Source organism: Peromyscus eremicus, chromosome 15 (assembly GCF_949786415.1).
Source record: "Peromyscus eremicus chromosome 15, PerEre_H2_v1, whole genome shotgun sequence".
Taxonomy (NCBI): domain Eukaryota; kingdom Metazoa; phylum Chordata; class Mammalia; order Rodentia; family Cricetidae; genus Peromyscus; species Peromyscus eremicus.
Window position 1 is genome coordinate 50,615,387 of NC_081431.1, and position 72,089 is coordinate 50,687,475.

Genomic DNA, 72,089 nt, shown 5'->3' on the forward strand with positions numbered 1-72,089 from the left:
CTACATAGAATCTCTTGATAGTAGAGAACTGCTATGTTGGTAACGCACACAAAGGGATGTTTATCAATACATAAGTGGCTACACATGAATAGACTTTCATGCTTAAAAAACTGAAAATAACTGGGTGGTAGTGGCACACACACTTTTTATCCCAGTACTTGGGAGGCAGAGGCAGGTGGATCTCTATGACATCAAGGTCAGCCTGGCCTACAGAGCAAGATCCAGGACAGGCACCAAAACTACACAGAGAAACCCTGTCTCGAAAAAACAAACACCAAAAAAAAAAAAAAAGCAAAAACCAAAACCAAAAACAAACTGATAATATGATAATACATGTGACATTCTTTCTCTTACCAAGTTATCTTTTTTTTTTAAAAAGAAATTTGTTATCTTATTTAGAGTACTGAATATAGGTCATAGTAGTAGTAAGAGAAACTTACTTAAGTGTATTCTTACGGTCTTTGTAATATCTGACTATTATTCATTGATTTATTCATTTCCATGTGTTTATGGGTGAGTGTAGTATATGTACATGTATCCATATTCATGTCTAGAGGCAGGAAAAGGATGAGGGTGCCTGGCATTCTTTCCTTGATCCCTTGAAACAGATTATTTCACCGAATCTGGAACTAGGCTGGTAACCGACAAGCCCTAGCCATTCTCCCATATTTGCCTTTCAAAGTACCATAGCATTAAGGGTACAGACATGTGTGTAAACATCTCTGGCTTTTTGCACGGATTCTGGAGATTGGAAACGATGTTCTTGTGTTTGTATAGCAGGTGTTCTTCCCCTTTGAGCCATCTCCCCACCCGAATACCTGAATTTTAAAAAGTGCATTGCTAAAAATATTTTGATATCACTGTGTTCCCATTGAGTATATGAAAATGAAGCTCAGCACAGTTAAATATGTCCCCTTATGCCATCCAGGTTTCTAAATAAGGAATTTCACATTCTGGTGTATTGCTTCTACATGTTATTAATGTCTCTTGCCTACTGGGCCTGTGTACCTGCCTGGGTTATTCCTGTTTGTATTTTGAGCTGTTTATAATTTTCTCAGATACATTGGAAAAGAGAGTTGTAAGAGGGCAAACAGGTTTCCTACAAACTTCTAACAGTTAAGGGGAAGGCACACTCAAATTATATTTAAACTTAATACAATTTTTAAGATTTTATTAATTTTTTATTTTTATTGAAAATAGAGTCTTCTCTCATGTAATATATCCTGACCACAGTTTTCACTCCCTCTTTTCCTAGCCTCGTCCTACCTCTGCTCACTCCCAGCTCTGCTCCCACTCCATTTCCTATTCAGAAAGGAACAGGCCTCCAAGAAACAACAGCCATAAGAGACAAAACAAGATACAATAAATAAACAACCCTCATATCAAGGCTGGACAAGGCTCAGGGCAAGCACAGAGCTGAATGACACAAAACTTTATTATATGTTTTTAACTTAGTTATAAGAACCTTATTGGACTGATGGCTAAAGTCATAAGATTGGTAAATAACAAGTTTTAAACAGTCTTCATGAAGATATATTACTATCTACAATTGGGTATTTTATCTGAGAAAAAATACACAATGTCAAATATTTTAAAGTATAAAAAAGAAAAACATTCTTTAGCTACATTTTACTCAATAAGGATTACATTTTTGTCAATAATTTGGAAATTGCTTTTGTAATAAATTTTGAAGGGCCTCTGCAGATAGTCTAGTAGCTGTGTGGATCATAGAATATCAATATAAATAATTTTAGAGTTAGTAATTTGGTTTTAAAATGTTTTAACTTAAGTCTTGTAAGATATTCTTAAAAAAGCATAATCTCTAGTCTCATCTATATTAACATTACATATGTAGAGTATATGTATGGTATGTATATATAGTTCTGCAATGGCATTATATATGCTGAGAAACGCTAAGTAACTTACTTTTTTTTTAATTTGCCATGGAATATTTCTAAAATAAAGCTGTATTGAAAATAGTCAACAGAGAAAACAAATTCCTGACATTTTTGGTATGTAAAATAAGATGGAATGGAGAAGAGCAGAGACACACACTGCTTGTTAAATACCACAGTCAGAGAGAACTTACATTACTACCATGCATAAAACTTAAGGAGATATCCACTATGAGGTTTTGGTACTTCAAGTTTAACATCTGTAATACTACGAGAATAAATATATATCAAATTTCACATTCTAGACATCATATGTGCCCCTCCCTGGTGACATGTGCAGAGAGTAGGAAATACGTTTTTCCCAACTAAGCAGCTTTTCTCAGTGACAGTGCTTCAGTATGAAAGGGAGAGCATAACTCTGGAGAAATCGCTGTCGTTGTTTCTTCCAGCAGCTTGGGAAATCTTTGAAAAACTTTGTATCAGTCAAGGTTTCGAGGTTCTTCAGAGGGAAAATAAATTTGTTAATAGGAGATTACTATTTTTAGTTCATGAGTTAAAGAGGAAAATACCTTTCAGTATATGCTGTCCATAACCCAGAGAACCAAGAAACTTAGTGGTGTATAATTCAGCCCGTGGCTAAAGGGCTGAGTACAGGGGTGAGAACCTGGGAAGCTGGTGAAATCTGTGAGCCAGAGATTCAACCACTGAGCTCCGAGGTGGCATGGCAGGAGAAAAGAATGTGGCAACTCATGAAGAGAACAAGCACCCCTTTCTTTTCCTCTTCCTTCTCTATGGTCCTTTATTCATATTCCTCATTCAAATGCTGGCCTTTTCTAAAATACTCTCACAGATGCTCTAGAAATAATGCATTATACCTGTCCTAGTCAACTTGACAAAGACGCTCAACCATTATGTCATTGGGTTATATATATTCTTATTCTTGGGGCCTGAGACAATGATCATTGTAAGATAAAAAGTGCTTTATAAGGATTGAGATGGAGACAAAGAGACACACAGAGTAAGGAGTGGGAAGAAAAATTGCTTTATAAAGTTAGAGGAGGAGAAGATGAATATTGGAGAATGAGATGAGATTATGGATGAATTGGAAGTTGGAAAAAAATTTTCCCTTTCCTAATATCAACAAATAGCATTTCAAGTATAGGTAAAATAGTATTTTTTTTTAAACTTGATTCAAAAAAAAATTCTGGCAGGAAAGAAACCAAGTATTTTGGCATTATTTTACAACTAGAAAAATTGAGATCAAATGTGAGCTAGTCATTTTTTTCAGAATCTATAATTATTAATTTAAATACTTTGATCTTTCTGCATAATTATATTTTATAAGCAACCACAGTACTTTCTTTTATAAATTATTATGAAGAAAAAGTAATCAAATTCATGTTTACATATTTTCCTTTTACACTTTAACACACTTTGGTATTCAATATTTAGATAATAATGTCCTATATCATAAATAAGTTTCTTTATCATAAAATGCTTCAATAATATGCATTCCCTTTATATTATTTTATGTAGGACTTCTCCTGCAATTAAATTACTTTAGTCATTTACAAATATTATCATTTTAAAAGACAGTATATCCTGGCTATCCTGGAACTCAGCATGTAGACCAGCCTGGCCTCAAATGTAAAGAGCTCTGACTGCCTCTGCCTCTCAAGTGCTGTAATTAAAGGCATGTTTCCCATACCTGACAGAAATATTAATTTTAGAAGACTCTAATTTGATCCTGGAGAAATGGCTCAGTGGTTATGAGTAGTGGTTACTCTTCCAGAAGACTTGGGGTTGATTCCTATCTTGTACAATGTACCTCACAGCCAGCTGTATCTCTAGTTCCAGGAGACCTGTGGCAAGCTATTCTGGTCTCCAAGGTCACTGAATGTGTGCAAAGAACATACATAAAGGCAGGCAAACCACCTATATAAATAAAATAAATCCTTTAAAAAAGACTCTAATTTCACTAATTTAGATACAACATTTACACAGCAGTTTTTTAGTTCTCCTATCTTAATAATCGGCTTCTTTCAGTGCTCTGTGTATTCACAAATACACTAATTTAGATGACACTTGATAGGACCCTTGGTGTCCTGTTCAAACGTGCTTCATCTATTTTACACAGAATGACTAAGTGAACCCAGCCTACTTTATTTTACATCCCTGTGCCTCTTCTTTCACTCCTCTTTTTACAACAAAGACTTTTGTTTGGTTCTCTTATGGTTGTATTTTAATGATCTGATAATAGCATTACTGGAAAAACATCTTTCCAGCAAACCTATTTATTATGGTAAGTGTATGACATTGTTCTTGTGTAGCATGAATCTTAAAAGGTCTTATTAATAAAAACAAACCCGGAGCCAGGTAATAGGGTGAACACTGAATGATCAGAGAAACAGAACAAGCCACATCCAACCTCACCTTGCCAATTCCTCAGCTGACCTTGTTTGCTCATCCTCTGAATCCTCATCCGAATGGATCTCAGTTGAACTGCTGCTAAAAGTTAAAAGCTTAAAAAGGGTCTAGTTCCTGGTCCTCACCCCTTATATACCTTTCTGTTTCCTGCCATCACTTCCTGGGATTAAAGGCGTGTGTCACCATGCCTGGCTGTTCCCAGTGTGGCTTTCAACTCAGAGATCAAGGCGGATCTCTGCCTCCAGAATGCTAGGATTAAAGGTGTGTGTGCCACCATTTTCTGGCCTCTATGTCTGTCTAGTGTTCTGTTCTCTGACCCCAGATAAGTTTATAAGGGTGCACAATATATTGGGGGACACAATATCACCACATTCTTGTAATGAGTCTTTCTCTGTCCTGCCAGCCATCTCCCAAATAATGACATGGAGTCTTCTTATTAATTATGATAGGCCAGCCTTAGCTTAGGCTTGTTCCTGAATAGTTCTTAGAACTTAAATTAACCCATTTCTATTAATCTATGTGCTGCCACATGGCTCCTGGCTTTAACCTGTCTTCCTGCATGTACCGCTTCCTCTGTGTTTGGCTGGCAACTCCCTCTTTCTTCTTCCTAGAACTCACTCTCTTTGGAAGTTCTGCCTATACCTCCTGTCTAGCTATTGGCCATTTAACTTTTTATTAAACCAATCACAGTGACAAATCTATCTACAGTGTAATCAAATATCTCACAACAAGTTCTCATGAGAAGTACTCAATTTATGTAATATGGCCGTATAAAGTTGGACTTGATTAAATGTTTATATTTAACCTTAAATTCAGGTGCTGAAATGTAGTTCCCTAAAGACATGATGTTAGGTTGTAGAACATTTGGAAGATGGCTGCATGATGAGGGGTGAGTTCTCATGAGTGATATTAGTGCTCTTATTAATGTAGGTAGTAGAGAGATTAAATGCTCCTTGTTATAGTAAGGTTGCTATTGCTGTTATAAAATGTCATGTCCAAAAGCATCTTGTGGATAAAATATTTATTTCAGCTTACAGGCACACATCACATTTCATCATCCCAGGAGGCCATGGCAGGAATTCAAGGAAGAAAACTGGAGGCAGGAAATGAAGCAAGGCCATGGAGGAACATTTCTTATTGGTTCTTCATGACTTGATCAGCCCACTTTCTTATAGACACCAAACTACCTGTCCAGTAATGATACTCCTTTGTGAACTGGCCCCTCCCACATCAATCCTTAATTAAGACAATACCCAACAGATGTGACCACAGGCCAATCTTATGGAGGAATTTTGTTAATTAAGATTCACTCTTCCAAATATGTGCAGGTTTCTGTCAAGTTGACAAAAATCAACCATCAAAGTCCTTCCACCATATGGGGATACAGAGAAATGAGGACTATTTATGAATAGGAGTGGATTCTGGACACAGACCAGATCTGCTAACAGCACCTTCATGGCCTTTCAACATTTCTGCAATATGAGGAATATGTTTCTAGTGTTTATACACCATTTGTTTTATAGCAATCTATATAAGCAGCCTGCATGGACTTAGACTGGATTGTTTCATATTGAAACTTTTAGAATCAACTTGAAATTGTTCTTCTACTATAACTTCTGTACACCATAGGGGATTTAATTGCTGTTATCTTCTTCAGTAATTTATTCACCAGTGGGACAAGTTCTCCTAAGAGTATTGATTGAAAGCCTGCCTATTTTCTTAGCTGGAATCTTGTAAGTATAATGTGCTTGCTAGGTGTTTTAGGGAAAGGCCAACAGGAATGCCATTTTCAAAAGCAGTTGGTAAAGGAAGTGATTTTATGTAAACTTCATTGTGGACTACCTGCTTTCCTATGTGAGTAATAATTTATGATTGAAGAGCTGAGTGAAATTCAGAAAAAAATATTGAATATATGTATTTTCTTTAAAACATCTGCCTATACACAGAATATTTCCGTAGGTAGGGAGGATCTTGGAGGAGTTGGGGGAGGGGAAACTGTAACTAAAATGTTCATTTGTTGTTGTTGCTGTTGATTTTGAGACAGGGTTTCTCTGTGTAGCTTTGTGCCTTTCCTGGATCTTACTCCGTAGACCAGGCTGGCCTCGAACTCACAAAGATCCGCCTGCCTCTGCCTCCCTAGTGCTGGGATTAAAGGCATACACCACCACCGCCCGGCTAAAATGTTCATTTTCAATAACAAACAAATAGATAAAACTTCTGCTAGACTAAGGAAAAAATTGAAAGTTTTCTTCACTTGTATTTTACATAGGTGTGCATAAATGTCTGTGCTATATTACTACATGTTAGAGTCTTATAAATCTACACAGGTAGCAGGAAATATCATATAAGGCAATATACAAAGGACAAACAGATAAATAAAAGAAGTAAAAATTTCAGATAACATAAATATAATTATATGATTAGGAAATAAAAGTATCAGGAAGCCACATATCCTAGTTAGTATGGGAAATGGCACAAATTGGACCAATGAGTTATTAAACAAAAAAAAAGAGGACACAGAGTTGAGGGAGGATAATGGGAGAAATTCAGTGGAGGAGTAAGGGTGAATATGATAAAAATACAATATAAGAAATTATCAAAGAGAATAAACAAAAAAAGTATATCCTCGGGGCTGGCGATTTAGCTCAGTGGTAGAGCGCTTGCCTAGCAAGTACAAGGCCCTGGGTTTAGTCCTCAGCTCCGGAAAAAAAAAAAAAAAGAGAGAGAAAAAAAAAAAGACAAAAAAAAAGCATATCCTCCAGAAAGAAGTTACCAAAATTGTGATGTGGATCCCATCTGTGTAGGAGGAATGTTTAAGAAAGCAGAGTTCCCTGAAGGGTGGAAACAAATAACAGCAAGTTGGATCATACCTGGCAGGATGAGAGCACAGAATAAATCAGGGGAAGGGAGTAGAAACTTAATAGCTCTAGATTCAATAATTGGTATAAGCGCAGGGTCTAACCTCTAGCAACATGAAACAAGCTATGTAGCTAGAGCAGGCAATTGACACAGGATTAGAGGTGTGCTTTTGGCATACTTTGATCTTGTATGGTATTATTTGAATTCAAATGTCAGTTCCAAGATTCCTTCCTTTCACAGTTCTTTAAGCATGCCATCCTGTCAACACAGAAGCCAGCTGCATACCATAACAGCTATTTTTTGGGAGCATCTGTCTGTTGCTCACTGAAAAACTCATGTATCCTTCTTGACTTTGCACTGTGCCTTCTGTTTGTCACACATTACTTACCATGTCTGCTCGTGTACTGATTTAGAGCTTTTTACCTAGTTGTGTCTCTTTTTAACATGGGATGGATATAGAAAAAGCATTATGACACTTGGCTTATAGGTTTCTAAATAATTGATTCCATAGGAGGAGAACGTATTTCCCAGACACACAAATAATAGTCTGTCTCATTATTTTTCTCTCACCATACATAACAAAATGAAAATGAAATTATAGATCCACATTCAGTCTTTATTTTTGACTTTAAAAATAAAGCAATCACTTTATATTTTTCTTTCTTTGAAGTATTTCTTCATACAATATATTCTGATTGTGGTTCCCTTCCCTCAACTGCTCTGAGTTTCCCCTCCACCTTCCTCTGATCAGAATCCACACTCTTACTGTCTCTCACTAGAAGAAAAAGGCATGTAAAGATGAATAATAAAATGAAATAAAAACAAGCAAACTAGAATAGGATAAAACAAACAGAAGAAAAGGAGCCACAGAAAAAGCAAAAGATACACATATAGACACAGAGACATGTTTGTTATTATACACACACATAGGAGACCCCTAATACCATAAAACTAGAAGCTAGAATATATATTCAAAATAACTTGTAAGGTTAAAACATGGCTACTTTTCTGAAAGTTTTCATCAGTTGTAGAAGTATCATTTAGCTCCAGAATTCCTCTTTTTAGTTTTTGTCCATATAATCTGTCTATTGGTGAGAGTTGGGTATTGAAGTCACCCTCTACCATCGTATGGGGGTCAAATTGTGGTTTCCGCTGCAGTAGAGTTGATTTTATGTTCTTGGTTGCCCTTATGTTCGGTGCACTGATATTTAGAACTGCAATAGTCTCTTGGTGGATCTTTCCTTTGGTGAGTATGTACTACCCTCCCTGTCTTTCTGATTAGGTTTGCTTTGAAGACTCTTTTGTCAGGTATTAAGATGGCTACACCAGTATGCTTCTTGGGCCCATTAGCTTGGAATGTCTTTTTCCATTCTTTTACCCTGAGATTGTGTCTATCCCTGTTAACGTATGTTTTTTTTTTTTTTTTTTTTTTTTTTTTTTTTTTTTTTTTTGATGCAGCAGAAGGATGGATCCTAATTTAAATCCAATCTGTTAGTCTGTGTCCTTTGTATGAAGGAATTGAAACCATTGATATTGAGAGTTGTCAGTGAGCAATGACTGTTGATTCCTATTATTCTGTTGTTGCAGTTTAGATTCACTCCCGTCTTTTGGTCTTTTGATTTGCTTGTCTCAGATTACTCCTTGTATTTTCTTGGGGGATGTTAACTTCTTCAGGTTGACGGTTTCCTTTAGGGCCTTCTAGAGAGATCTATTTGTAAACAAATACTACTTAAATTTGTCTTTATCATAGAATTTCTTTCTTTCTTCATCTATTGTAATTGAAAGTTTTCCTGGAAATAGTAGTCTGGGCTGGTATCTGTGTTCTCATACAATTTGTAGAACATCAGCTTAGGCAATTCTGGTTTTTAGTCTTCATTGAACAGTCAAGTGTTATTTGATTAGATCCTCCATTAGATGTTACTTTGTCTTTTCCTCTTGCAGCATTTAATATTCTTCCTTTGTTCTGTACATTCAGACATTTTATTATTATATGTCATGGGGAATTTCTATTCTGGTCCAGCCTATATGGTGTTCTACATGATTCTAGTAGCTTCATAGGTGCATCCTATCATTTAGGCTATATGTGTATAACCTAAATATAACCCTATGTTTCGGGTAGGGAAGTTTTCTTCTTTGATTGTTGAAAATATTTTTTGTGCCTTTGACCGTGGTTTCTTTTCCTTCCTCTATTCCTATTACTCTTAGTTTTGATCTCTTCATAGTGTTCCAGAGTTTCTGGATGTTTTTTACATAGATAGATTTTTTTTAATTAACATTTTTTTGACTGAGGTATCCATTTCTCCTGTCTTGTCTTCAGTGCCTGAGAATCTCTTCCATCTCTTGTATTCTGTTGGTAAGGCTTGTCTCTGTGGTGCCTATTCGAGCTCCTAAATTTCTAATTTCCAGATTTACCTCAGTTTTAGTTTCTTTATTCATTCCATTTCCACTCACACATCTTAAACAGGTTTCTTCATATCACTCTACTGTTTGTTTGTATATTCATATATTTCATTAATGGATTCACTCAGATCCTCTTTAAGATCCTTGAGCATACTCATAGCTGTCTTGTAGTCCTTGTTTTATGTCTCTGTTATATTGAATTTCTCAGGGCCTATTTTGGTAGGGCTGCTGGGCTTTAGTGGATATGTATTATCCTGGATGTTATTGATTGTGATTTTACCCTGGTATCTAGACATCTGGGTTTGGGATGATTGTAATTCCAGCTGTTGATATATGGTCTTTTGTTGTTGTGTAGGAGTTTTATTCCATGGTTTCTGTTGTCTTCCCTGGCTCATAGGAATGTTTGGTGGCTGTGTATAAACTGGTAGCAAATGATTCTGAGATCCAGCCATGTGTGGCCACTGGTGGTTGCAGGTAGAACATGCTTCTAGGTATTAGGATCTTATACTAAGGAGAGGGGGGTGGCCTAGAAAGGGGGTGCCCTAAGAAGATCCATAGGAGTGAAGAAAACTGGACATGCTACAAGGATTTGCATAGAGTCCTGGGAATGGAGACAGAGAAAAAATAGAGGCCACAGATGCTGGTCTGCTATAAAGATGGGGGTAAGACAGGGAGATTGGAATTGGAGGAGAAGAGGGTCAGTGAAAATTGCCTACCTAGTTCTCTAGCCACTGTGATTCCAAGAGAGATGGTGCTTGAGACAAAGTAACGGTGTGATTGAAGATGGCTGATGCCCTGGCTGGCATAACGGATTCCCAGAGTGTGCTTGTAGATTGTTTTATATTTTAATAGCAACCTAGTGGTATCTTCTATTTTTGCTTAGTTTTCTACGCTCTCCAAATTATATGACTGACAAGACTACCTTTCTCACCATAGCCCATGCTCCCAAGTCGTTTCCCATGTCACCATAACTCTTCAAATAGCTTTCTCAGCCTTCTTTCCACAGATGCCAGCTGCCCCTCCAAGAACTTACTGTTTGCTTGTTTTCCTGATGACTTGTAAAAAAAAGCTTGCCTGACACTCCAGTCACTCCATTCTAGTGATGTTGTGATAAATTCTCAAAGTGTCCTTTCCTCTGACCCATTCTCATCTAAAGTTTACTCACTGATCCAGCCTTAGAAACAGCTCACATTTATCTTCACGGAATTGAGCACCCCAGTCTGAAGTGAGCACTCTCTCTCTCTCTCTCTCTCTCCTGAACTCCTGCAAAATTTATTATCTGAATAATTCATCTGACAATGAATCATGTTCTGTTCTGTGACATCTCTTTTGTAATTGTCTGGTGCTGTTATTTAAGTATTTTTATTTCTCCATTTGCATGCTTATACATATATATATATATGTGTGTGTGTGTGTCTGTGTGTGTGTGTGTGTGTGTGTGTGTGTGTGTGTGTTACTTAAGGATTGTGAATGTGTTATTTACTCCCTTCAAGAGCTATTTTTGCTTGGGTCCATTATATCTTTGTGTGTTCCAATTTTAATGAATCATCAAGGACATTAAGGGTAGTAAAGTTCCTTTGTGTTATTAGATCATAGAGAGGAAAGGCAGATAGTGAGAAAATTATATGAGTAATATTTGGAATAAAAGTTTACTTGAAAAGTACAGAAATGATTCCAACATAAATTTAGATGTATTAATGATTTGCAAAACATATTCTTTTATTTTAGGATTCACATTTGCTTTATCAGTTAATAAAATTCAGTTCTATAATATGGGTAATAAAAAGAACCTGAATTATTTTTTTTCAAATTATGCAATGAATGATTAGTCATGAAGTAGACATAGGGTTTCTCAAACCTAGCATTACCTCCTTGTAGGTAAGATTAGATAAATGGGGTGGGTGGCAAGACAGTTAAGAGATTTCATACTTGGTGATAAGCTGTATCAAAGAGCTTATAAATGAATCAGTACTGGTATGGATGAAGGGTTATATGAATTTGTTGTAGATCTTCATAGTATTTGCAGTGTTAAATATTTATTCATTAAATAAGACATCCTGAAAATCTGTGATTACCCAGAGCAAGGAGACATTGAAAATCTTTGTTAAATCAGTGACACTTGATGCTGCATTTTATAGAAACAGAATAAAGACAAAGATAGAAAATCCTGACTCCTTCTTCACCGGTGTGAAGTTGCCTGGGATGAGTCTACAGATAGGAGTAATGATTGTGGTGGTTTGAAAGAAAATGGCCCCCACAGGGAGAGGCATTATTAGGAGATGTGGCCTTGTTGGAGGAAGTGTGTCACTGTGGGTTGGGCTTTGAGGTCTCCTATACTCAAGCTTCACTTGGTATAGTAAAACTGTTCACTTCCTATTATCTGTGAATCAATATGTAGAACTCTCATCTCTTTCTCCAGCACCATGTCTGCCTGCATGCCACCATATTTCCCCCATAATGATAATGGACTAAACCTATGAAACTGTAAGCCACCTCAATTACATGTTTTCCTTTTAAGAGTTGCCATGGTTATGGTGTCTCTTCTCAGCAATAGAAAGAGTAACTAAGATATAGGGGGACATAAATATCAAGAATTTTAGTTCTTTATAAATTGGACTTTTACTTGAGTTTTAATTATTAAACACCTTTTTGGGTTTAGTTTTGTTGAAATTTAAATTTACTTATGTGACATTTTGTGTATGATCTAACAAGTAAAGCTTGCCTGAAGATTAAAGCCAGTCACTAGTTAGCCATAGAGGCCAGGCAATGGTGCCACACACCTTTAATCCCAGTATGTGGGAGGCACACTCACATCTTTAATCCTAGCACTGGGGGTTGAGATAGGAAGTGATATGGCTGGGTAGAGAAAGGAATATAAGGTGGAGGAGAAAGGAGCTCAGTCCCTTTCAGGCTGAGGATTTTATAGAGGTAAGGACTCTAGTGGCTGGCTGCTCTGCCTCTCTGATCTTTCAGCTTTCACCCTGATTTGTATTGTGAAGACCAATTGGGATCTGTGCTACAATTCACTAAAGCATTGAAGGGACTTACAACTGAGCCAAGAGGAGATGAGTAGTACTGTCAGTTATTAATCTTTAATAAGGTAATGCTGTACTAGCTGCCCTCAGATACTTAAAAATTACCACAGTTAAGGAGGATTACACGTGTGTGTGTGTGTGTGTGTGTGTGTGTGTGTGTGCGTGTGTGTGTATAATAATCCTGAAGGACACTGCAAGAATCAATATATTTAAGTTAAGTAGAGATGGAGTTTGACTAATATAAGGAAGAATGACATTCATAGGCAAATGCAATGAGTTAGCCAATGTTAGATCTTGTGTGAACTAAGGAATATCATCTGCAAAACCCATTAAAACCAAACCAAACCAAAATCTTTTACATCAAATAACTCTTTAGATCATTTCCATACTTGAGACTTGAAGGTTGGTGTGTGTGTTTGTGTGTGTGTGTGTGTGTGTGTGTGTGTGTGTGTGTGTAGGGTATATGTGTATGTATAAGTGTTTGCACATGTGTGCTAGTCCTGTGGGTACTTGAGGTCAGAGTTTGATATCAGGGTATGTGCCCAAATCTCTTCTTTAACTTAATTTCAAAGTCTCTTTTTTCTGAATTTGAAAATCAGTTTTTGTGCTAGAATGACTGCTCAGAATACCCTGGTGAACTGCATGTCTCAGACCTCACCCATCCCCAGCTTTTAAACATGGATTCCAGGGACCCAACTCAGGTCTAATGCTTGTACAGCAGTAACTTTACACACTGAATCATCTTCACAGCCCACATTTGAGGATAGTTTTAGGACCATTTGGTTTTCAAATACAGCTTGGATAGTATCAATTGTCAACCACAAATTTTTATAAAAGCTCAGAAAGCCAGTCAGTTTCCTCATGAGGATGTCCTTCTTCTTGGTCATGGCAACTAGCTACAGATTATTTTTAAAATGTATGTAACTGAGATGTTTCTTTAAAATTTATTTTATACGTTTTCTGAGACACATGTGATCTCAGTATATGAAAGTATAAAACGTGGCTGAAAAAGCAAGAATATCACTTGGATTTTATCTTAGAAATATTCCTATCAGATTTAAAGGCTCATTTCCTTTGGTAGTCCATTGGCATCTTTTTTTTCTCACGTTTCTAAAATCTGGACTCTTGAACGTTGTCCTCCTAATGGCTACTCCTGATGCTCAGGGACTCATCTTACACTATTATTTTTCTAGTAATGGATCCACTTTGATTTTAGTTCTTCTTGACTCTCTGTCCCTCTGTGGTCCTTTAAAGATTACTATATATAAATAACTTCAAATAATGGCTTAATATACTCACTAAATATTTCCCATGTGTTTACTTGGTATCTAGGTTATTGGAGTGATTCGAGTTGTTCTGAGTAGCACCCCACTTTTTCAGCTGGAGATTCATCCATTTTGGGGATCCTAACTCATCTGAAAAAAAGTTAGGTTTTTCAGCTGGACAACTGGGCTGACTTAGTTCTGTTCCAGGTAACCTTCCTTTCTTTAGAGAGCTAGTACATGCTCATTTGTTATAATAAAGATAGGAGACAATGAACTTTTACTTGGAGCTCAGCTCATTTTGGAATAAGAATGGTCATTCCTTTTATTTTGTGAGCTACCTTGGATCAAAAGTCTAGCTAGTTGCTCCATTTCCCCTCATATAAAGGGACTAAAATAATGACCTGAAAACAGAAGAGAAAAAATTTTAAACATTAGGAATGTAGCTTGGGATGGAATTGGGCATGGAAAGGTTGGGAAGAATAGGGAGTGATTAAAATACACTGTATTCATGTATGGAAAGTTTACAGTGTAACCCAGCAATCTACAGTTAATATAGGTTAATAAAATAATTTTTTTAAATTGTAGCCTGTATGCAAGATTTTATATATTGGTATGTAGAGTATCACAATCACTTTGCAGAGAGGAGTTATGCAAGGAGGAGAAGTTTCAGCTGATTTGCAAATCATTTACAATATATATCTCAAGAATATGCTAAGAATTCTGTTCTTAAATAATTCACAGAGGTTGGTAAATGATTAAATGGGATCAAGCTTAAATTTTGAACCTTGACTAGACTTTCAGAATTCTTGCATAAACTTTTCTCATAGCTCTCAGCACTGAGAATGTTCTGCTTCTGGAAAAGTGGAGGACTTAGTCGAGATAATGGTTATAGATCCAGAGAAAATTCTAATACAAGTCAGTCATCTTAGAAGCCAGATCCCTTTTTATTTTTTTAATTTTTATTGAAAATAGATTCTTTTCTCATATGTTCCACCCTGACCACAGTTTCCCCTCCCTCCACTCCTCCAAACTCTTCCCCACCTCCCCCCTCTTTCCAAGATCCATTCCCTTTCTGTTTCCTCTTCAGAAAAGATCAGGTCTCCAAGAGAACAGCCAAACAGGACAAAACAAGATATAATAAGACATGGCAAAAGCCCTCATATTAAGACTGGACAAGGCAACCCAATAGGAGGAAAAGAGTGCCAAGAATGATTCAGAGACACATCTACTCCCACTGTTAAGAGTCTAAAAAAACCATCAAGCTAACAGCCATAACATATATGCAGAGGACCTGATACAGACCTATGCAAGCTCTGTACTTGCTGCTTCAGTCTCTGTGAGCCCACGTTCCTATGTGCTCTATTACTCACACCTTGGAATTGGCTCATGTCTTTTTAAACTTTAAATTTTTCCCACATCTTTTTTTACAATATTGAACCATGTGTTAGGAAATCCTCTAGGATAGTCTCAAAAAAGCTCGATATTAGGTGTACTATAGGAGTACTATATGTAACTCCATTTCAGTAAGTCTTTTCTAGCTAGTAGAATTCAGCAATAAATGTGAATACCGTTTTCACAAGTAGGTCCAATGTCCACCTTACATGTAGACTTTCTGAATTGCTTTGAACACTTCTACAGAACAAGCAGACATGCTGGGGATAGGCCAAAGTGTTACAGACCTGAGGACAGCTTTTGCTGAAAAATAAAGAAAAGAGCATATATTCCTGGTTCACTAACTTGCCTAATAGGAAATTTCGAGGAATAGAGTCTTCCATAGTTAAGCTTTAAGGTAACTGCCATCCAGATGTGTCATCTTGATTAAGAGAAGATGATTCCTCATCTATAATATAAGAAAGATCACAAGCGTGTATGATGTCTATGTCTGTGATGGAATTGTGGACACTCATGTATCTCTTATCACTATGGCTGTTTTATGAGAAATGTTTCATCAGGTATGGATATATTCATCAGTTAGACAATTCATTAGTTACACAAATCTAGGTAGTGGAGAGCAACCCCCTGACAGCATATCAGAATGTGGCCATTGAATTTGGCTCAGATAACGTGCCTGAGTTTGTAGTCAGATGAGCACCACATACGGTTTCACAGTAAACGTTTTATGTTTTAATAAATAGACATGTATTCTATAATGATGATGAAAATTATAGGAAAGATGATTTTACTGGTCTAGGCTGCTTTTATTATCAAATATTAGTCAATCTATAAATTTGAATACATTGTGTTGTTATGCAACTAGCACGCATCATGTTTATTTATGCCAGCATTGCCAAAAGCATAATGAATGAATTATGATGTTTTAAAAGTTATGGTATTAATAGACATAAGAATTTGCCAGTTCCATATAATCTTAAAGGTCCTCTGCTTTATTTGTGGCACATTGTTGATCAAAATATTGTTAGTGTATGACTATACATACTTTGAAGACATTGGAAAATTGAGATAATAAAGGAACTATGTTTAGCATGTTTTTATTTCTACTATCTTTTACCTGTGTTTTTTATTTCTTTATATTTTAATATTTTTCTCTATACCCCATAGCTCTCAATAAGTTTGAATGACTGAGTTGACCTAAAAACACAGTAAAATACAAATAAATGGAATAAAATTAAATTGAAGATACTTTTTCACTGAAGATTTTTAAAGTATTTTTTTAGAGATTATAATATAATTATACCATCCCACCCTTTCCTTCCTACACACCACTCATGTAATCCCCTTGCTCTCTTTCAAATTCATGGCCTCTTTTTCTTAATTTGTTGTTACATATATATTCCCAAATATATAAATCCTGTCTGCTCAGCCCACATGTTACTTGTATGTATATATTTTCAGAGCTGACCATTTGGTATAGGGTAAACAACTGGATGTTCTTCCCTGGGAAAGAATATTTTCATTGCTCTTAAAATTTCTTTTAATTTTTTTCACTTTTTTTTCTGTTTATTAAGAACCGATTCTTTTCTCATACAATATATCCTGATTAGTTTCTCTCCCTCTACTCTTCCCAGTTCTTCCTGCCTCCCCTTACCTCCAGATCCACTCCCTTTCTGTCTCTCATTAGAAAGGAATAGGCTTAAAAACAACTAATTATGATTAAACAAAATATAATAAGATAAAACAAAAGCCATTACATTGAGTGTGGATAAGTCAAACCAACAGAAGGAAAAGAGTACTGAGAGCAGGCATAAGAATCAGAGACTCTTTCATTCACACACTCAGTATTACCATAAAAATACAAAATTGAAAGCTTAAGCTTGAGAAGACCTGGTGTAGACCCATGTAGGCCTTGCTTCAGTCTCTGTGAGTTCACGAGTCTTGCTCAGTTGGTTTAGAGGGCCTTGTTCTCCTGGTGTCCTCCATCTGCTCTGGCTCTTACAGTCTTTTTGTTTCCTCTTCCACGGGTTCCCCTGACCTATGAGGAGATGAGGAGAGAAATTTGATGGAGAACCCCAATTTAGAGCTTTATGTTCCAACTACTTTCTCTCTCTCCCTCTCTCTATCTCTCTCTCTCTCTGCATATTGTTTTGTTCTAGGTCTTTGCTTCTGTTCTTGTTTGCTGCAGCAGGAGAAAGCATCTCTGATGGTGATTGACTAAGGTACTGATTTATGAGCATAGCAGAATATCAATAGGAGTCTCTCATATATATATATGTATATATATATATATATATATATATATATATATATATATATATATTATATATTCCTAAGTCTCTGGGGTATAGTCATATAGTCTCTGGTTCATTGTCATTTAAGCAGTATTAACTATGAGTTCTATGTTGAGGAGTGGGCCTTAAGTCAAATCAGACATTAGTTGGCTACTCCCACAAGTTCTGTGCCATCATTGCCCCTGAGTATCTTGAAGGCAGGACAGATTTAGGTCAAAGGTTTTGTGGCTGGGCTAGTATACACATTTATCTTTTGGTAGCCTGCAAAGTGCCTTTCTGCACCAAAGACACTAAAACATAGGGGTAAAAGTTCCATGTACACACCAGCTGGAATTCTCCATGTCCATTGAATTGTGTGGGTGTTTTCCTTAGCAATGGAGCCCCACTTTCAGTTTGCACAGAGTAGCCCATTGTCTTAGCAACAGCATGGGTTGCTTTGGGATTTCCATGGGACCCCCATTGGCCAATAATCAATTAAATACAATCCAGTCCTGGCACTGGAAGCCTCATTTGGTGACAAGAGACAGCCAGTTGGGACCACTAGGAATGAGGACTCATGAACTTTCCTCCTTCCAAATTAGAATGTCTATTGTTGTCCTTGTTCAGGTCATGTTTAGGTAGCAATGTTGGTACAACTTCATGGGTATAGATTCTGGCATTGCTAAGAGACACAAGCTCATAGCAAACTCCATTTTCCTCTGACTCATAATTTTTCTGCTTTCTCTTTTGTTGTACATCTATCAGTTGGGACTGTATTTCACAACTCTGCAGTTTGTTTGCTGGTAATTTTCTATAATGGTCTCTGTTGCAAATAGAACTTTCTTTGATGTGAAGTGAGTACTACACTTATTTGTTGGTATAAAGATAAGAATTTAGAATTTAGTCATGGATGATGCTGGTTTAGTAAAGTTATGGATTAGGTTCTCCTCCCAGATTGATAACTTCATTAATCCTAGGTAGTTGACTATGTTTTCAGTACCAGGCATGATATTACTCTTATTAAATGTGTCTTAAGTCCAATTAGACATTGGTTACCACCAAACTATACATGCCACTACTGCACCAATAGGGTATTATAGCACGCTGATTTTTGTTATGGTCCATGACATCATAGTTTGATAGCACTGTTGGCTGCTTTCCTCTTTTGGAAACTTTCACTTCCATATCAAGGGTCAAGCAAGTGCTATAGTGATAGCCTATAGTGGTTTTTCATTCTCATTGAAAACTCCGATCAACAACTTGAAAGAAGACTTCTCATGCCTGTTATTGGGGCTTTGGGATTTGGTCTATGGCTCTTGGGGAGACACTGTCAGCCCAGATGGAAAATTTCATTTAAACTCTCTCTCTCTCTCTGTCTCTCTCTGTCTCTCTCTGTCTCTCTGTCTCTCTGTCTCTCTGTCTCTCTCTCTCTCTCTCTCTCTCTCTCTCTCTGTCTCTCTCTGTCTCTCTCTCTGTCTCTCTCTCTCTCTGTGTCTCTCTGTGTCTCTGTGTCTCTGTGTCTCTCTGTCTCTCTCTCTCTCTCTCTCTCTCTCTCTCTCTCTCTCTGTGTGTAGGATAGGTATTTGTAGGTGAATAATTAATAGTATGTTTCCTTATAGCAAACTGTCTTGGTATGAACTGTTCAGAATGTTAAGCATCAAGCAAAAGCTCCCCTGTTGAAGTAAAAAAATGTGATTGTGGATACAAGGAGGACTCCCAAGAAAATAGGGTAAATGTGTGCTATGGAGTTCTCTACTACTACTTTAAAGTCCAACTAATCAAAGCTAGGAAGGAAGGTGAAGAATTCACTGGTCCAGGATTCACACTATAGACTTTATAATATGCCTGTATAGCATGGGAGTCAGAAAGAAAAGAAGCCAGTGTGCTAGTGGCTGGTAGTGGAGCCTAATGCTAAAAGAGTACCTACATAGAGGTAGTCAGAAGCTATGATGGAAGAGATAATGTCTTATCAACATTCTTGGTGTAAGTCAAAACAAATGACTGTGAAGACCTCAGCATAACCATACATACTTAAGTGTAGAGAATCCATCAGGTTCCAGGCAACATTTCTAAAAAGAATATTTAGATCATCCAGCTGCAGGATAAAGGAGGTAAGAAGAAATTAAAGACAGACTGAAAATAAAAGAGGATTGGGTATAAAAATTAAAACATGAGTCACAATTACTGTTAATATTAGAGGCTAAGAGGGATCAGATTCTACAAAAATATGCTTAATAAAAATCCAGAAATACGTTGCATGTTGGGGATTAAAATATCTTGGAAGAAGAGGACAATTTGACACACATCTGAAAAATAATACAACATTAAATATACATAGGTTTCCCAGCTAAAATTAATGAGGGACATAACTGTTACTAATATCTGAAGGGTGTTAACAGGAAGAATAGAGCATAATTAATTAGCACCATACCAGTAAACATAATTAGGAATAATGGTATGCAATTAAGAAAAGAAAAATTTAGTCACAACAGCATGAAAGTTCCTCTGTGCTAGTGACATCTATTAAATTATGGCAATGTTTCCCAAAGCAATTGGGAGGAGTCCTGTTCCTGGAAGCCCACAGAATAAATGAAACCAGGCTGCAAAAAGAACATCTCTCAGTGACAATGACAACAACCTCACAGGGAGGCTGTGGCGTTCTGAGTAGATCTAGGGCACTGGTTTTGTGTTTGTTGGAAATGGGGTCTTAGAGAACAGATTGAAGCCCCATGATTGCTATTGTTAATTCCTGTTGTAGTTTACCGTGTGTGACCTTACTGTTTTGTGTATTTATGGAAACTAGAGCAATTGTGCACGAGCTGATCACATCTGCACTGCATTCATCTCAGCCCAAGGCTTGGAGGTCTTTTCTGTATTTCTAAGGTGAAAATTGACAATGAAAAGGAACTTTAAGGACAATTACAGTGTTTAGTATTCTTTTCTTCCATCTGAACCATCTTGGCACACTCCTTTTAAAAATAGATGGGGATTAAGTAGCGATCTGCTGTTGGATAAGAGAAGGACAAATGAGGGTGACTTCTTAGACTTCAGGATGCCAAAGAGCTGCCTGCAGAAGTGGTCCAGGAACACAGGATTCAGAAGCCTGTTAGTGAAACCTCAGGTTGTTAATTGGAAAACTGGTGGGAAAAAGAAAAGGTTAAAGGAAATTGAATGGTGACTTTTTTTTTTTATTACAGTCTGTTCTTAAAAATGCCAGTGCTCCACTTCAGTTCTGATGCTTGAATAACTTATAAGGCTTGAATAACTCATTCTGGCTTTCACACTGACTGTGCACATTTAGGGAACTGTGGTTGGCTCTGATGTAAATATTCTTTGATTAGTATGAAAATGGTCCTTCCTTTCTGCTTTCCTTTGAGATACTGACAAGAAAGTGACCGGGAAGATGCATGAATTATGTATTTCATAAGACAGATTTACTGAAATTGAAGATGAGAATATTTACTTTATATTGTTTTGTACTCTCCAGACAGTGGATATCTGCTTCAATCAGTGTGTTTAATTTATGAGGGCTACCATCTCTCTGTTTAATTTTCAGGGCACAAAACTTTGTTCTTCACACCTTTGTCTCCAGATATTTTGGCGTGTTTTCCAGAAAGCCACTGATTTATGTCTCTTCACAGGGGTAAAAAGCAATTAGAATGGTTATGATTTGGATAAACATAAAAGCTATCTATTCAATTCATGTGTCTTTCCCATCCAGAATGACAGAGTATTTAAATTCTTTAACCTCAACTCATTTCTTTTAATGGCAACACAGTGTACTACTGCATCATTTTGATATACAAATACTTGTGACTGATCATAGCACTTATCTTATAGGTTCTCTTTTTATTTTTCTTTATTCTTTTCTCATACAATACATCCCAGCTGCAGCCTCCTTTCCTCCCTCTTCTTGGTCCCACTCCTCCATCTCCCCTCTCCTAGATTTTATAGGTTCTTATGAGAATTAAATGATTAAACACCTCCCAGAAGTTTAGCTTATTGTTTTAGCCATTGTAATGCTTTAATATATGTTTGTTATTCTCATACAGAGTCTGGCTATGACTTTATTTTTACATTACCTGCATAGAGTAACAGCCACACAGCATAATAATACAGTGACAGTTATTGACTTGTGAGTTATACATCAAAAATTAGGACCTCAAACAAAAGAGAGCAATGGAGAGTGCTTTCCATATAAGAAAACAGTCTGGGTAATCTAGGGTTTGGCTTCCCCCACTTTGCTGTGGTAATCTAGGGTTTTGCTTCTTCCACAAGTACTGTTAGCAGAATGGATTTGCCCAATAAGACACAGGCTAATTCTAGCTCTTGACTTGTAAGGCTGGCCCTGCCATTTCAAGAGAGCCATTTCCAATTTCCACTTAGAAGTTTAAATATTTAACTGCCACAATCATGTATAAATGTCATTAAAGTATGTACATGACTTTCAGTTTGAGGCTTTTCAAAGCAGGCTATTTTCTGAAAGTGTTGATAGGATACTCATGTCTTGTCTAACTTGTGGCACTTAATTGGCGCATTTCCTACCTGTAAGATCCCCCTGCCCCACATAGTGCATCTTTATTGCTGTAATGCATACCCTTTGATCCTTTCATGACCAGGCTGAGACAGATCTCATTTAAGCAAGCATGTTGGGTAACTTGAAAGCATTGTACTTTGTAGAAAAAACATGAATGATGTGGGTAGGACTCAGAAAATTGGATTTGAGAACAATGCACAAAATTGAGTTTTACCTGGTCCTTATTACAAGTGATATTTGTGTTAACAAAATAGTATTTTTTTAAAAAAAATCAGAAATGAAATGTTCTATTCCTCTCTCTCTTCCTTTGATCTTTGCATCCTGATTCATTCTGCTAATTTCAAACCCCCTTAATTTGGTTGCCAAGCAAAACGGCATTAAAAAGTTGAATTAGTAATGAGTTGTGATCAAAAACGTTATTATGGTCATTGAAATATTACACACTTGGGTACATATTACTGTTATCTTTTTCTAATTAGAATTAATTATCTCTCACTAATTAGAAATGAATGACAAATTCTAAAATGAGAATTTAACTACAAATAATTCTTGTGGAATAAGAAGTTGGAAAAATACAAAACAATGTTCCATTTCAAAACATTTAAAAGAAAATAAACAAAACTAATCAATACTATCTAAGATGCGTTTGAGAAAGTCCACTTGAGAAGTGAAAGAAACCTTTATTTTTAAGTTAGAAAATAACAAGAGAAATAAAACCATTCCCATTTGACATTGAAGAATACCCGTCTCTTAGCAGAAAGTATTAAAAATAAGTAGGTCATAAAGATGAGAATGTGAAATGCTGTGATATTGGCTTCTTATCTTTAAATGAAATTCTAATTTGACTGTAGCACAAGGAGAAGGAATGAATACTGTATGTTTTCCCATGCGAGCTGTCAAAATGATAAAAATGAATACTCTCTAAATCAGCTTTTCCATGGACAGCTGGTTCATCATCATTAGTATGTATATCCTTATTAATATCTAGGCCACTCAACTCTGCAAGAGCTAGATTGCTGTTCTTTGAAATTTAGCTCCATTCTAATCAATTGCAAAGATCTATATACAAATATCATGGTATAATGAACAGAAATATATTATTATTTGTTCTTACTTTCTCTGTAATGGAAACATATTTGAACAGCATACCACTCTGCTCTAAACACTATCTGAAGATCCTCTGATACTGCACAGTATTCCTTTCTGTTGTATGTCTGCATGCCTGTGCATCCATTTTGTCAGCTTTCAGAGGAGCACAGGATACTCAGTTATTTGGGATGTTTTTTCAGTAGGGTCTAGGTGCTTGCCAAGAACCCCAAGTCCTTTGGTTTTTCAAACAAACTGGATTAAAATGATCAACCATAGGATCTGATCACCATCTCCCCATTTTGTTTTTTTCTTGTCACTGCCAAACCCTAATGGGAACTACAACAATCCTGAAAAAAGCAGCTTATGGGATTGATTCTAGCACTAATTACTGATATGGAAATTGAGGCAATGACAGATGCAATTACTAAAGGACACAGCCTGGATAGACCAGAAATTCAAGTTCAAAAATTCTAGAAATCAACTGTAATAACACAGGTATTTGTGAACACGACAGTTTATGACTATACACTTGTAAATACACCCATTGTTCTGACACTGCTGGAATCTGATTTCAGGTCTTTAGACTCTTCAGAGTGAAGGTTGCCCAGTCAGTTCTTTCTGCCTTTCTTTGTGTTTTCTCCTATTAACCAATTGAACACTTTGTGCATTAATGCTCCATCTCTCTGATAAACTGTAAAATTCTAAAATGATTTTCTACTTTCACATGGTTTTCCCCAAGATATTTATTGTTATTTCTTGGGTTACATAAACAGTGCCTTTCTTAATACTTAGAAAATCTCTAAATTCTTCCTGTTAACTGCTTACATTTCTCCTGTCATGCCCAAGACTGTTTTCCTAGCCTATCTTTTAGTACCAAACCAAGAACACAGGGTTCTTTTATTTCCTACCAAACCCTAAAGTCATCCTTGGTCTGCGTTTGAAGATATGGGTTTTGCTATTATTTTTTACTGCATATCATACTTGAAGCCTGCTGAATATACTTTCATAGAGACTGTATATGTTTCTTTTGTGTCATTATGTGTGTCTTTGCACTTGTGTTTTATTTTTGTTTGTTGTTGTTGTTCCCTAATACAAAGTCCCAATTGCTGTGTTGTCTATAGGCTCCTATTTTTAATATTTTCAGAGAGATGGTATTTCTCCTTGTTTGGAGGGTATCAAAGTAGAATTTGTATGAAATAGATTAGGTAAGAAAAAGATTATCAAGGATATAGGTACTCTTTGCAATAGGTTAGAAGCAGAATATAACCCAAATTCTCTAAAATAAATAGTTGGTTTAAATGCTAGAGTAAGCCACTGGGAAATTTCTTAGTGTTTTTACAGGGAAGTTGATAATGAGATGTGTTCGATGCACTGAGTTATTTATGAATTTGTCAATCTTCCTCAGTGATCATTTGGGTTTCCTAGTTGGCCACATATTGAAGTTAGGCTTCTCCTTTGTCAGAGAGCTTGGGAGACAGGAGTGATATCTTGTCTCTTATTTCTATATTTATAGAAGCACTTCCTAGGTCTGTGGGAAAGATATTTGTGGTGATATGGTGTTCCCCAAAATATTGTGCACCCTAATAAACTTATTTGGGGTCAGAGACAGAACAGCCACTAGATACAAAGGCTAGAAAATGGTGGCACTCACACCTTTAATCCTAGCACTCCAGAGGTAGAAATCCCTCTGGATCTCTGTGAGTTCAAGGCCACATTGGAAATGGCCAGGCATGGTGACACACACCTTTAATCCCAGAAAGCGAGCCTTTAATCCCAGGGAGTGGTGGTAGAAAGCAGAAAGGTATATAAGGCGTGAGGACCAGAAACTAGAGGCATTTGGCTGGTTAAGCTTTCAGGCTTCTAGTAGCACAGTTCAGCTGAGAGTCATTTGGATATGAGGACACAGAGGCTTCCAGTCTGAGGAAACAAGATCAGCTGAGAAGTTGGCCAGGTGAGGTTAGCTGTGGCTTGTTCTGTCTCTCTGACCATCCAGCATTTCACCCCAATAACTGGCCCCGGATTTGATTTTATTAATAAGACTCTCTAAGATTCCTGCTATAGATATTTTGTTCTTTATTAAACTTTCAGAAAGCCAAAAAAGGTTTGTACACATTCAGAATAAGGAGAGAGGCATTTTATAGTCATAATGATGAAGATTCATATTCACAGAATTGACCCAGCCTTGCAGGGTCAAGATTCATCAGAAGATAGGAAAGAATAAAGAGAATAGTTCAGAATTCCCAGTGATGCACACCACTATATTTATGGTATAGTTACTATAAACATGTTTATTAGTCAGGGTTCTCTAGAGGAACAGACCTGATAAAATTAATATGTACATATGTATTCATATTGAATAAATATATGTGTGTGTGTGTACCTAAATATATTTTACACACACACACACACACACACACACACACACACACACACACACACACTTACCAGAGCAGCTTTCAGATTTCCTGTACAGCTAGGCCAACAATGGCTGTCTATGAAAGGAAAATCCAACAATCCAGTAGTTGTTCAGTCTACAAGGCTGGATGTCTCAGATGGTCTTCAGTATATGTGAAATAATGAAGAATTAGGCTCTAATGTCAAGGAAGGAATGGACTTTCCAGCAAAAGTGAGGGCAAGTAGATAAACAGAGCAAGCTTCCTTATTCTTACTTATGAATGCCTGGCCTTAGCTTGTCTTTTTTCTAGCCAGTTTTTTCTTAAACTATTCAATCTATATTTTGCCTCTGGGCTTTTACCTTTCATATTTCTTTACTTCTTACTCTGTGGCTTGCTGTGTAGGTGGGTGGCTGGCCCCTGTAGTCCTCCTCATCTTCTCTTTTTCCTCCCCGATCATCTCTTCCCAAATTTCTCCTTCTATTTATTTTCTCTGCCAGCCAGCCCTGCCTATCATTTCTACCACCTAGCTACTTGCCATTTAGCTCCTTATTAGACCAAGCAGGTGTTTTAGACAGGCAAAATTACATAGCTTCACAGAGTTAAACAAATGCAACATGTAAGAATGCAACACATCCTTACGTCATTAAACAAATGTTCTACAGCTTAAACAAATGTAACACATCTTCAAAATATTCTATAACGATCTAGTCTTTTTAAACCATCAACTGCTAAAACTTTATTTCAGCAATCAAATGATATGAATACCCTGAAAGATAAAATTCTGGAGCCTGAATTTCATACTTCTCAATTTAACCTGTTTTTTTCCAATATATTTTAATCACTGAAAAATAATAAAGGAGCTTAAAAAAGGAAGATTCAGTAAGAGATATTTGAAAAGGCAGAATGACAGAAAATGCAGTGGCAGACAGATACTAAAAAAAACTGTTAGTACTTTGGTTTGAAGATTTAGTTTAAAAAAATAAGAACCAACTTAAGTAACTCAAAAGAGGGATAAAAAGTCTTTCCAAGACTTCCGGTTAAATTCTATGCAGTGTTTATTTTATGTATTAGCACTCAAAGTGAATGTTGTCCCTTTTCTGAATGATATGTGGTGATTATCTGCCACAGGGGTATACCGTACAACTCAGGATAGAGTTTTTTATTTATGCAAAAACATGATTATTGCTCAAATTTTCTATCTCTGTGACTGCTTTTATATATCCCCTGAGATAATTGAGCTCAACTGTAAAGAATGAAGGAGGAGAAGCTGTTTCCCTTTTTAAACTAGACACTGTAGTAATATGCTTGCAAATAAATATGAACATAATTACACAACTTATCAGGTATTTTTCAGTCCCTTTAAAGAATGTACACTTGCTTTTAGCAATAGTGTAGACTGTGCTGGTAGAATTACTGTGCCACTGAATTCTATAGTATTATGTTTCAATGAGATTTTTAAGAAAAGGGTAAATATAAAAAAACTGTGCTATAGATCTACAGCATGAGAATGCTTCATAGAATTTGTGGTTCTGATTCTGAAAATTTGTGTAGGTTCATGCAAAATTATTTGTTATGTTTTATTTTACTTGATGAAAAAAATGGGAGCCAAATAATACCAAATCTTCACTGAGCATTTATTCTAATCCACATGTATTTATTGCCTCTAGTTTAAAAACAAACATCTTAAGAGGGAAAAGGTTGGAAGTTTATCATGTAAATTTTTTCCTCAGGAAAAAATCTGTATTGACCTAAAATAGTGAAAATAGCAGGAAAGACAGTGGAGTGATCTAAAACATCTCAACGGTGTTTTCCAGAAAGATGGGAGGAGTGGTAATTAATGATCCCTAACTCTCACTCTACTTAAAAACCAGCTCCAAACGGAGCAGAATCCTTAATGTAAGACATGAAACTGTTAGAAAAGAGGGAAGAAAAACACTCTGAGATAATAGGTATGGGTAAAGTCTTACTAAATACGGCACCGTTGCTCAGAAATTAAGGCCAATCATTGATAAGGGGATTTTGTGAAATTAAAATCCTTTTGGTCAGCCAAGGAAAGGGTTCATACAATGAAGAGGAAAACTACAGAAGGAAAGAAAGTCTCTGCTAGCTCTACATTTAATAAAGTTCAATAGATTATACAAAGAACTACAGTAAACCATCTGAACAAGAAGTCAATCAAAGCAGCCAACAAATGAATTAACAGTCATTCAAGGATGAAATAAAAAAAAATGTTCAACCTCACTAGTCATGAGAAAAATACACATCAAAATGCTTTTGAGATTTCACTTTCCCAAAACAGACTATCACTCAGTGAAAATCAGTAAGAATTACAAGTCTCTGAACTGTTCAGAGAAGCTTCTCTAGCCAAGGCTGAGGGCCAGATTAACATAAGGGTACAAACACAAATGTTTAGGATGCTATTCGACTAGATGTGTCTTTTATTTCTTGAGTTTTTAATTGAAAACATTTTCATACAATACATTCTGATCATACAGGTCCTCTCCTCTCTTCCCAGATCGTCCATGCTTCTGTACCCATTTAACTCTATACTTTTTTTTTCTCTTCAGAAAAAAAAAGCAAATAAAAGGAAAACAAGCCAGAATAAAAGCAAACAAACAGAAAAAAAGGGGGAAAAAGGTACAGGAGACACATGCATATGCCGACACACATATATATATATATATGGACACTCACAAAAACAAAACCCATAGAAAAACAGAAACCATAGTCCCTAATCAATAAGGTAAAAATATGCTCAACCAAAGCATTATGAGATAAAATATCTCTAAAAATACCATTGAATTGGTTTTGAGTTGGCCATATACTGCTGGACATGGGTCCTACCTTTGAGTCTAGTTTGTATACTCACTGAAACTCTGTTAGAGAAAACCATTTTCCTTTGTGAGTAATTGACAATTGGAGATAGCTTCTAGGGGCTACTTTCCCCTCATTTCTCAGTACTTGGACTCCATTTGGCATGGAGTAACCCTGTACTGTACATTGCCGCAGTCACTATAAATTCGTAAGCAGAAGTTTCTTCTCTAGGGCACGTGACCTCCAGAGCCAAGTTTATTGTTCACCAAGTTTAAATTACTAGGCTTGGAATCCTTCCTGTGAAGCAGGCCTCAAATTTGATCCAAAAGCAGTTGTTAACTCTCATAATCTTCCTACCAATGTTGGCTGTGAGCAAAGTTTAAATGGCACATTGATATTATAACATGGAGTGTTGACCTCAGGGATGCCATTGGTATCTTCTCTCCCGCAATAGATGCTATAGCATTTTGCAGCACTATGAAAGTGTTTCTCTCATGACTTAATTAACTACAGACCAGCCCTGCTTTGTCTGTGGATCCTACAGTTCCTCAGGCCTGAGAGTCTGTGTGATTAGACAGGTGGACTCAGAGTATTGACCATGCTTCCTGAATGGTGAGATTCTTCATCTCTGGACTACTCTGGGTATTCACTAAAGCACAGGGACAAATAGCCAAACTAGTGGAAACACATGAACTATGAACCAATAGATGAGGAGCCACCAGCTGGATCAGGCCCTCTGGATAAGTGAGACAGTCGATTAGCTTGAACTGTTTGGGAGGCCCCCAGGCAGTGGGACCTGGACCTATCCTTAGTGCATGAGCTGGCTGTTTGAAACCTGGGGCCTATGCAGGGACACTTTGCTCAGCCTGGGTGAAGGGAGGAGGGAACTGGACCTGCCTGGACTGAATCTATCAGGCTGAGCTGAATGCCCAGGGGAGTCCTTGCCCTGGAGGAGATGGGAATGGGTGGTGGCCTGGGGAGGAGGGGGCAGGAGGAGGGAGGACAGGGGAATCCATGGCTGATATGTAAAACTAAATTAAATTATAAAATAAAAAAATAAAAGATTCTACCCATGCCTTATGTTTTGTCATTCTAAATCTTCTAAGAATGTAAAGTCATATTTCCTTTCAACTCTTGGATTTAATAACACAGGAAATACTTTAGTTTTCTTTCTCTACAGAGTGTACTGATTCCACTGGCATTTAGGAGTCAGGTATTCAACCATGAACTTACTTTAGTGATTGGAATGGAGAGATATCTGCAAAAACGTAATTTTGATGTTTCAAGTTGATTATATATTTTTTTTTTAGTTTTTTTTTTTTAAATTTTTATTTTGCAATACAATTAAGTTCTACATACAGGCACAGATTCCCTTGTTCTCCCCCCTCCCGCCCCCCTCACCTTCCCCCCAGCCCGCCTCCCTTTCCAATCTCCTCCAGGGCAAAGCCTTCCCCACAGACTGAGATCAACCTGGTGGACTCAGTCCAGGTAGGTCCAGTCCCCTCCTCCCAGGCCGAGCCAAGGGACCCTGCATAGGCCCCAGGTTTCAAACAGCCGACTCATGCAATGAGCACAGGACCCAGTGCCAGTGCCTGGATGCCTCCCAAACAGATCAGGCCAATCAACTGTCTCACCCACTCAGAGGGCCTGATCCAGTTGGTGACCCCTCAGCCATTGGTTCATATTTCATGTGTTTCCGTTTGTTTGACTATTTGTCTCTGTGCTTTATCCGACCTTGGTCTCAACAATTCTCTCTCATATAAACCCTCCTCATTCTCATTAGATCCATTTGCTGTTCTTCAAAAGACTCACTGTGAGCACCCATGTGATGTAGCACCGCTGACTCAAAGTGCACAGGTAAGTGAACACAACGTGGAAAACTATTTTGGTAATTTGACTGAACTTGGCCATATAATTTTAAGTTTTTCTCCTTTTTCTAAATATTTAAATATTTCTCTGAGTAGTCTTTTAATGAAATGCAAATGATGGATTTCTTCTCTCATTAGTTTTTTTTCTCCTAGCCCCTGTGGTATAGAAGAAATTATTAGCTGAAAATATTTTGATTAAAAGAAGCAATTTTCATGTGAAATTCCATAGAAATTGACACTAAAGAATAACTCACACTCCAAAAGTGTATACACAGTCATCTCACAGTAAGTAATATACTTCCCAGATACAATAGTGCAAGCCTGTTTTTTACTGTTTAAGTGATTAGCACATTTTTCTACTACTGTTAAGAATTAAGGAGAGAGAAGACCTTTAATGATGTACTGCTGTGGAAGAGAAGTTCCTAGTTTTAGCTTTTGGGACATTTTAATTGGTACTCCTATGATAACCTCCCAACTCTCAGAGCCTTTCCTAATGAGAGATTTGCTGGCTGACCCATTACCTTGTCTTAGCATATACTTAAATTATCAGCTCAGTTGAAAGCCTCCGTTTTTAAGACCAAGGCAGAATCTATCAGTCTAATACAAATAAACTCAGCTGCTTATGGTGATTCAAATGTGTCCTATCCTTTTTAGTTTCACTTAAAACTAAAGCCAAAAGAAAGCAGATGGCTAATAACAGAATCCTTAATTGTTCTGCAGAGATGCATAAAACAGAAGATGGTACTTTGATCTACGAAAACTCTTGGTTCTGATCACAGCTTTAAATATAACCTTAGGCTCTTCTCCAAACCATAGTATGGAACTTCTCTTGGTAGAAAACTTAATTTAACAGCTACAGCTCTTCTGTTAACTCTAAACTTTGGGAATAATGCTGGATAAGCTAAATTCAAGATATTTGACTAACTTTCTCTACTTTTTTTCTGGAGCTTAATTTTTTGAAAACATAATAAAGATTTCTTTTAATCTAATGCATTTAAAGGGTGATGTCTTTGTAGATATAACTGTATAATATTTTGTAAATGTTTTCTTGTAATGCTGTTTCCACTGTGATTTGTGCACATAGCTAACATTGAAATAAGTTGTTCCACTTCTAAAAATATTTAGGACTTGATCATATAATCCATATTGTTTTCCAACAAAATATAAATTTTAAAAAGTTGGTATTCAACTGAAACTAGGTGGATTTTGAAATCACAGTGTCTGGGAATTATTTCATGCCAACACAAAATTTGAATCTGACAAGGTAAGGGCTGACCTGAAAACTGATACTGGCTTGTTGTATGGCATTAACATCTCAGACTTAGTACCAGAGCTTCCAGTGATAAAGAGAAGGATGGAATACACTGTGTAGCAAAGCCGAATTGGTAGTCACAAGCCAAGGAGATCAGGTGTTTGGGTGCTATATCCATGAAATGGTCTCTCAGGAGTACAATACCAGAGGGACAGGGCTACCCAGAATCTATTTACTTCAGTTTCTCTTATCTAAATATTATGAATAAGTCCAAAGTTCTGGTAATAAATAGACATAATTTGGTAATTCACATGAAGGGGAAGAAGAGACACATGTTTTATGGATATACTTAGGATAGTTCTTTCATCTGCATTCATTGCCATCTCTTATTTTCTTGTATCTTCCATTTTCAAATTTTCTTTATTTCTGTCTTAGAATGTTATATTGATTTTGGAAATCTATTTGGCTTGATTATTTTGGGTGATAAATTTGAGAAAAAAACAAAAATGAGGCTCAGAATTAATGTAATTTGGTAATAAAAACTTTCATTGCATGAACACATAATACATCAATATATTTCAATTATTGAATTGTCAGTGTAGTATAGTTATGTTTTTCTTTTATTTTTTGAGATTATGATATAGTTATGTTATTTCTCCTTCCCATTTCCTCCCCCTAACTCTCCCATATATCCCTCCCAACTCTTTAATACTTGGCCTCTTTTCTTATTGATTGTTGTTACATTTATAAATGCATATATATATATATATATATTTCCTCAATCTAACATGCTCAGTCTATATAATGTTGATTTTATGCAATCTGAGGGCTATTTCACATTAGGTAACTGATTGTTGTGCAATATCCAGAGAAATAGTATTGGAAGACTATTTCTTTAACTCTTCATATTCCTTATTTGCCTGTAGTTCTTTGTGTTGGGTTGAGGCCTCTTGTTTTGAAAATGTGCTTATAAATTAATGTTTCTTTGCATTTTATTTGTGACCCTCTTTTAAATACTCTTTCAATACATTCATTCATTCTCCATCTGTAATCATTTCTTTGTAGGTCTTCCATTAGGAGAGTCACATAACTAATGTTTATTGTTTTTTAGTCTTTAATTATTATTAAATATTATAATTGATACTATAACACTACACACTTCAGACTTCAGAAACAAGGTATAGAAACACTAGCTGGAGCTGACCTGAAAGGCCCCTCCTTGAGGACTACCTTTCATGATGCCATCAGGTGCTATGAGACTTTCAAAGGAGGAAGGCAACCAATGGTCTTACTTAGCTATGACATCTATGAACCATGTCAGTGACCACCATGGCACAACAGTCCTAAGGGCACAGTAGGAGCATGCATATCTTGGCAGTAGTCAATAGCTCTCTAGTTGATCTGATGATTTTATAATATGCCCTGATATTCCCACAAATAAGATAATCATTTGATATTTGCATCATTGTGACTTTGCAGGGGTGATTGCATCAGTATTGTACTCCTATTTTCATAATGAAAAAAATAGTTTTTATGTTTAGGTTTGCATTGTGAAACTGAATTTTTTTTAAGGTTATAAATGATGATATTCCACTTGTAACTGTTGGGATATGTCCCTTTGACATCTTGTATATACAGTTGACTTTTTAGAGCACTAGTAAAAGTTACACTTCAGGGATACTAGTTCTCTGGATATTGCCCTCACATGGGATCCATAGTTTGTAGTTTGTGAGAATAGTAATATAAGATTTCTTTGTAAAATGCCCATAGTAGACAGCCTGTGGGACTTAGGCGGAATCAGTTCACTTTCTCCTTCTCTAGTTTCGGCTCCAGCTTGGGTTCTCTTTGGTGACATCATGTGACAGAGGCCACTTGAGCACTGCTGGACACTTTAGTTCTACATCCTTTTAATGTTAATGTCTCTTATCCCTATTATTTTCTAGCTTATAATCTACGATTTATCCTGACTAGTGTTACTTGTAACTAAGTATTACTCCTCCATAAATCTCAAATGTTTCCATCTTTCTGTTGGTATCAGCAAATCCCCACCAGGCTGATCCTCTCCCTGCTCTGTGCTTGCTCCACTGCTGCAGAATATTGTTGGAGAAAAAAGAAGAAATACAATGTTGATGCTATCACTAATGCATAACCATCAACTTTGTAACAGGACTTAATTTCTCTATAAATTAATTTTCCCACCCAAGGCTTTTATTTCATAACGCACCAAACTTCTAAGTCCAGATCTGTTTGTAAATTTCAGCTTGGTCAATTTGGCTTCCTTTGGAGAATGAAGGCTTTCACCTGCATTACCAAATCTGTATATCTATAAAACAGAATGAACTTATGCTCTAGTAGGCTTAAGGGAGACAAGTGTTAACTCTTGTTAATGTTCAGGACCGGTACATCTGTACATGATTTTAGTCAATTTATTTTCTTTTCTACAAAGACTTTTCTGCCTCCTCCACTATTTCTAGTCTACCTTGCATCAGCACTTCCCACTCTCAAATGCATGCTATCTTCAGAGACACTTGTTTGCATTTGCTGTCTTCACTTTCTCTTTCTTCCTTGTACTCCGTTTCCAACCTAACTTCAACTCCAGCATCTTTTCTGAGTCTGTACTGGGTGAGCTAATAAGAACTTCATCTAGTCACAGCTAGCAATTCTGCACGCATAGTTCGTAGCTGAAATGACAACAAATAATTAACCTATTTAGTTGTAGAAGCTAGAAGTCCAAATGTCATCAGGGTATATTTCTCCTTTGTTCCTCATGGAGACCTCAGGTGAACTTACTTAGCCCTTACCTTTTTCTTCTGCTGGGAAACACTCGTTCTTGGACTAGTATCATATATCACATTCCTTTTCTTCACTCTGTGTCAATCAACATTTCAGCTTCAACATTCAAACCCAGCTTTCCCTTGGGGCTTTTCTGGAAAGAACTTTGGACTAATGTTTTGCTCATCTAAAATCCTGTCTCATCTGATATCAGGATTCATTTTTTTTTCTGTAGTGGTAGAATGTAGAGATCCCTAAGATTATTATCTGGCTTTTTGTTGGAGTTGCTGGAGTCAACATTTAGCCTACCACAGTGCTCCAGTGGTTTTCATTTAAGCTGCGATTCTTAAGTTCAATTTCTGGCATCTTGTAAACACAAGTTCCTTATTATCTTCCCGTATCGAAGAGTAAGAGGATTTGATGTAGAGGATAATAAATGGTAGTCAGACCTCAAGATGAGAGCTACCATATTCCATATTACTCTATTGCATGTTTTATATACCCATGTTTAACTGAAAACTCAGAACAAAAATGGAAAATATAGTCTATGTGTCCAGAAAGCAGGGTTGATCATCTGAGTCGTTTGCTATGTTATTCTAAAAAATACAATAACTGATATAAAATGAGTTTGAACCCTATACTCCTTCCCTTCCTAATAGTGAACATGTGAATTTCCTATATTTGTTAAGTGTTTCTTATCACCATTAATAGCTTGTGGTTGCTGAGAGCACTTAGTAGATAGCGGGAAGTACATGAAAACAGAAGTAATAATTCATTCTTATAGTGTAGAGAATAGTGCTAGCTGGTTGTGAAGAAGAAATTGGAAAAAAAATCAAGCCTTATACTCACTTAGGAATTGAGTGTGTACAGCAGTGCGGAGAAAAGATGGTGCTATCAGAGCTGGGTTGCTGCATACATGATTGGGAGTATTTGATACCCACGCAGGAGAGAGTAAATGTAGGATCTCCGGGAGAGGAAAAAAGCTGGCAAAATTGCTCCTGTGACTTCTTTTCAAAATCATGTGGGGGTTGGCAAGATGGCTTAGCATGTAAGGACACATCATGACAATCTGGAAATCTGAATTCAGTTCCTGGGGCCAACAAGTTGTAAGGAGAGAACCAGTTTCTGCAAGCTGCCTTCTGAATGCCATGTACGTAGTAGAATATCCATGTACACCCTGTTATGGATAAACGTACATATAATATAGATAAATGTAATCAAATGCCTAGTGGATGTGGGCATAATTACTGAGATATAAGAATGCCAAGGCTTTGTAAGAAAAAAAAAGAGAGAATGATGGGCTTAGTGTTAGATGTAGTAGAATGTGAAGAAACTAATACTCAAGTGAATGTTATCAGAAGACTCAGGGACCTTGAAGCTAAATATGCAGACAGATAGGTATGGTACTGTACCGTGTGGACATAATAAAATATTCAGACTTAACTGCTTGCCCGAGAAAGTATGAAGTGGGACAAGTAGAATTACAAAGCTTAAATCCATGATCTGTAAACTGTTGCTATAGAGACTAAGAAAGTACATATTTGGGTTTTTGCAGGCCTGCTGGTCCCCACTGTAACTACTAAACTTTGCTGCTTTGGTGTGAAAGCAGCTGTGAACTGTAGGCTGATAATTTTGTAAATAGAATCATATTTGGCCAAGAATTTATTTTCCAACCTAGCCTGCACAAAATTTAACTGGCCAGATTTGGCTCAGGGAACTATTATCTGTGGGCTCAAGAGGATGGAAAAGAAGGATTTAGGGAGAGAAAAAGACAAGAGAAGAAATCCAAGGTAGTGATGTGACAGATGCAAGGGAGCTAGAGGTTACTTTAGGAGGGTGTGGCCTGCTGGGCGGTGGCACACACCTTTAATCCCAGCACCCAGGAGGCAGAGGAAGGCAGAGCTCTGTGAGTTCAAGGCCAGCCTGGTCTACAAATCGATTTCCAGGACAGCCAGGGCTGTTATACAGAGAAACCCTGTCTCAACAAACCTAAAACAGAATTAAAAAAAAAAAAAAGAGGGTGTGCCCTACAAATTTAAGAATGACAAGTAGTCAGACTTGGAGACAATTGAACAATCTCTGAGTGACATAGAATTTTTTATCTGAGAATAAATTAATAAATTTTGGACTTCAATGCACATTTAGAAACTTAATTATCCTTACTTATTTTACAATCTTAATGTATATTGCTTTTTGGATATCATTATAAAAGTTTGTGTTCTCTAAGAGGCATCTGTATTGTTTTGTTGTGAGGGAGAAAGTGTGATGTTATATCGAATTGCCTATGTAGCTCTGTAAGAGCTAGGGTCAAAGAAGTGATCCCCTTGCCTTAATAGATATCTAAAATGGCTGAAAGTAAGATACAAAGGCTGCTTCTAGCTTTCATATTTAAAAATAAGTATGTTCACAGTATCCATTTTGGGAGTGATTAACTTGTGTTAAGAGTATCTTCTTTAGTATTTTTTTTAGATACTGACAATTCTTAAAACAATGTAGACTACAAGATACATGCTGAATGTTAGGTTATTAATCACTCAGCTCTGAAGAACCACCTGGCTTGGCTAGCCATTCAGAGGCATTCTGAAGCACTACCATCAGTCTAATCTCTGGTTTAATTTGTATGTATGTAATATCAAAAAGGACACAAATATTTCTGGTGGTTTATACTGTATCCCCAAGTAATTAGCATATGGTTTGTGAAGAGATACTATGGGCAGCATCATGTATGTAGACATCATGTAGTCTTGTTCAGAGCTTGGTGACTCTGTGGCTTCCTCACTCACTCCTAGGCTCCCCTTGTCTTCTAGATGTTATTAATATCTTATTTTATAAATATAAAATAACCACTCACTTCTCTTGTTTTTCATCTTTTTTAGTTAAAAACATACTCAGTAGATGGAAATGAATAGACTTCATCTTCTTGTTTTCAAAATGTACTATTTCCTTCACAGCCAAATGAATAATAACATGTCTTGAATTTATTTTTTAAATAAAGTTTAATTACATTATTTTCTCCTTCCTTTCATTTGCCCAATATCTTTGATGTAACTCCTTTATCTCTTTCAAATTCATGGACTCTTTTTCTTTAATTGTTGTAATACACACACACACACACACACACACACATAAGCACGTGCACACACACACACATATATATATATAAAACTACAATAATTATTGTATATATTTATACATATATGTGAGGTACAAATACACACACACCCATATATATATACACACATACACACACATATATATGTATATATATATATATTTATATATTCTTGTTTGTATATGATTTCTGGGCTGACTACTTGGTATTTCATAACCAGTTGGTGTGCCCTTCCACGGAAGACTATTCCTTGTACTCTTAGCATTTCTTAGTTGCCTGTAGTTCTTTTTCTGGATTGGGATGTCATGAGATTTCCTATTTCCATTTCAGTCTATTGTTGTCATTCTTGTTTAAGTAGATTTTAGGCAGGTATTCTGATAAAAGCTCATACATATAGCTTTTCTGACATTTATGTGAGTTACAGACACACAGATCTCACAGAAAACTTCTTGCTTCTTTGGCTGCTCTAATCTTTTCACCATTCCTTACATTATAGTTCCTGTGCCTTAGGTACAGGAGTTGCATTATAGGAATATATCAGTTAGGGCTAGTAACCATATTATAACTTGTTCTCTGCATTTTATTCCTTGCGTTTTTCTGTAATGATCTCCATGTATTGCAAATAGATGTTTCTATGATTAGGTGGTAGACCTATACTTATCTCTTCATATAAGAATACACTTTTGTATGTAATTAGGAGATATATTGGTTTAGTAAAGTTGTAGTCATAGGTTTTCCTCCAAGATCCGTGGCTTTACTAACCCTGGGGAGTTGGCTAGGTTTCTAGTGCAATTCTTGATTTCTCTTTTGTTAAGTGAGGATTAAGTCCAATTAAAATTGTATTGGTTACTCCCAAGGTGTATGGGCCACTCTTGCACTTTTAGGGATATTGTGCCTTGCTAGTCATTGATATAGTTCAAAGGTGTCATATCTAGTAATGACTATTGGTTACTTCCATCCCTTTTGAAACTTACATGGCACACTTCTAATACCATGAAAACTATTCCTTAGGAAAGAGGCTTTTAGGTCAAGTCTTGAGCAGATCCTCTGGGTCCTGTGTCTGAAGAACATGGTATCTTCTGCAATAGGGATTTACCTTCAACTTTTTCAAAACAACTAAGGACAATGGCGATATCCTATATGGCTTTGACTATCTCTTGAACAATCCTGACCAACAACTTGAATGGGGTTCTTCATGCCTGTTGTTTGGATTTTATTAGATATTCTATGGCTCTTGAAGCAAGCACTGTCAATCCAGATGGGAAAATTTCATTTGTAGTATATATTTATGTCTATATATGGACATATGATTATATATGCATTACTTGCTGTGGGATGTATGGCAAATGTGTTGCTAATTAATCAATAAAACACTGATTGGCCATTGGCTAGGCAGGAAGTATAGGCGGGGCAAGGAGGAGAATAAAGCTGGGAAGTGGAAAGCTGAGTCAGAGAGACACTGCCAGCCGCCATGATGAGAAACAGCTTGTGAAGATGATGGTAAGCCACGAGCCATGTGGCAAGGTATAGATTAAAGGAAATGGATTAATTTAAGCTATAAGAACAGTTAGCAAGAAGCCTGCCACGGCCATACAGTTTGAAAGCAACATAAGTCTCTGTGTTTACTTGGTAGGGTCTGAGAGGCTGTGGGACTGGCAGGTGAAAGAGATATATCCTGACTGTGGGCCAGGCAGGAAAACTTAAGCTACAATTACTTATATGTAATTTTAGGTAAATAGATAATAATATGCTTCCTTATTACTTTGCAACACTCATCTATCTGGGCCTGGCAAACTATGTCCTATAAAGAATGTTCTTTCCTACACCTATACACTGTAGGATACTGCCTATGGTTTCTTCTAAAAGTTTGATTGTTTCAGATTTCATATTTAGGTATTCAATCCATTTAGAGATGTAGTTTTTGTCAAACTATATACTACAGAATATTATTCATCTTTAAAGAAAAATGAAATCATAAAACTTGCAAGTAATGGAGGGAATTAGAGAAGACCATATTAAGCAAAGAAACCTAGGCCTAGATAGATGAGTGTTGCAAAGTAATGAGGAAGCATATTATTATCTATTTACCTAAAATTACATATAAGTAATACATATAAAATTATATGTCTGTGTATAGACATAAATATATACTGCAAAAGAAATTTTCCCATCTGGGTTTACAGTGCTTTCTCCAAGAGCCATAGAATATCTAACAAAATCTAAACAACAGGCATGAGGAGCCAAAAAGGGACACATAGATTGCCCTGGGAATGAGAAATAGATGAGATCTCCATGAATAAACTGGGGACAAGGAGTGGGCAATGGAGGGTAGGGGGTAGGGGTTGAGAACATAAGGGAATGGGATGGTCGAGCTAGAACAGGGATGGAGTGGGAAAGCAATGAGAGAGTAACCATGGTAAGTGAAGACATCATGGGAATAGGGATAAACAGAGTGTTAGGGAAGTTCCCAGGCATTCATAAGGATGATCCCACCTTAGACTACTGGCAATAGTCTAGAGGGTGTCTGAACTGGCCTACTCAAGTGATCAGATGGCTGAATACCCTAACTGTCATCACAGAGCTTTTCTCCAGTGACTGACTGAGACAGATGCAGAGATTTACAGCCAAACACCAGGCAGAGCTCCAGGGGTCCAGTCAAAGAGAGAGAAGAAGGATTCTATGAGCAAGTGCATCAAGATTATGATGGGGAAACCAAACCAAACTAATGGGAACTCATGAAAGTTAGATCAATGTCTGTGAGCCTGCATGGGACTGGACTAGGCCCTCTGCATGGCAAGACTGTTGTGTAGCCTGATCTGCTTGGGGTCACCCTGGTGGTAGGATCAGAGTCCATTCCCGGTGCATGAGGGGGCATTTTGGAGCTCACTACCTATGATGGGACACCTCACACAGCCTTGAGGCAGGGGGAGGGGCTTGGACTAGCCTCTGCTGGATGTGCCTCCCAATGGGAGGCCTTGCCTTCTTGTGGGAGTGGGGGTTGGGTTAGAGGGAAAGGCTGGGGGTGGGAGGAGGGAAGAGGGTGATCTTTGATTGGTGTGTAAAATGATGGACAAATTTTCTTAATAAAAAAATAACAAAAAAAAAAAAAGAATTGAGGTCAACAGTTGACAAGAAATGTCTCATGAAGGTAAAATGCTTCTGCACAGATAAACAACCCATCTAGTGAAGAGGAATCCTAGAGGAGAATCGCAGTAAACTATGCATCTGATAGAGTATTAAAACCCAGAATACATAAAGAAATAGAAATGCCAACATGTCAAAAAGCATGTAAGCCATTAAAAATGGGATATGAACAGAGAATTCCAAAAGGAACAAATAAAAATAGCTGAGAAATACTTCAAAACTTGTACATCATTCATAGAAGTTATTGAAATGAAAATGAAAACAACTTTGAGATCTTATGTGAGACAGAATAGCATATACCAACAAAACAATAGGCGATAAGTACTGTGGAGAATGTAGGGGAAAAGGTACCCCTATTCACTGATGGTCTTGTTGCTGTGTAAATCAGTATAGAGAAGCCTCTGAAAAGCTAAAAATAAATATACCATATGGCCTAGCTACACTATCCTTGACATATGCCCAGAGGACTCTGCAACTTACTCATGGATACTTGGTCATATGTGTTCATTGCTGCTCTATTCACATTAGCCATGGAATGGAAACAACCTAAATGTCCTTTATCTGATTAATGGATGATCAAGTTTTTTTGTAGATTGATATATCTCAAATTTTCTGATAGTTCCCAAACCACTCTTTTGCTTCCATAGGAATGTATACATAAGTGTTTGCTATATTTTTCTTTTCTTTTTTTTCTTTCCTTTTTTTTTGTTTTTTTGAGACAGAATTTTTCTGTGTAACATCCTTAGCTGTCATGGAACTAGCTCTGTAGACCAGGCTGGCCTCAAACTCATTGTGATCCACCTTCCTCTGCCTCCTGAGTGCTGAGATTAAAGGCCTGCACCACTACCGTCTAGCACTATAATTTTCTTAAGCATTATTCAATTTTGTTTTGATAGTTGTTCATTAACCATTATAGACTGAGTTGCTTTCTTTAGCTCACCATGTACATTTATGGAAACTTATTCTTTGTTCTTTAAACATGTGACTATAAACATTTTCATAATCGTGTTGTTACTATTACTGTTATCATTTTTTTCTTTTCTTTTTACTTTTTTAATTTTTTTTTTATTTTGCAATACAATTCAGTTCTACATATCAGTCTTTTTACTTTTTATTTGTACTTTCATACAATACATGGTACTGGCAGCTTCCCCTATTGTTATTATGATGATGATGATGATGATGATGTGTGTGTGTGTGTGTGTGTGTGTGTGTGTGTGTAAATACAGTTATGTATGTGTCACAGTTATATATAGAGGTCAGGGGACAGCTTCAGGGACTCTACACTCTTTGCTTTGTCATTTTGCATATCACAATAGCTTTTACCCATTGAGCCATCTGCCAAGCTTCACAATTGTGCTTTTTAATATTTTGAACACTGTATTTTTATTTTAGTTCGATAAGATTTTTCTTTATATCTTTTTTTGCTCAATTTTCTGTACTTTTCTGATAAGATTTTGTTGTAACAATTTACTTTGCATAACTGAGTTAATTGCCCTTGAAGAAGCCTCGTACTTTGAAACTTTCCATAAGCAAATTCCAACTCAGTGTAATTATTTTTGTTCTTTGCGTTCTCAGCTTCTTTCTTATGACACCTTATGACCTTTCCTTCCATATTGTGTGTCAGTTCATTTGAAAAATTATATTTATTCATTTGTTTAATAAGTAATTTCTATTCTTTCCCCTTTGTGTATATATATTATATACATACATACATATATTCATATATATATATATATATATATATATACATATGTATATATGGTAGAGAAGGTAGAAATGGTAACTCTACTATTTCCCTTCCCAGAAACCCCCCCACTTCTCCCTATAAATCTATGCTTCTATGTTTTGGCTTTATTTAAGTGTTCTCTAGAGTCTAATTAGAGCTGTTCTTGTAATTGTGAGTTTGGCTACACCCATCAATTCCTAATGGGTTCACCAGTGCATATACAACTGGATACTCTACCTCCCCATCTCCTGGAATCTGTTCATTGACAATAGATCTAAAGTATGTGACAGGACCCCATGAGCCCTTTCCCCTCCAGAGCTGACTGTTAAGAGAGTCCAACCTTTGTGGATGTAGTAGTAGCAGTATGCACAGCTGCTGTGAGCTCGGAGTTTCCATGTCTGTATTCTGCTAGCTCCCCATCCTGTGGCTCTTTTGCTTTGCCTTCTTCAGAATATTTTTCTGTGTCTTAAGGGAGAGATGTAAATGTCTTGTTTAGTCATGACCCATTAACTATCCTTTATTCTCAGTATCTTGTGAAGCAATAGGTCTTTGGATTTATCTCCATACACTGCATGGAAAGGCTTCTTTCTGTTTTAGACTGAGAACAGCTCTACTTTCCCCTGTGGTTAAAAAACAAACATATTAAAGGTGTGGTTTGATGCTATGCCAATTTAACTTAGTACCCATCTTGATTTCTTACACTATAATAGCTCATTTCCTATTTTTGAAAAGAAATGCATATAATTCAAATTTTGGAGTTATAGTTTTAAAAATCTTGATTTCAGAAATGTGTATTTGTGTCTTTCCCATTCATTTTCCTCTTTCGTCATCTTGAATGAATTAGACCAGACAACTTGGCCTGTGCAGGGATAGACATGCATGATTATCCTTATGGTTCTTTTAAGTTTTAAAACAATACTTTTCTTTAATATACATATCAAGTTTCCAGATAAAATTTTCTTTCAGTGGAGTTAAGGCTATGACCTTTAAATAGGGATCCCACACTGTAGTTACTTAAATAAAATAGAAGCTGTATTCTTACTCTAGTGTTGTCTGATGACTATTACAGAGGATAGCAAGGCTCTTCCTGGGAGCAGGGGGAATAACTCAGGAATGTAGTATCCATCCATTTTATTTATGTCAAAAATGTTGTTTTTATCTCAAGGAAGATTAAATAAGCCATAAGTACCATGCTCCTGTCTGTCATCAAAGAAAAGAAAGGAAACTGAGGTCAGGTGACTTTCCTATGAGATAGTTACTCAGATGTTACAAGTGTCATTCAACTCTCTTATTGTTATTATTAGGAATGCAAAACCATAATTTCATTAGCTAAACCACAAGGCAACTAGTGTCAAAATCACTTAGATAACTATATGCTCAGTTAAGACTCTATTTAAGTGATAGACAGATTTGAGTAACTCTAACATGGGATGAATCTGCTCTAAATATTGATCCTGTTACACATCATCCTAGATAATATGCACCCACACCATCTCCTTTTTTTGGAAGCAATAAATGTTCCCTAATCTCTCTGTGTGTCTTTTCCCACTATTGTGGATTTAGTATTTCAGTGTCTGAGTATTCAATGTCTTTCTTTGCAGCCTCTTGTACTATGCCCTGCCTTATTGTGATCCCTGAATGTGAATAAAAAGAAAGAGCTGATAGAAGAAAATTGCCTTGGGACCATTTAAAGAACCACTGAAAAATTTGTAGTGAGAACAGTGAAAGGCAGGGAATGGGAGCAAAGGGCCATCAACTTCTGTGTGCTGAATGACAGAGAAATGTCATTGTTCAAAGTGTTTGGAGAAACTGCGGGTCAGAGGGAAAATAGACCCCTTTCTACTGGACACGCATGCACTGGAGGGAAATAAAGAATGGAATTGAGACTTTATGACAATAATCCGATCTTGAAGTTCCTTTCTCATATGGTTCCTCTAAGTAGTGAAGTAACCTGATCAGTGAGTCTGCAGTCACTGTGGCCCCTGTTTAGAGGACACACTGAGAATCCTTTCAGAACCATGCATTGTGCTGATGTAGCAGTGTGGCTATGGTTAGATACAAGTCTGTTTTCCCAGGTGATTGTTCTTGGAGGAGAGATGGTATTTACCTCTTCAGTGTACATGGCAGAGGGTTACATATTTGGGGGCAAAAATGTAACAGAAATTCAGAAATGTCTGTGTTTTGTATTTGGAGAAATGGTCTTGGGCTTTGCTATATCATAATATTAAAACACTGGTTGGTTATGGGAAATGTGAACTTGTTTAAAGTACAACATCATGAAGAGTCTATGTTTTTCCTCCCTAAACAAGCTAGTATTTGGATGGTGACATAAACAATCTGTGTGGAGAAATGAGTGCAGATAATGAAAAATAGTATCTTATTTTTAAAATAACATTTTAACATTCCTGTTTTGGGTTGGTTTTCACAAAGGAAGCATGAAAAGATTCTGTGAAGCCCTGTTATCTTTATTTTAGGCAGACATTGCAATAAATTCATTTTGGTAAATTGTCTAAACACTTTTTTCTATGTATATTAGATATAATATGCAAGGTTAAATGCACATTTATTCATAGTAATATGTGACATAATAACAGCATGAGCAGATTGACAAAACCTCATTGAAAGCAGAAAGAAAAAATAATAGCTAACCTTATAAATGAACCATATGAATTACATTAATTAACAAGGGAAAAGTAAGCAAAAGTAAAGAGAACTATTTTCAAATTTACAGATATTTTAAGTTTAATAAATACATTATGAAGGTATAAATTTTAAATGAAAATACTTCTAATTACTTTTATTTATTTTATTTAACATTTTTATTAGCTCTTTGAGAACTTTACCTCCCATCTTTTCCCTAATCCATACCCCCTTCACTTGCAACCCAACTTTGTATCTCTATTTTTAAAATCTATCCAGAACAACTGTGTTTAGGAAATATTCTTGAATGTGTGGCCTTCCACTGGAGTGTGATTGACTTGCCAAGGGATACACTCAGAGAAGATCTACTCAGGGTTGGGATTTAGTTCCCAATGTCCCTCTTCGTGTTAGGATTTGCTCTTCTGTAGGCTTGCACAGGTCTTGCACATGCTGTCATTTGCACTGTGAGTTCGTTTGTATCTAGAAGATGCTTCTCCCTTGTAGTCATCCTCTACCTCAGGCTTTGACACTCTTTTTGTCCCTTTCCAGCAATGATCCCTGAGCATTGCGAGGATAGGTAGCAGCAGTATATGTGTTCCAGTTTGGGCTGAACGTTTTGTAGTGTTTTGTTTTCTGTGTGCTGACTACTTGTGGATCTCTGTATTAAATATCATCTCCTGTAAACAGAAGCCTATCTAATGAAGGTTGCAGGATGTGTTAATTTATGGGTGTAATAGTAAGCCAATAGGAATCACTTTAATACAATGACTATTTACTATGTAATAATAATGGGCTTTTTTCCTAGGGTCTATGACCCATCTAGCCAAAAGTTCTTGGCTTGACAATGGTACTAGGTGTGGGTTTCATTTTATGGAGCTGAACTTTAAGTCTAATCATCAAGAGGTTGGTTAATACCCTGATGTTCATGCTGCTATTGCACCTGTGGGCAGAGTCACTATTATAGCTTGCAAGGTTCATTCATAGCTTGGTAAAATTTATGGCTACTCCCCTCAACCCCTAGGGAGCATATGTCACACCTTCCAGCACTATGGAAGCTATCTAGTAGAAATGAAGCTTCTAGGTGTCCAGGTTTATGACTCAGTTATGTGGTGCCTTAGACAATTAGGGTCTTCTCATTAAGTTCTAGGGGAGGATAACAAAGAGCATGGTCAATAGCCAATGATGCTTTGGCACCTGTCTGGCCAACAGCTCCACAAGAGGCCAGATATTCCAAGCAATGTATTTTTTTTGTTTATTCATGGTGTTTAGTAGAGATGTTGTTCAACTATCATAGGGAAACTCCATTTTAACATTTACATTTAAAGTTAGCAGAAAATAAAGGCTCATCCTTTTTTTGGGTCCTCAGTTGAAAAGGATATGATTCATATTTAATTATGAATAATCATATATGATTTGAGAATTTTTTTAGCTATTTTTATTTATTTTTTTTAGAATTCTCCATTCATATAACATTTTTTAATATATCAGTTGTTTTTGATGCTTTGGTGTTTTATTTCCTTGTATATTCTGGCTATTAATCCTCTATAAGATGTATAGTTGACAGAGATTCTCTCCCACACTCCAGGATTCCTCTTTACTAGACTGACTTATTCTGTGCACCAAATGAAGCTTCCAGTGCAAGGGCAGGGTTATATTTAATGGTATTGTTGGCCAAAAGGGTCCCATGGGTTCCTCAAACAACCCAGGCCATTGCCAAGACAATAAGTTGCTCTCCACAAACTGACAGCAAAGTTTCATTACTGAAGACAATACCTACACAACTTATTGAACATGAAGCAGTCCAGCTGATGCCTACATAGAGCCTTTAATCCTGAGTTTTAATGTCTTTATTAAAGGGAGGTAGCCTGCACTCTACCAAAAGAGATATGTAAATACTAAACCAGCCATAAACTCTTTGATCTACAGTGGTGTCCTCCCTTCAAAATATGTTAGGGTAATGGTGGCACAAAACTTGTGGGAGTAACTAACCAATATCTGGTTTGACTTAAGGATCACGCCATGAAATAGAACTCATAACCAACACTGCTGGGGTGACCAAGAACTTGAGACTAGATAGCCTAGGGACCTAGGTGTAAAACTAAATACTACTCTTCTAAAAAATATAGCAATAAAATGATGGCAATAAAATGTCTCTTAATGACATTCTGCTATACTCATAGATCGATGCCTTGCTCAGCCATCATCAGAGAAGCGTTCTCTTGCAGCAAATGAGAGCAAAAAAAAAATACAACAGCCAGATATTATGTGAAGATGGAGAGACTAGGTATATTTAGCCCTAAACTTGTTGTCTCTATCAAATCCCTTTCCTCAGATCTCAGGGAGACCTGCAGAAGAGAAGGCAGAAAGGATTTTAACACCACAGGGTGTGGAGGACACTAAGGAAAAACAAAGCCCTTTAAATCAACATGATGAAAGCTCATGTGAACTAATATCATGCACAGGGCCTGTACAGGTCTGCACTAGATTATTTACATGTATAGGATGGCTTTCAGTTTAGTGTTTTTATTTTATGAGATTCTTGAGTGTGCAAACAAGAAGTGGTCTCTAACTCTTGGGCCTTCTTGGTTTCTTTCCTTCTGTTTGTTGTACCCAATAGTGATATGTTAGTTTTTGTCTCATGCTGTTATATTTTATTTTCCCTTAGAAGTATGTTTATTTTCTAACGATAGACAGTAAAGGAGTGGAACTGGATGGTGGAGGAGGTAGGGAGGAACTAGGAGGAGTAGAGGGAGGGAAACCATAATCAAGATCTATTATGTAAGAAAAAGGTATGTATTTTAATAATAAGACAAAATAAAATTACAATGTTGGATTAGATATAATTAATCTCTTTTTCCTTTATTGAAATTTGATAGCATTGTATTTTGATATAGTACTTTTTAATGACAGCCCAGTTCAGTTTCAAATATCTAGTCTGTATTCTTGTAGCTTCTTGACCTTGAGCAATGATTTAATTTTTTTTCATTTTCATTTTCTTCTGCTGAAAAATAGAGATGTTAACAGAGAAAGTTGAGAAGACCATTGTGATCATTAAATTATGCAATACATGCAGTGTTCATCTGAAAGGCTGGCACATAGTAAATATTAGCTAAAATTGATATAATTACAAAAACGCTATGCTGAACCTTCATATTGAGGCATGGAAATTTGAGCTTTCTTTCTTAACAAATGTTCTAGATTTGTGATGATGTATTCACATACTTTCAGTCAGGAATTCCTCAACTTAGTGGCAAAAGTGGGGTGGCTTCTGATTAATTTGTAACCCTCTCTGACAGATTGTTCTGGTATAATCTGAACTAATTGTACTGGTTACTCATAGGGTCTCTGCCTTTTGTCTGCAAAACAGTAATGAGTCTCACTATTGTTACACATGTACTGTACGTAGCTGGTTAAAATGACCATGTGTGCTGATTTGGCTTGAGAATTTTATCAAAACTAATATTGCATCATTAATTAAGTAGCAAAAAGATATGACATGAATAAAGCGGGCTTATTTTTGTTGTGATGGTGGTGGTTTATTTTGAAACACTGAAAAGTCAAACATATTGAGTTATTAAAACAAGAGTTATTTATTCTACAACTTAAGATGTTGTAGTCTCCAGATTATAAACAAATAGTAAATACCACAGAGACATACTTAGCTTTTTATCATTTCTTGTTCTTTATTTGAGGTCTGTAAAATACCAGGTTAATTTGTATTCCAAGTGAGAGATAATTCCATTGGTAGACCTATTTTCTCATTCACTAGAAACTTACTAATTTTTCAGTGAGACTAGACAACCAATTCATAGGTACAAATGTGCTACAGCAAGTGTGCAGTTGGTTCAAGCACTTGTGGAATGGTGACTTTCTGTGTTGGGCATGACCTTTGACACAAAACCCACATCTTTGCCTTTCTATAGAAATAAAGGAGCCGGGCGGTGGTGGCGCACGCCTTTAATCCCAGCACTCGAGAGGCAGAGCCAGGCGGATCTCTGTGAGTTCGAGGCCAGCCTGGGCTACCAAGTGAGTCCCAGGAAAGGCGCAAAGCTACACAGAGAAACCCTGTCTCGAATAACCAAAAAAAAAAAAATAAATAAAATAAAGGAAACAAGATCTCCAAAGCAGCAATAAACAAAAAAAAAATGCACTGAAAAGAAGTACATTTTAATTTACAAACTCTCTCAGGGTAGACTATTATTAATCTAGGAATCAATACTGCCAACGGTGTGTTTTAAAAGAAGTTTCAGTTTTATTTATTCTTTTATTTCTTTCAGTTTTATTTATTCTTTTATTTCTTTAAGACAGGGTTTGTCTGTGTAATTTAGTGTGAACAGAAATGTCTGGTCTTCCTGCTTCAGCCTCCTGAGAACTAAGTTTATAGGCCTGTATCAACATGGCCAACTGTCCTGTACAAGTTTAAAAACTTTTTGTTATCATGCTTTATTAATACAGACAAACAAAATATAATGACAAAACCATAGCAGTTCAGAGTGTCAGGCTTCATATTTAAATATTTCAATGCTCATTCCTGGCATTTGTGTTTCATTGAAGCCGAGAAGTGACAGGATTATCTGAATTTATGATGTGTGCTTTTCTGTCTCTAGGTTATATTAGCTTTTGCTTTGAATTTCCATGATTTTGTTTGCTTAAAAGCTATTCTTTTAACTCTCATTTAACATATTGAACTTAATACTTGAGGTAGGGAATCTATATTTGAGAAAAGACAATAGAATTGAACCCATAGCTAAAATTTAATTTTCTTCCAATCATTTTCCAAACAAAGCAGTAAAACTTCTAGGTCATTCTAGAAGTAGGAAACAGATTGTTTAAACATGTGCTGTATCATACCAAGATGTGCTTTTACTTTTAGAATAAAAATTTTACTTGATTGTTTATAATTTAAAACACATGCATATATAATGTAAAAACAGATATAAATGAGCTATAAATGAAGATAATTGCATGGGGACATTTTCCATTTACTTGATAGACATTTTGCTTCCCATGAGTTTTTTATTCTTAAAACATTGCATACTTCTAATTTACAATTCTGTTTAAACAATGAGGGGAATTTTTATTGTAAGTCTAGTTGATTTTGGCCAAATGTACATTATCCTTTTCAAAAGATGCTTCATGGATTTCCACATCAAAATGGGTTCACCTAATAATCAATAACCTAAACCTTGTTATTCCTGGGGACAGGCATTGCTCCTGGGTTGCTATTTATGTGTTGAAGGAGGTTAATTATTACAAATGATTGAAGATCATGCCATTGAATTATTTTGTGAAATACAATAATTTTCTTCCTTAAAATGTAATTTCTGAGTTAGGTGTGGTGACTCACTCCTGTAAATATAATAGTTTCATCACTGTGTTACCTTAGCAGTATTGCCATGAGTTCAAGACCAACCCATAATATATAGTGAATTACAGTCCATACCAGAAGGGAATGTAAGCTCTGTCTCAAAATTTGCTAAACATATTTTTTGTAGCTGATGAGAGAACATCTATCTGTCTGTAATCCCCAAAGAAAAACATGCTCCTTGTACTTTGGTTAATAATGTGGGAACAACAACCATTTTGATGGTAGGTTTGCTAGAGACAAGCTATACACTTAGCCCAGATCACTTGCACTTATTTTCATAAACATGTATTTATCTCCTATGTTATGTATCCACTTGATTATGCAGCAGGCTCCACCAATGTTCTGCCCTGCTTCACTTCAAATACATATTCCTTGAACGTATTCTCAAGAGAATTTAAGGATGATGAAGTAAAAATGACTAATTTGGTAGTTCTGTATTTATTTTCTGTAATTTATTCAGAAAGTTGTTTTTGTAGTCTTTTGGGTCTAATTATATATATATATATATATATATATATATATATATATGCATATATTAATAGTTGTTTAAAATAGAAGATATAGGATATTAAAATGATAATAGGATACACCTTTTATAAAACAATTTTCTTATACTGGTAAAAACAAAGGCACATACATACACACAGACACACACATGCATATATTAATAGTTGTTTAAAATAGAAGATATAGGATATTAAAATGATAATAGGATACACCTTTTATAAAACAATTTTCTTATACTGGTAAAAACAAAGGCACATACATACACACAGACACACACATGCACATATTTCACCCCTTAATTCTGATATATGTTGAAATGTCACTTTCAGAGACATAACTGAAGATTTTATGATTTCTAAATTGTCTTTTTTCTGTTTTGTTTTTCTTTTTTTATTTAAGAAATATTTTATTCATTTTTACATACAAAACACAGATTCCCCAACTCATCCCTCTTCCTGCTCCCCTCTAGCCTCCCCACAACCCAGACCTACCTATCCCCCCACCCTCCCCAAAAAAAACGGTAAGGGCTCCCATGAGAAATCAGCAAAGCCTAGTACATTTAGTTGATTCAGGACCAAGCCCCTCCCCCCTACTTCTAAGCTGATCAAGGCATCCCACCATAGGTAATGAGCTCTAAAAAGCTCATGCACCAGGGATAGATCCTGATCCCACTGCCATGGCCCCCTCAAACAGACCAAGCTACACAACTGTATTCTGCATGCAGAGGGTCTAGTCTAGTCCCATGTATGTTCCACAGCTGGTGGTCTAAAGTTCATGAGTTCCTATGAGCTTTGTTCAGTTGTCTCTGTAGATTTCCCCATAATGATCTTGACCTCCCTTGTGCATATAATCTCTCTTCCCTCTCTTCGACTGGACTCCCAGTGCTCAGCCTGGTGATTGACTGTGGATCTCTGCATCTGTTTCCATCAGTTACTGGATGAAGGCTATATGATGTCAGTTAGGGTATTCACCAATCTGATTACTAGGGTAGGCCAGTTCAGATACCCTCTCCACTATTACTAGTAGTTTAGGCTGGGGTTGTCCTTGTGGATTCCTGGGAATGTCCAGAGCACCAGGTTTCCCCCTAACCCCATTATGGCTCCCTCTATCAAGATATGTCTTTCATTACTCTCCCACTCTGTCCTTCATCCAGCTAGACTATTCTGTTCCCTCATGTTCCCTTCCCCCATTCCTTCCCGCCCTTGAGCCCCCATAGGCCCCAGTTTATTCATGGAGATCTCATCTATTTCTCCTTCCCAAGGTGATCCATGTGTCACTCTCAGGGTCTTCCTTGTTACCAGGCTTCTCTGGAGCTGTAGGTTGTAGTCTGGTTATCCTTTGCTTTATATCTAGTATCTGCTTATAAGTGAATACAAACCATGTTTGTCTTTCTGAGTCTGTGTTACCTCATTCAGGGTGATATTTTCTAATTCCATCCATTTGCCTGTAAATTTCATGATGTCATTTTTTTTACAGCTGTGTAATACTCCATTGTGTATATATGCCACATTTTCTTTATCCATTCTTCGGTTGAGGGGCATCTAGGTTGTTTCCAGGTCCTGGCTATTACAAATAATGTTGCTATGAACATAATTGAGCAAGTGTGCTTATGGGATGATTAAGCATGCCTTGGGTGTATGCCCAGGAGTGGTATCATTGGATCTTGAGGTGGTTTGATTCCAAATTTTCTGTCACCATACGGATTTCCAAAGTGGTTGCACTAGTTTGCACTCCCACCAACAGTGGAGGAGTGTTCCCTTTCTTCAACTTCCTCTCTAACATAAGCTGTCATCAGCCTTTTTGATCTTAGCCATTCTGACAGTCATAAGATGGTATCTCAGAGTTATTTTGATTTGCGTTTCCCTGATGACTAATGATGTTAAGCAATTCCTTAAATGTCTTTCAGACATTTGAAATTCTGTTGAAAATTCTCTGTTTAGATCTGTAGCCCATTTTTTAATTGGATTGTTTGATAATTTGATGTCTAGTTTCTTGAGTTCTTTATATATTTTGGAGATCAGCCCTCTGTCAGATATGGAGTTGGTGAAGATCTTTTCCCATTCTGTAGGCTGTCATTTTGTCTTATTTACCATGTTCTTTGCCTTACAGAAGCTTCTCAGTTTCAAGAGGTTTGGTTGTCTTTTTCATGCTTAGTAGTCTCAGTACATTACAGATTTATCACTTAGGATTCCTAGTGTTTGTTCCAAATATACAGTTTAATTGCATATTTTCATCTATATTTAACAACAAAAGATCCTGAGTTGGAATAGCAAAAGTGTTAAGGAAGTACATTTTAACATGGGATGGAGCAAAAGGTCTCAGTGTTACCATCTTTTGCTGTTTACATCTTGCTTTCTGTATGACCACTCTCAACTTTTTTTTTGTAGACAGCAGAAATTATGAACAAAATCTTGAATTATGAAATTCAGTGATAAAATATAACTTATTTAGAACACTAACAAGGATTAAGACAATTAATACAAGAAACATATATTTGCCCTGTAAATGCTGTCTGGTGCTCAAAAAAGATATCATCTTGTCCCTCTAAATATGAAGACTAATTGCTCCCATAGCTTAGTTTATCAAACCACCAGACCAAAGTTTTCTAACTCATGTGTATATACTTCACCGCATACTAAACACATATATACAAGACATAGGTTTAGTTTCTAGAAAAATTGTTACAAGCACCAGATATTGATACCATATAATTATAAAGTTAATAACTGCTATATACTACAAGAGCAAATGACTGTTACCTTCAGGCACCCACTGTATTGTTGCCTTGTAGAATAAGGTTGATAGAGTTTTATTTGGAAGCTCTAACTAGCTCCAACACACTGTTTTTCAGCATCCCCCTTCATTAAAATGACTGAGAAGGACCACTCTGTAGTAACACCAATAAATTGTGTACTCCAGATTTCTGGTGCAATTTTCTTCCAGCTTTTAATTGCTTTGCTAGTGGATCTGTAAAGAAAGACAGCCACTCATTCCAACACATCTGAGAAGAATTTAGCAGAAAAGACTGAGTTTGGAATAAAACAGAAAATGTTACAGGCAGAGGAATACAAATTATTTGCTCTTCGTTTCTTGACAGGAATCATTGGGCATGGTTTTTGTTCTTCTATTGTGTTGGTGACTGTGCATGTCTGGATATCAATTTGCATTCATAAAGATTATTTTGATTTTGTTAGTAAGTGGCTATTTCCTTAAACTTTGTCATGCTAAAATCATTAGTGTATAACTCCCAATCTTTTTCTAAAGTTTTATGAAATTTTATGGAATAATAGAATTACTATAATTTTCTTCTTCAAGAGAAGCTTCATGTATTACTAAATCTGTTTAGCCTTTTTTGATGGATTTATCTTTAACAATTTCATTGTTTTTCTTAAATCTAGTCTTATTCCCAATCTTTATTTTTAACCTTTTTTATTAAATTGTTCATCTATGTTGTTAGAATTAACTCCATTTATTATGACTGTGAGAACGATCCAGAATGGCACACTATTCTAAATATGTTCAAATAATAGTATTAATAATTCTTCAGACTTTAGATATGGAAAATTTTTATTCTTCAACTTGAGAATCTATACACTGTGAGAGGAGATATGGTATGAATGATGAAAATAAATATTTTTTCCCTTATTCTTCTTGCAATAGTGACATCTGAAAGAGTCTTGTGTAAAGTCTCCTTTGAGATATAACCATTTGAAATATTAATTTATGCGACAGGATTGCTCTTTTCTTTGAAATGTTTCCATAATATTTAATATACTGATGCAAGCTGTTTACTCACTTTTTCCATTTCCCATCAGTGAGTGCAGCAGCTGTTTCTGGTGTATAAAAATCACAACACAGCAGTTTAGAACAGCAGAGGAAGTCTACCACAGGAAAATAAAGCCATGTGGGGGAATTTAAGTAAGCTGAATGCTACTATTGCCCAGACTGAGGTACCACCAGCTTGGCAGTACTGATGTCCACAGCCCTGAGTGGCCTCTAATGTAAAACAAACATATTTGTTAAGAGTTCATTTTGCTCTTTTTGAAACTTGTTAATTCAGTGTGCTGCTGCATAATATGAAGCTAAAAATATCATTGTTAGTAGATACTTTTTTAATCACACAAAGTATTCCTATGGGAATGAAAAGCAAGAAATGGACGCTTGCTGTTCTGGTTCCTAGTCTCTAAAGCAGTTCTTCAGATGAAAGTATAACTTGGTGGTTGAGTCATATTTACTGCCAGCTAATAGACTATTTTAGAGTATTTACACCATTCCCTTTTAAGTGTATGAATGTTTTCTACAACTTCTCAGTGGGAATAAATAATATAATGTTCATAGCTGCTAAAGTTCAAAAATATTAGGATTCAACTCTCTTCCTACATGGCTCATGATCGAAATTATACATGTAGTTATTTACTCTTTGAAGAGAATATGTCGGACAAACTTAAAGAAAATACTCTTATTATAATGTTGAACAGAGAAGTTGGTGAACAATTAATTATAATGATATATTGAAGATATTAAAAGATTACTGTTTTGAGATGGCATTAATGGGCTGTCCCTTGTTTAGTTTAAACAGATCCTGGCATATATTCCAAATGCAGAAATATACCATTTCCTCTCATTGACAGGGGCTACAAACAACTTCTAAAACACAAACTTAGGGAAATGTTTGTAACTTTGATCTTTAGTGAGATGGTGAATCGTGGTAAATAAGAGTGAGATTGTGCAATTCTATCATGGTGGCTAAATTGTGCTTGCGTTCAGAATATTCTGCATTGTGGTATCCTTCGTAACTCTGTTAGCCTCCAGAATGTTCTAGGTACTCTTAATCTGTTTCACTACCCCTTTTTTCCTTTTAAATCATTGCTGATGTAAAAAGAGGAGTGAGTTGTGATGTCACACAGATTTTTGTTTAAGCAATAGAAACCTCTTGTCTTCTCCCCACAAAGTTTTAATCAACATATTGGAGTATGAATCACAGAAAGTGATTACCAAAGAGACTCTCTATTTAGTCTTTGACTCAATTCTTGAGCAGTGTCTCCTGAACTTCAAAAAGAGGAATCTTGTCCTTATTGTCAAGTATACATTATATTTTGACTGATTTTAGTTTTAAATTATCCCCTATAGCTAATTTCAGTATTTAACTATATTTTGGGAAGTATTTGTTGTATTGCTTTGATTCCCTTTATTGATTCACATATAATAGATGGGATATTGGGTGTTATATTTTTTCATGTAAAATATAGTAGAAGAGCTAAATGGGTATAGCACTTTCAGCTGTGTATTTAAGTTTATTACCTCACACCACCTGCTTGGCTGTATAGAAACATCTGTGTTTGGTGAATATAGAATAAGAAGATGTATAATAAATAGTACATACTCAAAGTCAGACTTCACCATTGGGGTGCTTATTCTCACAAACCAAACATCTCACTCTGTAATCAATTGAAGATAGCTGGACTTACAACCAAGAACCTGCATATTTATTTCTAAAGTAGTGTGACTACATTGTACTTTAAAATTGTCCTAATCATCCTGTATAAACACTGAGTGTGAATTTAAATTGTCTTCCCTACCAATTATGATTTAAACGTATCATGCAGAATTTAAGGGGTCTATTACAATTATTAAATCGTGAAATATATGGATAACATAGCATACTGTTAAAATACACTTTTAGTAAAGAATCCAAATTGTAAGAAAAAATGTAGTGTCAAATTTTCAGGTATGAGGATGATGTTTTCAGAGAATAGGTATTATCTCCTGTTTTCTCTTTAGAATGTTGAAGAAGTGAGACAATACTTAATAAAGCAAGGGCTTTAGTTGAAAATTCATAGGTAAATGGCATTTTGGCTCTATTATGTGTTTCCTCTTATCCTTGATCCAAATTTGCCTCTCCTCTGCCATTTTTAAAGTCATTGATTGACTCATAGAGCCAATCACACAGCCTTAGTCTAGACTTTGCCTTTATTAAGTGATCCTAGATAAGACTCATGAGAGGAGGGTTTAATAACATTTATTTTCAGTACAGCATATTATAATGGTAGTCCACTTTATTAGTTGACCCAATATTTTAGAAAAGAAAACATAAGATATGTAGAAAAATAACATTGATTTTTAAAAACTCTTGCCAATGCTGTATTAGGTCCAATTTAAATAATTGTGGTGTAGACTTCTGTTGATAAGATACGGATTTTTTTATGATAAAGTCACAAAAAGTTGTACCTTCTCATGCAATTTTAAGTAAATATGATTCTGCAGTGATATAGTCATTCTTTAAATTTGATTTAAAACACTTGTGTGTTGTACATTACTTTTTCTTATCATATGAGAACTTCAAATTTGATCTTCTACTTCTGATATCACGATATAAATATACTCTTTAAAAACTATTAGTCAGAAATTTTACATATAACACTAAACCTATCATTTGTTGCCTACCAGTAGTATTGACAAATATTTTATGTTTATTCACCAGGCATGAAATCACATGGTGTAGGAAATACTTGTTTGTAAGTTTGAATGACTTTGTTTTACATGACATGAAGCTAAATTTAGGCAGGCTTACTATATATCATAGAGTAGTTATTATCTTAGGAGTTTCAAAAGAAAAGGAGTGATTAAAAAGACTACAGAGGTCATTTAACTTTTTACATGGTAATATTAAATGGTTAACAATACAAGAATCTCTCTCTCTCTCTCTTTCTCTCTCTCTCTCTCTCTCTCTCTCTCTCTCTCTCTTTCTCTCTCTCTTGCTTTTCATTGTTTTGCCATTAGATAAACTGAGAATGCACCCCATGTTGCAAAGGCTAATTTTGTTCCAATAAATATATTGAATCTGGAGCTAAAGAGACCAAGTGGATGTGAACACTTGATTGTGCCTGTGGGAAATAGTTCCCCACTGAGCCTTTATAGAAGAACAACTGTTTAAGAAGAATGGAAAGTAGAACAGACTCAAAGTTACAAGACAAATGTGCCGATTCCTGCTTTTAATGGTAGGCAAGGGTTTAGCAAACCATTAACTTTAGTGCTGTGGAATTGCTGAAAGGAAGATTTAAAAATAAAACGTGTAGTTATCCAGGGACTAGGATGCTAGATGATTCAGAAAGACTATTTGCTATCAGAGGGGATCTCCAAGCATTAGAAGTCACAGTCAATTGAAAGAAATACAGACTTGATAATTAATGACTCCAGAGGAGCCAGCAGCCAGTGAAGATAATGAGGATTAGTCTTTTGGTAATTTTTTGGTGCATTAAGGATATAAGCTATCTCTAGTGTTCTGTTGGATTTAATAAGGAAATTATGACAACATATTATTAGCAGTTACTAAAAGTGAAAAGTCATCAATATTAATGAAGATTTGGCTATCACGCCTTAGGGAAAACATAACATGGAATTCCATATATCATAAAGCTGAAGGGCCAGTATCTGGTAATGTTCTAAATTCTGTAAAATTAATAACTCTGGTGTGTCATTCCTGTTGTCCATGTTGTTTTTAAAATTTACGTCTCTTTTTTGTAAATTTTAAAATACAAGGAATTTTGTTCTTTTGAAGTTGAGACATCCAGTTTTAATCTTGTGGCTGTGATCAAACTTTCTACTTATCTGGTATGCCCTTAGTAGTTTTACTTTTTCACCAAATGGAAAAAGAGATCTAACCTTCTTTTAATAAAAATTAAATCTAAATCTGCTATGCATAAAGTACAGGAAGAAATTATATCTAGGTTCAGTTAGCTGGGGGTGAAGCTAATTCCTAATGAGTCTGCCTGCAATTCTTCTTCATGTAACAGGAAACTGGCTTGCTACCAAACTATCAAAAAGAATCAAATGTTCTTTACTTCTTTGAAGTTAGGTCTTGGATGGAAGCTACCCATAGAAAAATTGCTCATATATACTCATGATGCAAGAGTTGGCTGCAGATGAAAATTAAAACTTACAACCTATTATGATGGTGAATATAAAGCCACACAGTCATTTACATGTACTCACTTAAACTGAAATAATTCAACACTAAGAAGATCCTGTCATATATGAAGCATGATGGTATGAGTATATTATGGACTGAGATTACCTGTGTTCATGTTGTAGCTTATTATATCAAACAACATACTTACTGTGATACCTGTTTTCTCATTTTAAGAATGAGAACTGTGCGATTTTTAAGGGTTTGAAGAGCTCATATTGGGAGCTATATAGATTATTGCCAAACTAATGTGTGCTGGATAAATATTTGTTGGTATTTTTAATAAGAGATGTAAATTAAATATTACAAAAGAGTGTCTGTATCTTACAGACTTAAAAAGATGCTTTTTCATGGTATATACTCACTCATAAGTAGATATTAGTAGTAAAGTATAGGATAACTAACCTACAGTTCACAGCCCCAGAGACGCTAGATAACAAAGAGGGCCCAAAGAGGGATGCACGGATTTTCCTGGGAAGGGGAAATAGAAGAGATCTCCTGGGTAAACTGGGGGCAGTTGGGGGATGGGAGATGGGAACTTGAGGGAGCAGGCAGGCTGGATGAGGCTTGGGGGCAGGTCGAGGGGGAGAGTAACAAAAGAGACATCTTGATGGAGGGGGTGGCATTTTGGCGTTAGGAAGAAAACTTGTGGCAGGGCATTTCCCGGGAATCCACAAGGACTAGCTGGGACACCTAGCAATCGTGGAGAGGGTGCCTGAACTGGCCATCTACTGTAATCTGATTGGGAACTACACTAATTGTCATCAAAGAACCTTTATCCAGTAACTGATGCAAACAGATGCAGAGATCCACAGGCAAGCACTGAGTTGAGCTCCTGGAGTCCTGCTGAAGAAAGGATGGAGGGATTGTATGAGCCAGGGGGTCAAGGTCATGACAGGGGAACCCACAGAGACACCTGACCTGAGCTCCTGGGAACACATGGACTATGAACCAAGAATTAGTGGGCCTGCATGGGACCAACCTAGGCCTTCTGTATGTATGTGTGTGAAAGTTGTGTAGCTTGGTCTGTTTGTAAGACTTCTAGCAGTGAGATCAGGACCTGTCCCTGGCACTTGAGCTGACTTTTGGTAACCTATTCCCCATGCTGGATTTCCTCACTCAGCCTTGATTCATGGGGAGGATCTTAGTCTTGCCTCAACTTGATGTGCCATACTTTGTTCAAGCCCATGGTAGGCCTGCTCCTGTCCTAATGGAGACAATGAGGAGTGGATGGGGAAGGGATAGATGGGAGGTGGGTGAAGGAAAGAAAGGAGAGGAGGAAAGGAAAATTGTAGTCCGTATGTAAATTAAATGAAAAAACGTTTATTAGATAAAATTTTTAAAAAGATGCTGTTTAGACACATTTTGAAAAAGCAAATTTATCTGGCTTTAATATTAAGTCATTGTAATTAGTTTTTAGTAAAATTATAAACTATAGAACACATATTTAATACTATAAGATGATTTGATTGTGATTAATTAGATTTAACATTACCGTAAGGTATCACAAGCCTTGCTGATAATGAACCTGGAGAACTGATCAACCATATCAATTGCATGCTTATGTGTTATTCAGTTTGTTTCACTGTGTTACTGGACATTCACATACCTGATTGGGAGCTGAGCAATCCTGCTTTCTCTTTGTCTTCCGGGTATAATAGATTGTATAAGCAAATAACAGAATCCAAACTAGGGAACATTCCTAAAGATTGAGTACCAGTGGGTTAGAATGTGCAATATAATTTTATAAAAACGTACATGAGAAAATATTAGTAACAAATTTCAGAAATCCTTGAATCTTATATGGACTATAAGTAAACAGTGAGAAAGATACATTTGTCATGACAGTTGCAAACCTGTCGTATGAGCTTTCATTCTGTAAATAATTGAAATTCTGTAATGTATATCTTCTATGTTTATATGTCATTGAGTGCTAATGTGACTCAACTATCTTATTGAGCTATTCTCATGCATCATGCAAATGTGTTGGTTTGCATATATCAGGTTTATATCCTTTTATTCAAAGACAATCTTTTCTGCTTTTTATTATGACAAATTCATTATTTCTAAAATGGGTGAACTTCAAATAACTTGAAATATCTTTGCATTTATTATTGAATAGCTGCTGACATACTATTTTATAAATAGACTTTGGATATGAAATCTATTGCTTTGTAGTAGATGATCATGAAATTTTAATGTTTCTAGGCATTTTCCTTGAAGAATTGTAAATGGCCATAATATAATTAAATTGCTTCAGTATACTCAATATTTAGTGAGTTAAACATTTATATCTTGTTTAGTTAATTATTTTGAAATTTTATGTGTATAGTTCAATTTTAACTACATAAAAACAGATAATCATTTAATAATAGTAATATATAATTTGATATTTTCTTGAATGTATAGCAAAATAAAATAGAGAACTGATTGAAAACCTTTAATGAAAAAATGTGTCTGGTTTTAATGTTCTCTTGCTTGTGCACTACTAATTACATTAATTAAAGTTTTAATTTCTAGCAGCATTGCCTAGATAAAATTAAGTAAACATAGCTGTTGGTCTAAAGTTTGGTTTGGTTGTCTTTGTAGGTTTCCCCATCATGATCTTGATGCCCCTTGCTCATAGAGTCCCTCTGCTTTCTCTTCGACTGGATTCCTGGACCTCCGCCTGGTGCTTGGCTGTGGATCTCTGCATCTGTTTTTGTCATTTACTGGATGAAAGCTCTATGATTACACTTAGGGTATTCACTAATCTGATCACAGGAGAAGGCCAGTTCAGGCATTCTATCCACTATTGCTAATATTCTAAGCTGAGGTCATCCTTGTGGATTCCTGGGAATCTCCCCAGCACCTGGCCTCTTACCATCCCCATGACATCTCCCTAAATCATGGTGTCTCCCTCACTGCTCCTGGCTTGCACAACCTTGATGCAAGGGGCGTGGTTTCGACCTGCCTCTAGTGAATGTTCCAGGCTCTGCAGATTCCCCATGGAAGACTTGGCCTTGTTGAAGAAGGGAATGGGTGTGGGTTGTGGGGAAGGTGGGAGGGGCAAGAAGAGGGAGGAAAGGGGTATCTGTGATTGGTATGTAAAGTGAATAAAAAAATTCCCTAATGAAAAAGAAAGGAAAAAAATTAAGTGAACATCTGTCAGTCTCTGTTTATGTACTCAACATAATTTGCCTTTTATTTTTCATTTCTCATAATCTACATTCACTTATAAATATTTTTCCTCATTTATGCCTACCCATATCGTGATAATACTGTGCATGTTATAAAAGCATACACAGAACAAATAGCAGGAAAGTTTTACTGCTCATATGAAAATAAGCTATAAATTAATGTAAATTAATTAAACTTTAATCTGATGAGGAATACCTCTTCTTTAAAATAATTAAATTAGTATCCCTTGAGATAAACAGGCCTTTCAGCAGGTAACTGATCAACATAAATTTTTACATATTACTTGCCAAACTCTCTCTTGTTATTATACAGATAACTCTTAATCTAAAATGCTTGATATTTCTACTAATAATGTCTAACATAGTTTCTATTGTCCATGGAATTTTGAGCTTTGCTGAATATTATAAGCAATGGAAATTGATCTTGAAAATTGAAATTAGTTAGCAAATTCCTTAGAGAATAATGATTCTTTTTCCTCTCCTAGCGGATGCTAATTTCAAATAACTTATTGGCTATGGTGGGACTTTGTGCCTACGTTTCGTTTTTTTATTCTTCATTTTGGTCTAGCATAAATTTGTGCAAGTCTTGAGCATGCTGTTATAGTCTTTGTGAGTTTGTGTGAATCAGTCCTATTATGGGAGAGAAAAAATATGATGAAAATATATGAAAATGAATAAATATAAATAAGTAGATTGAAATAGATTCAATTTTTAAATATTTTTCCTTTTTGCCCTTTTATTAAAAATAGATTCTTTTCTTATATAATATATGGTGATTATAGTTTCACTTCCCTCTTCTCTTCCAGTTCCTCCCCACCTCCCCTCCCCTCAGATCCACTTCCTTTCTGTCTCTCATTAGAAGAGTACAGGCTTCTAAGAGATAATAATCAAATATGACAAACTAAAATATAATAAGATAAAGCAAAACCATCATATGGAAGTTGGAGAGGGCAACCCAATAGAAGGAAGAGTCCTAAGGGGAGGCACAAGAATCAGAGACCCAATTGTTCTCACACTCAGGAGTCCCATAAAAACATTAAGCTAAAATCGATAATATATACACAGAGGACCAGGTGTAGACCCATGTAGGATCTGTGCTGCTTCAGTCTCTGTGACTTCGTATGAACCTTGCTTACTTGGTTTAGGGGTCTTGTTCTCCTGGGGTCCTCCATCCCCTCTGGCTCTCACACTCTTTCTGCTTCCTCTTCCAAAGGGTTCCCTGAGATCAGACGGGAAAGATTTTATGGAGACCTCCCATTTAGACTGTCTCTGCATAATGACGGGCTGTGAGTCTCTGTATCTATCTGTTCCCATCTGTTGCAGAAGGAAGGTTCTTTGGTGATGACTAGCAAAAGCACTGATCTATAAGGACAATAGAATATAATTAGGAGTCATTTTTTTTTCCCAAACCAGTAGGGTTTAGTTTTACCCTAGGTCTCAGGGCTATGTAATCTCTGGTTCTTGGTTACCCAAATGTTGCATATGGGTTTTGTCTCATAAAGTGGATCTTATTTCAAATCAGACATTGGTTGGCTACTCCCATAAGCTCTATGTTACTATTGCCCTAGTATACCTTGCAGGCAGGACAGATTGTAGGTCAATGGTTTTGTGGCTGGACTGGTGTTTTCTTTTCTCTTTTGGTAACCTGCAGAGTACCTTCCTGCAACAGTCACTAAAATGTAGGGTTGAAGGCTCCATGTAGCCACTAACTCTGTGAATTGTGTGGGTGTTGTTCTCAGCAATGGATCCCTACTGTCAGTTTGTGGAAAACGACTCACTGACTTAGCAACAGCCTGGGTTGTTGGGGGATTTCCATGTACACTGTTGGCCAACAACTCAACTGAATGCAACCCAATCTTATTACCTCCTTTGGTGACAAGAGATGGCCAGTTGAGACTCTTTATCCCCCAATTTAAGAGACCTCATTAGGATTGCCTTCATATCTTTTAGGAAGTTTTCATTGCACTATTTCCATATCATTTCTCAAATGCCCCTAAATACAGCTGTCTCTCTCTTCATTCTCTCCCTCTATTTTATCTCCCCTCCCACTGCACACTTGTTCCTCCCATTCCCATCTCCACCTGCTGCCAGTCTCCCTATTCTATTTCCCCCTTGCACAGAGACTCATGTGTCCGCCATAGACCCTTCCTTTACACCTAACTTTTGTGGACCTATGGATTGTGTCTTGGTTATCATTGACTTAACAGCTAATATCTACATATGAGCAAATACATTATGTTTCTGGTTCTGGGTTAATTAGGATGATTTTTTTTCTGGTTCCATACATTAACCTCAAAATTTCAAGATGTCTTTTGTTTTGTTTTTAAACAGCTGAGTAATGCTGCATTGTGTAAATATACCACATATTCAGTATTCATTTTTTTATTGAGGTTCATCTAGATTGTTTCTGGTTTCCGGCTATTATGAATAAAGCAGCAATGAACATTGTTAAGCAAGTGTCCTTGTGGTAGGATGGAGTCTCCTTTTAGTATAGCTGGATTTTGAGGTAGATATATTCCCATCTCTATGGAACTGCCATATTGATTTCCAAAATGGCTGAACGAGTTTGTATTGCCAACAGCAATAAAGGAGTGCTCCCCTTATTCCACATCCTCATCAACATGAGGTGTTATTTGTGTTATTGATCTTAACCATCCTGACAGGTGTAAGTTAGAATCTCAAAGTAGTTTTGATTTACATTTCCTTGATAGCTAAGAATGTTGAGCATTTCTTTAAGTGTTCCTTATCCATTTGAGTTTCCTTTATTGAGAATTCTGTTTATATCTCTTCCTCATTTTTAATTGGATTATTTTTTGATATCTAGTCTCTTGAATTTCTTATATATTTTGGATATTCGTTCTCTAGCATGTGAGTTAGTAAAAATCTTTTCTCATTCTCTAGCTTCCTGCTTTGTCTGATTAATGGTGTCTATAACCTTACAGTAGCTTTTCAATGTCACAAGATCCCATTTATTAATTGTTGATCTTAGTATCTGAGCTATTTGTGTCCAATTCAGAAAGTCTTCTGTGCCAGTGCATTCAAGATCCCCCCTTCTTGTATCAGATTCAGCATATCTGGTTTTATATTGAGGTCTTTGACCCACTTATACTTAAGTTTTGTGCATAGTGCTACATATGGATCTATTTGAATTCTTTTAGATGTAGACATTTAGTTTTACAAGCACCATTTGTTGAAGATGTTGGCTTTTTTGCAGTGTGTCTTTCTGGTTTCTTTACAAAAGAAATCAGGTGTCCATGTGTGTGTGGATTTACATCTGAGACTTCTTCAGTTCAATTCCATTGCTCAACATTCCTATTTTTAATGCCTGTAGCACATTGTTTTTATTACTGTAGCTCTGCACTACAACATGAAATTAGAAATAGTGGACATTCAACAGCTCTGTTATTGTTCAGGATTGTTTTCACTATGTTGGAATTTTTGTGTTTCTATATGGAGTTGAGAATTGTCCTTTCGAGGTTTGTGAAAAATTGTGTTGGAATTTTGATGACAATTGCATTGATTCTGTAGATAGCTTTTGTTAGAATGCCCATTTTTACTAAATCAATTCTACAAATCAATGAGTATGTGAGATCTTTCTATTTTTTGATATCTTCCTCATTTTATTGCTTCAAAGGCTTATAGTTTTAATCATACAAGTCTTTCTGCTGCTTGGTTAGAATTACCCCAAGATATTTTGTGTTATTTGAGGCTCTTGTGAAAGGTGTTATTTCCATGATTCCTTTCTTAGTCTACTTGCCATTCGTATGCTGTTTTTTTTTTTTATTGAGTTAATTTTATATTCAGCTACTTTGCTGAAAGTGTTCATTAGCTGTAGGAGTTTTCTGGTAGAATTTTTAGGGTCACTTATACATATGATCATATCATCTGTGAATAAAGGTAGATTGAATTATTCCTTTCCAGTTTGTATCTCCTTAATCTTCTTCAGTGGTTTCATTGCTCTAAGACTTCTAGTACTACACTGAATAGAGATAAAGAGAGTGGACAACCTTATATTGTTCCTGCTTTGAGTGGAATTCCATTAAATTTTCTCCATTTAATTTGATACTGGCTATGCACTTGCTGTGAATTGCCTCTATTATCTTTAAGTACGCTCCTTGTATCTCCAATTTCTCCAGGACATTCATCCTGTAGGGGTGTTGGATTTTGTCAAAGGTGTTTTGTTTTTTTTTGTTCTTTCAGTTTGTTTATATGGTGGTTAACATTTATTGATTTTTATATATTAAACCATCCATGCATCTCTGGGATGAAACCTATTTAACATGGTAGGTGATCTTTTTGATGTGTTCTTGGATTCAGTTTGCAAGTTTTTTATTCAATATTTTTGCATGTACATTCGTAAGGAAAATTGGTCTGTAAGTCTCTTTCTTTGGTCTTCATGTGGTTTGGGTATCAGGGTAACTGTGATCTGATCAAATGAATTGAGTAATGTTCTTTTTGTTTCTATTTTTGTAATAATTTGAGAAGTACTAGTTTTAGCTTTTCTTGGTAAGTCTGGTAGAATTCTGTATCAAAACCACCTGGCCCTGTTTTTTTTTTTGTTTGTTTGTTTGTTTGTTTGTTTTTTTTTTTTTTTTTGGTTGGGAGACTTGTAATGACTGCTTATATTACTTGGGGAGATTGGCCTATTTAAATTGATTATCTGACCTTTATTTAACTTTGTTAAGTGTTACTATTGAGAACATTATCCATTTTTTTCAGATTTTCCAATTTTGTAGGTTACACATTTTTAAAGTATGTCTGTATGATTCTCTGGATTTCCTGGGTGTCTGTTGTTATGTCCCCATTTTTGTTTCTAATTTTGTTAGTTTGGATATTCTTCCCCTTTCTTTTCATTTTGGATAAGGGTTTGTCTATCTTTTTGGTTTTCTGAAAGTACCAACTCTTTATTTTATTGTTCTCTTTGCTTCTATGTTATTGATTTTGGTTTGATTATGATGTTCTGTCTATTACACTTGGGTGTGTGTGATATCTTTTTTTTTGTTGTTCTAGAACTTTTAGCTGTGCTGTTAAATTGCTAGTATTAGATCTCTCCAGTTTTTGGGTTTTTTTTAAAAAATGTAGGTACTTCATGCTATAAACTTATTTTGTAGAACTGCTTTCATTGTGTCTCATAATTTTGGATGTGCTGTGTATTCATTTTCATTGAATTTTAAAAGTCTTTGATTTCTTTCTTTATTTCTGTCTTGACCCGTTTTTCATTCATTAGAGAGTGGTTCAATTTCCCTGAGTTAGTATGCTGTCTGTTGTTTCTGTTCTTGTTGATATCTGGCTTTAATCTGTGATGGTCTGACAGGATACAGGGAGTTATTTCAACTTTCTTTTGTCTGTTGAGACTTGCTTTGTGTCCAAGTATAGCTGAAGTTTTTCTGTGTTCTACCCGGTCTGCAGCCACACAGACCCAAGTAAACACACAGAGGCTTATATTAATTAAAACAGTTTGGCCATTAGCTCAGGCTTTCCACTGAGTAGCTCTTACATTTAAACTCAGCCCATTTCTGTTAATCTATATGTTTCCACATGTTCCATGGATTTACCTGTGTGCCATTACATGTTGCTCCCTGGACCGCAGGCTCGTGTCTCCTGACTCAGCCTTCCTCTCCCCACAATTCTCCTTGTCTGTTTTTCCTGCCTATACTTTCTGCCTGGCTACTGGCCAATCAGTGTTTTATTAAACTAGTGTACAGAAGCATTATCCCACAGCATCCAAGTATGTGGTTAATTTTGGAGAAAGTTCCATGAGGTGCAGAGAAGAATATATATTATATATATTCTTTTGTGTTTGGGTGAAATGTTGTGTAAATGTCTGTTAGGTACATTTGCTTTATAGCAGTTTAGTAGCTCTCTGTTTGGTATCATCTGTCTAGGTGTCCTGTCAAATGGTGAGAGTATAGCACTGATATTTCCCACTATCAGTGTGTGAGGTTCAGTATGTGATTTAAGCTGTAGTCATGTTTCTTTTATAAACATTGATGTCCTTGTGTTTTGGGCATCAATTTCAGGAACTGAAATTACATATTGGTTGATTTTTTTCTTTGATGAGTGTGTAGAGTCCTTCCCTATTTGATTAGTTTTGTTTCGAAGTCTAATTTATTAGCTATTAAAATGACTACACCACCTGAATTTTAGGTGCATTTGCTTGAAACATGTTTTTTTCAATGCTTTATCCTGAGGAAATGTCTATTCTTGATGTTGAGGTATGTTTCCTCTATACAGCAGAAGGATAGATCCATTTTTGCATTCATTGTTAGTTTCTGTCTTTGTATTGGAGAATTTAGACCATTAATTTTAAGAAATATAAATGACCAGTGATTGTTATTTCCTGTTCTTTTATTGTTGTATTTGTTTTTGATGTTATTGATAGTAGTGGTGATGTATGTTTGTGTATGTGTTTTCCTTTGTTGATTTTGCTGGTGTGAGATTATTATACCCTGTGTTTTCATGGGTGTAACATCAGGAAATGGGGGTGAGAACAAATGAGTAACCATCATGAATCATCCAACTTGAAAGATTTTAGTGAATTAAGGGAGAGAAACAATACTTTTAAACTTTTTTCTTTTGCTAGGGGATTTATGTTTTAGGGAAAGATCAATATTTTCTTCTTTTAGTAGTCACTAATATGTCAATTTAAATAATTGGATACAATGTATAGAATTTCATACCCTCCATCCTGTTTCACTGTGTTATGTTGTTACTTGTTAATGTGTATTTAGAAAGCTCATAACAAACATTATGTAGAGCTTCTTTTATACTAAGCATTAATAAAGCTTTATGACATCTATTTCCACATATAAAATTGAACATAAAAATAAACTATACTGGACCTTGAGAGATGACTAAAAGTACTTGCTCTGCAAGTATGGGGAACTGAATTCAAATTCCTAGCACCACATAAAATGTGGGCCCTGACCACACCCCTGTAATCACATCATTGCTGAAGGTAGTGTAATGGCAGATGGATACAGAGAGCTTGCTATATACCTGTTCTAAAAGAAAAAAAAAAAGAAAAAAAGGAACAAGTATCCAGCTTAGAGGCCTTGTCTCAAGAGATTCCACAGAGCAATAAACAAAGACATTTGACCTTGCCTCTACATACCTGCTCATTGGACATGCACAAATGAACATTTGTGCATGCACCACATAAACGCACATGCACTCACACAGACACATACAAATAATGAGCTACATTAAATTATATTCATTAAGTACACTCTAAAATTTTAGGGATTGATATTAAAAGTTAGAAAAAAATGATGTGATTAAAGGCAATGTTCTCAAATTAGGCAGAACCCAACTCATGGTGGGCAAAGAAGAAATCCATCATATGGGTTATAAACTTCACAGCCTAAATGGAACTTTAATTGATATAAGTTATTTGGAATGCCAGAAGGAAGAAATGCTAAGTATATATAAAAAGAAGAATTATTTTATTTATTTATTTGTTTGTTTATTTATGATGTTTGTTTTGGAAAGAGATATAGAAAGTAAAGGCAGATGAGATATGAGTAGACCAGAGGTGTGGTAGAGATGGGCAAGTTAAGATGATGGATTTCTAGAGTTGCATAGATACAGAATTGAAGTTGGGGGAGGACCACATTTTATTAAAGTCAAAGCAGTTCTGTTTCCATTCCATCCTAGTATATAAGATTAGCAGATATCTATGGTGCCTGCTGTTCAGATGATATTCAGACAAAGTTAAAGTTAAGTGGGATTACTATAACCCAAGAGAAAAAAAATGACCATTGATAATGTTCCCTCGGGAAAAAGAACAAATGTGAACTACACATTAGAAGAGGTTATTTATATACTTAATGAAGAAATGTGTTATTATAGACCAGGCTGATCTAGAAACTGGTGATCCTCCTGTCTCTGCCTCCAAAGTACTAGGATTAAAGGTATGTGCTCACCAACAACAACTGAAAATGTATTTTAAGATGAAGCAAGTAAAGCTGATCCTTGCAATGACTAATTTTTGTATGTTATACATTGACTGAACCCTCTATAGCTGTGAGAAACAAGTTGTAGTAGTTTGAATGAATATGGCCCACATAGGCTCATAGGGAGTGATACTATTTATGGACTAGGAGGTGTGGCTTTGGTAGAGTAGGTGTGGCTGTGTTGGAGGAACTGTGTCATTGGGGTCAGCTGTGAGGTTTCAGAAGCTCAAGCCAGGCCCAGTAGATCACTCTTTCTTTCTCCTAGCCAGATATCAGATGTAGAAATCTCACCTCCTGTCCAGCACCAGGTTTGTCTGCATGCTTCCATGATTCCCACCATGCTGATAATGGATAAATCTCAGAACTGTAATCCAACCCTAATTAAAAGTTTTCCTTTATAAGAGTTGCCATGGTCATGGTGTCTCTTCACAGCAATAGAAACCCTAACTAAGATAGTAGTTGGTACCAGCGACCCCAGTATTGCTGTGATAATCCTGACCATTCTTTTATCTTGGAGAATATGGGCTTTGGGACTTTGGATTAGGAAAGCAGTTAGATTCTTCAAGTGGGGCTTAATGGACCCTACTAGAAGCAGGAAAGATGGTGGTGCTGAGAGGAATATATATTTGGATGTTGTGGCTCAAGTGGTTTCAGAGAAGAAGAATATTAATATGTGGCCTAAAGAATATTCTTGTGCTATTCTGGCAAAGAATGTGGCTGCTTTCTGCCCTTGTCCCAAATCTTTGCGTGAGACTAAATAGAAGAGTTTTAGTTTAATTGTGTTGGCAAAGGAGATTTCAAGATAGTCCAGTGCTGACTGTGTCATATGGTTATTCGTGGCCATGCTTATGCAGATCTTTAATAAAAAAGAGCAAGCTAAGCAAGGAAAAATACAAAATGTACAGTTTAAGGAGAAAGGGGGCACCAGGAAGTGTAATTACATTAAAGAAAAATCAGATGCTAAGTGGAATAAAGGAAGGGGTGACTGCTGTGGGATGTTCTGTATAGCAAATGTGTTGCTGATTAGTCAATAAATAAAACACTGATTGGCCATTGGCTAGCAGGAAGTGTAGGCGGGACAAGGAGGAGAATAAAGCTGGTAAGTGGAAGGCTGGGTCAGAGAGACACTGCCAGCCGCCATGATGAGAAACAGCATATGAAGATGCCGGTAAGCCACGAGCCATGTGGCAAGGTATAGATTTATAGAAATGGATTAATTTAAGCTGTAAGAACAGTTAGCAAGAAGCCTGCCATGGCCATACAGTTTGTAACCAATATAAGTCTCTGTGTTTACTTGGTCGGGTCTGAGCGGCTGTGGGACTGGCAGGTGACAAAGATTTGCCCTGACTGTGGGCCAGGCAGGAAAACTCTAGGTACAGGTGACTGTTATGATATTGCATGCATGGGACCCTGGCTGGCCAGGGTATCTCACTTGTGAGGGAGAACATGCTGGCACGCTGGGCAGAAGCAGCGGTAGGCGGCAGGCAGGTGGACATTCATTCACAACCCCAGTGCTGCATCTGTGCAGAAATGAGTTTATTATGATGGGAGATACAGAGAAAGACAGGGAAAGAGGGGGGCAGGAAAAAAGAAAGAGAGGAAAAGGTGAGGTGTGTGCCCCTCATGGCAGGGAAGGGGAGAAAAGCAGAAGAGAGAGAGGAGAGGGAGGTGTTTTTCCTTAAAATGAGGCTTTTACAGTGGGATGCAGGGCAGCGCCAAGGGGCGGGATTTCAAGGGGCAAGCCAGAATAATCACAGTGACATCTGAGCAAACACCTAGCAAAGTTCCCAACTTGTGAAAAGGAATTAAAGAAAAGTGAAAAGGAGTTTTAAAGAAAATTGTGGGGCCAGGCATGGTGGTACACAATTTTCATGCCAGCACTCAGAAGAGAGAGAGGCCACCCTGATCTATAGAGTCAGTTCCAGAACAGCCAAGCTTAGGTGGTGTGGTGGTATTGTTTTTCCCAAAATATTGTGCACCCTAATAAACTTACCTGGGGTCAGAGACAGAATAGCCACAATATTAAACGTAGAGGATAGGCAGTGGTAGCACACGCCTTTAATCCTAGCATTCCAGAGGCAGAAATCCATCTGTTCAAGGATACAGCCAAGCATGGTGACACACGCCTTTAATCCCAGAAAGTGAACCTTTAATCCCAGGGAGTGATGGTAGAAAGGAAAGATATATAAAGCGTGAAGAGCAGAAACTAGAAGCA